General features: G+C 38.9%; 2 protein-coding genes and 1 long non-coding RNA gene across 7 annotated transcripts in view; 1 reads left to right on the plus strand and 2 right to left on the minus strand.

The window, feature by feature from the left end:
• Positions 1-7,528: 7,528 nt before the first annotated feature.
• Positions 7,529-8,091, minus strand: LOC132131568 (uncharacterized). The gene is made up of 3 exons (XR_009428897.1): positions 7,890-8,091; positions 7,645-7,715; positions 7,529-7,574 (listed from the first exon to the last, which is right to left on the minus strand). It is a non-coding gene; the product is annotated as an uncharacterized LOC132131568 (long non-coding RNA).
• A 14,806-nt stretch (positions 8,092-22,897) lies between these two features.
• LOC132131566 (NACHT, LRR and PYD domains-containing protein 3-like) lies at positions 22,898-37,953 on the minus strand. The gene is made up of 8 exons (XM_059543620.1): positions 37,839-37,953; positions 36,718-36,847; positions 36,469-36,576; positions 34,001-35,881; positions 24,861-25,034; positions 24,594-24,767; positions 23,816-23,862; positions 22,898-23,636 (listed from the first exon to the last, which is right to left on the minus strand). Exons 2-8 carry the CDS (start codon positions 36,762-36,764, stop codon positions 23,089-23,091), a joined length of 2,979 nt encoding a protein of 992 aa, XP_059399603.1. The 5' UTR covers positions 36,765-36,847; positions 37,839-37,953; the 3' UTR covers positions 22,898-23,088.
• A 33,612-nt stretch (positions 37,954-71,565) lies between these two features.
• LOC132131456 (phosphofurin acidic cluster sorting protein 2-like) overlaps positions 71,566-72,089 on the plus strand; it is a 68,893-nt gene continuing 68,369 nt past the window's right edge. Inside the window, exon 1 of one of the 5 annotated variants that reach the window (XM_059543481.1) lies at positions 71,566-71,967. In XM_059543481.1, coding sequence (XP_059399464.1) covers positions 71,747-71,967 — 221 coding nt within the window. In that variant the 5' untranslated portion in view covers positions 71,566-71,746. The remainder of the gene's footprint in view (positions 71,968-72,089) is intronic. The other 4 variants (XM_059543482.1, XM_059543484.1, XM_059543485.1 and 1 more) reach the window with 4 other exon arrangements.

Consider the following 72,089-nt stretch of genomic DNA (forward strand, 5'->3'; position numbering starts at 1 on the left):
GACGCAGTATGAGAGAACTCTCGTAAGAGAACGTACTAAGTTACTAACATAACCTCGGTTCTCTCTAGAAGAGGGAACGAGTACTGCGTTCTCTGCCGTGCATACGATTCACTCTGGTTCGCTTCGGCGATGAAATAAATCAGGTGAGTCAGCCTTTTCGAGCTCCATTTATAGGGTTTGGCCACACCCGTTTCGGCGGGAAGTGGTGGATGGGCGCGAAGCGTCCTTATTGGTCTGATATTGCATCAGCCTGCGCTCGATAGGCTGTGCACTTGCTGCAGAGCAGCCAATGAGCGAGCGAGCCGTCTCGCCTATGGTTGTGTACTGCTGCAAATGCGCTTTACAAAAATTCAAAATTAAAGGGACTGTAAGTAGGAATTACTCCCATCTAGTGGTGAAATTGTATTTTGCATTCAAACTAATTTTGCTCTCCAGCGCCTCGCTTTTTCAAATGCGCGTTGCATATACGGTAGGCGATATGTACCAAAAAGCTTTGACAGGTTGTCTTCTAATAGGACTTCGTTTTGGCGACGATGTTTTCTTCTCCTGTGGCACGGCATATGTATGGTCCATAATAAGAATGCAATCCAGACTTTTAAACTTGCCGGTGCAGTTTCAAGCGCCTCTCACTGCTCTGCACCTGCGTTTCTGGCTCTGACCGAAAACGCGTTGTGGAAACGCGTTGGCTTAGTACTTTTTGTCCCTCTCTGCTATTATAGTTTTGCAAGATGGCGGAACTACATGGAAGCCTCCGTCGACCTACCCGTCCCATGTATATAAAGATAATAAATTCTTCATTTACGAGGATTAGTTTAAACATTGGCATAGGTATTTGTACACCATTGAGGGCATATTTATGAATAAAAATATTGATTTTAGATAATAAAATACCTAAAAAGTTACTTATTGTCCCTTTAAGGATAATTTTTTGCTTCAGTATTTCGTGAAAAGAGACATTTCCCGTAGCGTCTTAGCTAAGACGCAGTACTCGTTCCCTCTTCTAGAGAGAACCGAGGATACGTTAGTAACTGAGTACGTTTTTTGTAGTAAACCTATGGTTATAAAAATGGCAATAAATACAACAAAAAACACGATTACTACTCTTTTACTATAGTAAAACCATGGTTAATTTTCATAAAGGCTGCCCTCTGCCCAGATAAACCCAGTCACTTTCTAGATTTAGAATAATAATATTGGCCCTCCTGCCTATTATGAGTGAAGAATGGATTTACACACTTTTTATAGCCGCATTCATTTCAAACCAATAGGCTACGTTTATTACACAGTTGTGTTATACAATCATTATATACCACCAGAAAATACACATTTTATATATATATATATATATATATATATATATATATATATATACAGTACAGCCAAAAGTTTGGAAACATTACTATTTTTAATGTTTTTGAAAGAAGTTTCTTCTGCTCATCAAGCCTGCATTTATTTGATCAAAAATACAGAAAAAAAATTCATATTGTGATATATTATTACAATTTAAAATAATTGTTTTTAAATGTATTATACTTTAAATTATAATTTATTTCTGTGATGCAAAGCTGAATTTTTAGGATCATTATCACATGATCCTTTAGAAATCATTCTAATATGATGATTCATTATCAAAGTTGGAAACAGTTCTGCTGCTTAATATTTTTTCAGAACATGTGAAACTTTTTTAGGATACTTTGATGAATAAAAAGTAAAAAAAAAAAGAAGCTATGTTTTTAAAATATTAATATTTTGTAATAACAATATACACTACTGGTCAGTAATTTGGGGTCAGTAATTTTTTTTTCTTTCTTTTTTTTAAATAAAATCAATACTTTTATTCAGCAAGGATGTGTTAAATTGATAAAAAGTGATAGTAAAGAAAATATATTATTAGAATTATTATTTTTTTTATTTTGAATAAATGCAGTTCTTTTTAACCGTTTATTCATCAAATATATGAGACAGCAGAACTGTTTCCAACACTCATAATAAATCAGAATATTAGAATGATTTCTAAATGATCATGTGATAGACCGGATGTTACATGTGACACTGAAGCTGGAGGAATGATGCTGAAAATTCAGCTTTGCATCACAGGAATAAATTATTTTTTTTAAAGTATATTCAAATAGAAAACTATTATTTTAAGTTGTAATAATATTTGCATTACTGTTTTTTCTGTATTTTTGATCAAATAAATGCAGGCTTGATGAACAGAAGAAACTTCTTTAAAAAACATTAAAAATAGTAATGTTTCCAAACCTTTGGTCTGTACTGTATATATATATATATATATATATATATATATATATATATATATATATATATATATATTTATATATATTAGTCTGTGTGGAAATAGATTTTTTTATTCACTGTTTTTTCTAAGCCTTAACTGGGGCAAAATACTGCGTATCACAGATCACATCAGTTCATCTGTAATGTATCCGCTTGTTTTACACTCTTTTTATTATATATATATATTTTTTTTTTATTCAATAAAACTAATTCAAACAGACAAAATAGGTAAAGGAGAGTAACAGACACATCAATATTTTTACAATCTGAAAGAAGAAGATGAGTAAAAAAAACTTTCCATGGTCATTCCTTTATATAGTCCAAATTTTTGGAAGAAAAACATTGCCATGCATCGATGGTACTAGGTTTAGCCTTGTCTATTTGTGCTGTTGTACATTCACAAGTTACTTTTTTAAGGAGGCTATGAATCCAAAATGTTTTTGCACACAAGTGCAGAGTAAACCAATTTTGTATTATTGTCTTCTTTGCAGCTGTAAAACCAGCAAACAACTGATTGTGAGCTCTGGGTTCTGTAACAGCTTTCTGAACATCATATAACATCTAGTTCAGGAACACCTGAGATGAGGAATAAAAATATAAGCAACATTTTTAAACAATTTAACAAACATTTCACATCACAACAAATATATTGTTGAAGTACATTTTGAGCAAGGTGAATGCCAAATGATATGTGCTCTAGATCTATTATGACTAAAGCAAATCTTCTGAAATCTGTTGTTTTGTTGTTCTGTTGTTTTTTTTGTTGATTATTTTTATTGTGGGAGACATTTAAGAAAGTGGCCTTTTACCTTTGTTAAAAATACTAATAATAATAATGATAAATATAAAAAAAATATGAATAATACAATGTGCATGTTTATTTCAAACGTGGTGTCAGTTATTATTGTTGCACCTTTTTTTATAAATACCTGGTTTAATCAGATTGTCACTTTTTTTCAAAATGAAAATCTGTGAAATCTTGCATCTGGTTATTAAATATAATGCCAGTTGATCGTGACCACCTTAGAGCCAAAACTGTGAGAACACATGAAAAATAAACATAAGAAGAATAAGATTATCATAACAACAGACACCTAAACAGTACATTAACATTCTGTTAGTAAAACTTATTAATGTGGTATTTTTAGAGAACTTGTTTTGGTTAAAATACAGTAAAAGACAAATGTCTGACTCAATGAATGACTACCTCTGACTTGTCTCCCAGATTCCTGGTTCGTTAAATGCTCACTGAAGAACAGGAGCAGTGCAAAACATAGACAAGTGTAAAGGCCCAAAACTAAATCGAGGAGCACCACTCAATAACCTAAAGTTAGTTATGCTCATCATAACTGTCTTGTTCGGTGTCATCTTTAAACTCACTCCTTATGTAGTCTGCAAAGCTGTCTGTGGTAATTTTATGGATAAACTGTGAAACAAGATTCACAAGATGCATTCATATGGAAACAGTGAAAGGATCGAGAAAATAATGTAAAATGTTACTTCAGTTATATCAGGTGAGGCCAAAGTCACTTCAGATGTTCTGCACTTGAGATGTTTTTATATAAATAAACATATTTGTTTATAATAATCCATATTAATAATTAAATTATATTGTTTATTTCTATGATTCCTACTCCCTATGTGTCCAGTTTGGCTCCTTGTGTACCTTGGTGCTTTGTAATATTTTGACTCCAGTTTTCAATAAATATTACTCTGCATTTGGATCCAGCTTGCCCATTGTTTCTGAGTTCATCCCTCATAACATTTATAATAGGCTTTATTTATAATCTCTATAATATATCTCTATTAGTCATTTCTTATGATCCGCTAGAAGTGTGGTGCTATTTGTTTCTACAGAGACATCACCCTGTGTCTGTATTTTATTACTTTTTTCATGTTTTGGGAGGATTTTGATTCCAGTGCTGAGTTAACAAGAACAGAAAAACAGAAAGCCTCTATTATATGATGATATGACAAAATCGTATTCTCTGCTGTAGAAGCATTACTGCTTGAGAGATTGTAACCTGAAATTAAATTTTATTATTTGAACTGAACCTTAGAATATTTTACAAGATTCAAAGAGATTTCATGTTTGATAGGATAGCTCTGGATCTTCAATGGGTTAAAGCTGCACACTTGTACTTTTATTGTTTATTTTATTATTTTTTTTTGCAATTTTTGCTTTCCAGACTATAAAATGATCCCAATGAGATCCTCCTGGGTAAAACGCATTTACATCACACACACCTTTGAGTATGTTGCGTATCAGAGCAAGTATGGGTCCACTGAATGGAGAATCGGGAGCATGAAATATGTAATTCCCCACAGTGAAGTTTAATGCACACTCATTCAATACTGGCTGATAATTTATTAGATCTTCTAATGTTATATTCCCTCCTGTTTTATCAGAAACAAAGACAGAGTCAGACTTGATTTAATAATATTAAGTCAGAACCCTGTCACATAGAGCCGAGCATGAAATAACCTCTAGCGTTGATATCATCCACTATATTCACTGACCCGTCGTAAAAGGCATCTGGTCCTTTTTCGGCTATCCTCCTATAGGTTACAGCAAGTTGTGGAAATCTTATAATGTCATTTCCCTTCAAGATGGTGTTGTTTGAGTGGCAACACTTTACTGCAAGACAAGAAAGCAGATCAGAAGTGACAATTCAGATGCAATTTGCATATACACACCTGTAGTATTATAATAGTGTCAGATTATTAGCCTTGTGGGCACATCTTACATCACAATACACAGGAGTGGTCATTCAAGGGGTAAAATGACATAAAGCTGTTTGTTGGTACTTTACCAGGTTTAGCATTCTACAGGTCTTTGTCTGATGCAATGCATTCTTTGCAGCAGTTTCTCTGGCATCAATTTTCTCCACCTTTTCCTAAACGCAGGTCAATGCAGTCATAGATTATAGAACAGGGATAGGCAACTCCGGTCCTGGAGGGCCACTGCCCTGCAGAGTTTAGCTCCAACCCTAATTAAACACACCTGAACAAGGCAATCAGTGTTTTCGGGATTACTTGATAGATACAGGCAGGTGAGTTTTTGTGAGGGCTGGAGCTAAACTCTGCAGGATAGTGGCCCTCCAGGACCGGAGTTGCCTATCCCTGCTATAGAAAGATTGAAGACACGTCTCTACTTCCACTGTAAAAGGTGAATCTAAACATCTCAGTATGGTAGAAAATGACGTCATTTGGAGCAGTATTGATCAAGAGTTCACTAGTCCGGTTCAAACTTCTGCAGACCCAATTCACAAGATCACCATCAAGACACTACACCTTCAAATAACTCTCTAAAGACAAAATTATTATCAAGATGAACACTTGAACATCAACATGATAAGAACTACCTAAAATGCTGGAAACTATCTGAATTTGATTATTTAGATTATTTAAAACTATTTGTTTACATGGGGTGAGAGGGTGAGGTTTGTGACCTATACTGCAGCCAGCCACCAGGTGGGGACTGTAATGTTTTGGCTTCACTTTTATGGACATGTTTGGCACATTTGGCCAACACTGTGGTTTGTGGATACAAGTTTCCAAAAACTACAGCACATTTACTTAAAAGTGGCTGAACCTAGTTCTTCTTTCATGTTCCTCTCACAGAGAGTTTGCTATGCATTTTTGCAGGGAATGAAAAAAAAAGTAGATTCACTCTACAAGTAAGTCATGTCAGTCAGATCACGGAGGTATTCCAGAAAGCAGGTTATGTGACATACCTGGGTATGTTTAAGGGTATGTTCGTGGATAACCTCAACGTTCGGTTCCAAAAACAGAGGTAACTTTCTGGGTATGTATGTAACCATAGCAGCTGACTCTCTGAAGATAACCTGCTCGAGAGCAGGTTATGTTTCAGTGTAACTTCGTTTCAGAAGGTTGGTGAGCATGGCATGCCCTTTTGACGAGGATCCTGTGGACGTAGAAGCACAAATTATACGAGGTTTTTTTCGTCGGGAGAGGGTTCTAAGACCGCGTATTGATGTGTTTGCATACCCTAATGAATATTTAAACGAGCGTTATCGTTTTTCAAAAGATTCATTAGTTTATTTAACACGTCTTTTAAAACCGCATATCACAAATGTGACAAACCGCGGCTCTGCGCTTAGCACAGAAAACATTCTGTGCATAGCACTTAGGTTTTTTGCATCTGCCCATTTTTTTGTACAGTGTGGGCGATTCAGAGCATGTGGGAAAGGCAACTGTGTGTAGAGCCGTTCGTACAGTGTGTCTGGCACTTAAACAGTTGTTACCCACGTTTGTACAGTTCCCTGGCCATAAACCTCTGCTTGTTATTAAAGACGAATTCCACAGAGTGGCAGGTTTGTCCTTTGTAGTAAAATATATGACGCATATTTAATATTTAGTCATATTATTAATATCTATACATGTATTCATTATGCACACACTTCATACTTCCATAACTTTCTGTTTCAGGGTTTCCAAATGTAATTGGGTGCATTGATGGCACTCACATTCCTATTAAAGCTCCATCAATAAATGAGGGAGACTATGTTAATAAGAAATCTATTCATAGGATCAATGTGCAGGTAACAACTTAATTTTTTCCCCTTCTTAAAATCATCAAAGTCATTACTTTTTCCACTAACTATAGGTAATATGTGAGGCAACCCAAATCATCACCAATGTCGAGGCAAAATGGCCAGGATCTGTGCATGATGCCAGAATTTTCCGCGAGTCATCATTATGCCAGACATTTCAGCAGGGTATGATTTGCTTTATACAATTTTTGTTTTTTCTATATTTGTGTTGTACACCTTGTCTGCCCTATTTAATGACACCCTACCCTGAACCTGAGCCTGGACCACAGACACGGTTTAACCTGGCTCACAGCCGAACACGGGCCAAGGAGGAGATGACTATAGGGATCCTCAAATCTCGGTTTCAGTGTCTGCGTGGGCTCCGGGTTAGTCCAGAGAGGGCATGCGACATTATTGTGGCTTGTGTTGTGCTTCACAATATTGCCACTATAAGAGGAGAGAGCCACCCTCCTTGTATTGAGGAAGATGGCCCAGAGGAACACCGACAGATTTTAGAGGCCAACAGAGACGGAAGACTTTTGAGAGACAGGATTTGTCAAAATTACTTTTATTAGTTTTTTGTGCACTGGTCTGCCAGGCAGTTTATTTCTTCATTTCCTGAAAAATAATAATTTTTTTATATTGCTTTACACATACATACATACATACAGATAGGTGGCCCCGCGCCAGTTAGACGGGCTTCAGTCTTCTTTCTGTTAGCTGCATGACAGAATGAATATACTAAATCCTGTTATAATAATAGTTCAGCAATTGTGTAATCAAATATTACCTTTTTGCAGAATGTTTTTGTGTTTCATTTTGACTTGGCTTAAAGTTCTTGTGGCTCCAGAAGGATTACACCTTATTAAATAAGAAATATACATTATTATTTCAAGCTAAAGAAATAAATGGCAGGAAAAGTAAATGCTTTCATAGTGATTTAACTTATTCAATAGGATGTATAAGTCATACTTCATTATTTTGCATTTCAATAAAACGGGAGCCAATACCAAATTTGTAATTTAATACACTCACGCATTTACTCTGTCCGTTATTTTTTGCCAAGCCAGCTCTCTTGCTTTAGCCGATGCAGCTGTATTGCTTCTTTTTAATATTATTGGCTTAAACTCCTCATAAGCATGCATTAAAACTTCCAATTCCGCCTCTGTGAAATACGCCGCTCTCTTTTTTTCGCTTTGAGTTTCCATGGTGACTCGTGAAATCGGCGATCCATTGAAAATGTCTTTATACATGCAGTATGTCTTTATATCACAGCAGTAATGACTCTATGAACTACTTTACTTCTAAAATCGATACTATTAGAGATAAAATTGCAACCATTCAGCCGTCAGCTACAGTATCACATCAGACAGTGCACTATAGACCCCCTGAGGAACAGTTCCACTCATTCTCTACTATAGGAGAGGAAGAATTGTATAAACTTGTTAAATCATCTAAACCAACAACATGTATGTTAGACCCTATACCATCTAAGCTCCTAAAAGAGGTGCTTCCAGAAGTCATAGATCCTCTTATGACTATTATTAATTCCTCATTGTCATTAGGATATGTCCCCAAAACCTTCAAACTGGCTGTTATTAAGCCTCTCATCAAAAAACCACAGCTTGACCCCAAAGAACTGGTTAATTATAGACCAATCTCGAATCTCCCTTTTCTGTCCAAGATACTAGAAAAGGTGGTATCCTCACAATTATATTCCTTCTTAGAGAAAAATGGTATATGTGAGGATCTCCAGTCAGGATTTAGACCGTATCATAGTACTGAGACTGCTCTCCTTAGAGTTACAAATGATCTGCTCTTATCATCTGATCGTGGGTGTATCTCTCTATTAGTTTTATTGGATCTTAGTGCTGCGTTTGACACAATTGACCACAACATTCTTTTGCATAGACTTGAACACTTTGTTGGCATTAATGAAAGTGCATTAGCATGGTTTAAATCGTACTTATATGACCGCCATCAGTTCGTAGCAGTGAATGAAGATGTATCCTATCGATCACAAGTGCAGTATGGAGTACCTCAAGGCTCAGTACTAGGGCCGCTGATCTTCACGCTTTATATGTTACCCTTGGGAGATATCATCAGGAAACATGGTGTTAGCTTTCACTGTTATGCTGATGATAGTCAACTCTATATTTCTTCGCAGCCCAGTGAAACACACCAATTTGAAAAACTAATGGATTGCATAGTCGATATAAAAAACTGGATGACAAGTTATTTCTTACTGCTAAATTCTGATTCTGTGTTAATTATAGGACCTAAAAACTCTGCTTGTAATAACCTAGAACAATGTCTAAGACTTGATGGTTGCTCTGTCAATTCTTCGTCATCAGTTAGGAACCTAGGTGTGCTATTTGATCGCAATCTTTCCTTAGAAAGCCACGTTTCTAGCATTTGTAAAACTGCATTTTTCCATCTCAAAAATATATCTAAATTATGGCCTATGCTCTCAATGTCAAATGCAGAAATTTTAATCCATGCTTTTATGACCTCAAGGTTAGATTATTGTAATGCTTTATTGGGTGGTTGTTCTGCACGCTTAGTAAACAAACTACAGCTAGTCCAAAATGCAGCAGCAAGAGTTCTTACTAGAACCAGGAAGTATGACCATATTAGCCCGGTCCTGTCAACACTGCACTGGCTCCCTATCAAGCATCGTATAGATTTTAAAATATTGCTTATTACCTATAAGGCCCTGAATGGTTTAGCACCTCAGTATTTGAATGAGCTCCTTTTACATTATAATCCTCTACGTCCGCTACGTTCTCAAAACTCAGGCAATTTGATAATACCTAGAATATCAAAATCAACTGCGGGCGGCAGATCCTTTTTCCTATTTGGCGCCTAAACTCTGGAATAACCTACCTAACATTGTTCGGGAGGCAGACACACTCTTGCAGTTTAAATCTAGATTAAAGACCCATCTCTTTAACCTGGCATACACATAACATACTAATATGCTTTTATTATCCAAATCCGTTAAAGGATTTTTAGGCTGCATTAATTAGGTAAACCGGAACCGGAAACACTTCCCATAACACCCTATGTACTTGCTACATCATTAGAAGAATGGCATCTACGCTAATATTTGTCTGTTTCTCTCTTGTTCCGAGGTCACCGTGGCCACCAGATCCAGTCTGTGTCCAGATCAGAGGGTCACTGCAGTCACCCGGACCCAGTACGTATCCAGACCAGATGCTGGATCAGCACCTAGAAAGGACCTCTACAGCCCTGAAAGACAGCGGAGACCAGGACAACTAGAGCCCCAGATACAGATCCCCTGTAAAGACCTTGTCTCAAAAGAGCACCAGGACAAGACCACAGGAAACAGATGATTCTTCTGCACAATCTGACTTTGCTGCAGCCTGGAATTGAACTACTGGTTTCGTCTGGTCAGAGGAGAACTGGCCCCCCAACTGAGCCTGGTTTCTCCCAAGGTTTTTTTCTCCATTCTGTCACCGATGGAGTTTCGGTTCCTTGCCGCTGTCGCCTCTGGCTTGCTTAGTTGGGGACACTTCATCTACAGCGATATCGTTGACTTGATTGCAAATAAATGCACAGACACTATTTAATCGAACAGAGATGACATAACTGAATTCAATGATGAACTGCCTTTAACTATAATTTTTTCATTATTGACACTGTTTTCCTAATGAATGTTGTTCAGTTGCTTTGACGCAATGTATTTTGTTTAAAGCGCTATATAAATAAAGGTGACTTTGACTTTGACTTTGACATGCACCGTGCACGCGCATTAACTCTGGGTAACCAGTCAGAGGTTGATTAAACTAACTCTTCTCAGGTGTTTTGGAACCGACATACTCATGGTATGCCTGTTTGGGGTAAATCAACCCAGAGGTTATAGTTTATCAAATGGTAAGTTAACCAAGCTTTCTGGAATACCCCCCAGGTGAATTAGATAAGTGACAACTTGGAAACTTAACTGGGTTTTTAAAATGCAGTATGAGATGGGTAGACAGAAATCTGAAATGGCAAATAAAATTGATATTGATAACCCGGGGGACAATTCTTGTGTCACAGTTGATGTGCACATCAAGTCATTTAAAGGAATAGAAATAATAATAGAAGTTGGTAAATAAACAAGTAGCCTATATACATGTAAAAAGTATAAATATGTACTATAAAATATGAAGAAGAATTATAAAGGACTATGGATATGCAGCCTACAAGATTTACATTACTGTATTAACAGAATTGAATTGATTGTGATGAACAGTACTAGTAAATAAATAGAAGCAGAACTGCAGCAAACTATATTACACTGAATATTAAAACAGATAATATTGCACAGAATGTGAAGTATTACATTGCACTACAGTACAGGGGTCCAGTTTAATAACAAAGGGTCCATGTGTCAGATACTTCACTATCTCAAGGCCACGAGTTAGTATCTTGAGGCCACGAGTAAGTATCTTGAGGCCACGGGTTAACTTATCTTGAGGCCACGAGTTAGTATCTTGAGGCCACGAGTTAGTATCTTGAGGCCACGAATTAGTATCTTGAGGCCACGAGTTAACTTATCTTGAGGCCACGAGTTAACTCATCTTGAGGCCACGAGTTAACTTATCTTGAGGCCATGAATTAGTATCTTGAGGCCACAAGTTAAGTGATCTTGAGGCCACGAGTTAACTTATCTTGAGGCCACGAATTAGTATCTTGAGGCCACGAGTTAGTTATATATTTTTTTTTTGACAAAGTGGGACAAGAGGGGCTCCGTAGTGAACGCTCTGATCCGTTAACATGGGCTCAGAAAAAAGGCGCATCACAGACAGAGTGTGAACCTGGAGTTAGGCACATGCCCAGTCTGTTCTGTTCTTGCTTTAGGAGCGCTGCATTCTGATTGGATCAGATAGCATACTGCGGGAGGTCAGGGCCACGGGAAATCGTGCTATAAAGCGATTTAGAAATCGCGCACACAGTCAAATCGTTATTTTATGATGATTTCTATTAATCGCACAGCCCTAGAATGAACTGACAATGAACAGAAAATAGCTTGGGCTGGCACCGCGCAGCAAAACGGGAAAACCAGATCCAGGCAGAGCTCAGCAGCGGGTAGACAGTCAGCGGAGCAAGCAGTCAGAAGGGAACATGTTGACAGTCATTTATGCATGTTTGAATTTGTTGTTCTGTAGCATATGCAGGATAAATTGGCGGTTTATTCTTAAACTAATCAGCAAGCTCGAATAGTGGAAGCATAGTTACAGTTTAATATTTATTTTTTGTTATTTAATTATATATATGAAATGTATTATTATTACTTTTATTAGTAATTGGCTGCCCACATGCAATACCATTGGCCCACAGGTCGAAAACCACCGGCCTAGTGGTTTTTGGATATTTTACTGCAAATATCTTACAAATTGTACCTTTAACTGCAGACCTGCTTCAAATTGTTTTTGTTTTTTTTGCTTTTTTTTATTACGAAGTGAAGCCATATGAACACTGATGTTTTGTCCATTCAACATTGATGATTATCCTGTGTAGCCATAGAGAATTGTTGTGGGAATCTGGTTAGGTCTCTGAAACCGTATACATACTTGTTGATGCATTGTACTGTATATGGTGAAAACACCCCCCTCCTCCAATGCCCATACTTTGAGCATTAAATAGACTCACACACAGCAGAGTGGCGATAGCAGCATCAACTGCTGAATCGTTATGCTTCTATATGTCCCTGCAAAGACAAAGATCAAGAATAATGACTAAAATGTCTCTACATAGTAGCAAAAAAAGTCTCATTGCTCATGCAAGGAATCTCTACCAGAATCTTTCATATGTTTTTTTAGATTCATACCTAAATTGTAGAGCAAACCCCAGCATTTGCTTCCACCGCTGCTTAAGCATAGCAATATTCAGAAGGCTCTACACTGGGTGTTTCAGTGGATCCCACGTTGGGTGTATCAATTGCTGTTTTAATGGTTCTTCGAGTGAGTGTCACTGTCAGAGCTGTTGCAATCAGAAAGGCAATGAACAAATATATGAAAGCAGAACAGAGTAAAATGCTATGTTATTTTTATCATTATTATTATTATTATTATTATATATAATTTTAAATATATATTATCAACTGGCATACTTGACAAAATCATGTGATGTCAGATATTCTTTTTGTTGATCCTTTTATCATGAATTATGGAATTTGCTACATCCAGAACCTCTTCAGCTCTGAGAAACATTATTTAACATTACAAAGTGTGTGTGTGTTCTTCATTCCACTTTTTTGCTTGCTGCAGTGTTAAATAGCAGCTGTCCACCAGTATGAAGAACCTGTATATGTTTATATATATATATATATATATATATATATATATATATATATATATATATATATATATACACATATATATACATATATATATATATACATATATATATATATATATATATATATATATATATATATATATATATATATATATATATATATAACCTCTCTGCGTTAAGATCGAGACTCGAGAGGGCTACTACGGCTGGTGGCCAGGGTGATCTGAGAGTTACCGTGTGGGCTTCCCCGACGAGCCAGCCTCCTCGGTCAACATCCCCCTCACTAACGCCGCAACCGGTTGAGTTCTGGATGAGTTCGGCCAACTGTGTCCTCAGAGCACCTGCGCATTGTATGGTGGTCCTAAGCTTCCCTCCAAGGCCTGTAAGTTCTCCTCCAATCTGTGGCCAAGGCTTACAGAGCTGTGGGTCAGGCTGCTTCTGCCCTGCACGCCATGGCCACCCTTCAAGTCTACCAGGCCAAGCTGCTCAAAGAACTGCACGAGAGCAGTGCTGAACCAGGGGTTTTGCAGGAGGGGCGCACTGCTACTGACCTCGCTCTCCGGCCAACGAATGTTACGGCGCTCTCCTTGGGTCAGGTGATGTCCACTTTGGTGGTCCAGGAGCATCACCTATGGCTGACCCCGGCAGACATGAGGGAGTTTGATGAACTCTACTCCCAGGTCTCCCACCTCAGCCTTCTCATCACCGAGGGCGCCCCCCTGTGGTCTCCGCACTCCTGCTCGGCCACAGCAGCAGCCTTCACTCTGGCAGCAGCGAGGAGACGGCCGCAGAAGGGTGGAGGAGCCCATCTCTGCCCCTAAACCTGCCAAGCGTCAGGCCAGCGGCATTCCTGAGAGTTGGGGACGTCAGCTCATCAGGAGATGGTAGCAGGACCACTCCTTCCCCCGGAGGAGGGCCGGGGGAGAACCCCTTGTTCACGAAGAGCTGTTTCCTCTACCTCCGGGTCCCAAGAGGCCACGAACAACAGTTGGCTACGTGCTTCCTTGCTGCTCTCGTTTTCCTCTCCCCTTGCCAGTTTCCACGATAAGACGGCTCGAGAACACATTGCCTTCTCATGCTCTCTTTGCTACTTGGAGTCAGACGAGTGCTCGCACTCTGCCCCCGCTAAGGGACGCTACGTCTCCCATGCCGGGGCTGTCTGCTCCACCTCGCTGCCCCACTGTGGGTCTGCCTGTAGTTCCCTTGACCCTGCTGGATTGGTTTCCGCGAGCCTGGCTAGAGCTTTCCAGGCCATCCCGCTGGCTCATCCAAGCGATCAGGCTCGACTACACGATTCAGTTTGCCCGGCATCCCCCCAGGTTTTGGGGTTTTCACGCGACGATGGTGGACAAAGATGCTCCTGTCATGGAGGTCGCGACCCTGCTGGCAAAAGGCGTGATAGAGCCGGTCCCTCCAGCCGACATGAAATCCGGCTTTTACACCCCCTACTTCATTGTACCCAAGAAAACAGGTGGGTAACGGCCAATCCTGGACTTGCGTGCCTTGAACCGGGCTCTTCACAGACTTCGGTTCAAGATGCTAATGCCCAAGTGCATTCCACTGAAACTGTTTCAGAGGCTCCTGGGGCATATGGCATCCGCGGCGGCAGTTATAACGCTCGGGTTACTCCATATGAGACCGATTCAGCACTGGCTTCACGACCGAGTCCAGAGATGGGCATGGCAACTGGGCATGCTCTGAGTGACCGTCACTCCAGCTTGCCTCCAAACCTGACACAGTGATACATATGGATGGGTTGATGGATACCTCATGAAATATGACAAAGGACCCAATATTTCTTGATCCATGGTGTGTCAAAACAAAAATGTTATTCTTTTTTTCATATAAAAGTAAATACAAATTAACTTATTCGATTTAAAAACATTAAACAAAAATATAAATTAAATGATTATGATCTTTTAATATGAAAAAATGTCACCTTACATAAATTTGTTCCAACTAAACTTTATAAGTTCTAATTACTGAAACTGTCAAGGTGCAAATACATGATATTCTAAGTAAATAAAACTTACCTGAATCAGTGCAAAAGATATGTAATAGACATTGCTAAGTGTGCAAAGAAATTAGGTATAACTGGATCAAACTGCAGTGTGTTTACGAAACAAAAATAAAAGCAAATATAAAGAAGGAATAAACAAAGGAAGACCCTAAGAAATCTAGATACACAAGAGACTAAACTGAGTACAACAAAACAACCATCACTAGACAAAACCTGACAATGAACACAGGAAAGACAATGGCATAAATACACTGTGGTTAACAAGATTAATAAGTCAGCTGTAAACAATCAAACTAAAAGACAGTGGGAGACAGGAACCAAACTGAACTACAAACTACATGTCCATGTAAAAAAGACTCAGACTCAGTAAAAAAGACAGACACAGTGGGCCATATCAAACACCTGGCGCAATGCGACGCAAGGCACAGCGCAAGTGTGTTTGCTAGTTTCAGTCCGGCGCCTTTCGCATTTTCCCGTCCAGTGCCACGTCGTTTAATAAGCAAATGCATTTGCACTAATTTTTGCGACCATGGCCGTGTCGGTCTAAAAAAGAGGTGTGTACAGTATACTCAAACTGTAATTGCTCGCGGAAATAATAAATAATTAATTTCAATATAATTCTATTTATTTAGATGTTTACTAGCAAATTTAATGGTTATATAGTACATGTTAATACAATTTAGGGTGTTTTACAAGTGAGTCTTGATAAAAGTTACATGCGGTGGCCGTGCTGGAGTATTTCCTGAGTATCAACCACATCATCCCACTGAGTGAACAGTAACATAAAAATGGCTTCACAACACTAACGGGGCAAATTTAAAGTCAAGTCAAGTCACCTTTACTTATATAGCACTTTAAACAAAATAGATTGTGTCAAAGCAACTGAACAACATTCATTAAGAAAACAGTGTGTCAATAATGCGAAATGACAATTAAAGGTAGTTCATCATTGAATTCAGTGATGTCATCTCTGTTCAGTTTAAATAGTTTCTGTGCATTTATTTGCAATCAAGTCAATGATATCGCTGTAAATGAAGTGACCCCAACTAAGCAAGCCAGAGGCGACAGCGGCAAGGAACCAAAACTCCATCGGTGATAGAATGGAGAAAAAAACATAGGAAGAACCAGGCTCAGTTGGGGGGCAAGTTTTCCTCTGACCAGACGAAACCAGCAGTTCAATTCCAGGCTGCAGCAAAGTCAGATTATGCAGAAGAATCATCTGTTTCCTGTGGTCTTGTCCTGGTGCTCCTCTGAGATAAGGTCTTTACAGGGGATCTGTATCTGGGGCTCTAGTTGTCCTGGTCTCCGTTGTCTTTTTAGGTCTGTAGAGGTCCTTTCTAGGTGCTGATCCACCATCTTTTCTGGATACGTACTGGATCTGGTGGCTACGGTGACCTCGGAATAAGAGAGAAACAGACTAATATTAGCGTAGATGCACAAATCCGTGAATAAATATTCTGAACTGAAGTAAACTTCAACAAATTCCCCTTGCTCAGGGAGTAAGGAGCAAGTCATTAGGAACACAGTTCATGCAGGGTGCTCACTTCTAACGAGCTGGTTATCTGAATCAGGTGTGTTAACCAAGACGTGCAAAATATGCAGAGCTGGGGGGCCACGAGGACTGGAATTGAGAACTACCGATTTAACTCATGCAAAGTTACATCTTTATTGGGATAGGATCTTGACGGATTATCTGCGTGACTCTGACTTCACGAGACTAACAATGAACATAGACAACACAGAGAGTATTAAATTCAGCACTTTTATTTCCAACATGCGCTCATTCATGGCTCCATATTAATTCAAGAAAAGTTACGTCTTTATTGGGACAGGACTTGATGGATTATATAACATGACTCCGTGAGTTAGTCTCTGTTTCTTAGATCCAAGCTGCATAAACTACATATCAAGCATTTATGTTATTCATCTAATTTGTGCATAACTGGCTGTTATGTTAAATTAAGTTTACTAACTTCAGCAAATCAAGTACCTGCACACCGTTGTTTTTGTCTCATCTCCCCTCAGACACGCTACAATAGCATTTTTGTGCACAATTCTCAAAACACCCACAAGATGCCCCTTTTATTGGTGAAACCGATATTACAAAACTGATATCCGATTATAGTAAAATGCTTAAATATCAGGGAAAATATTGGTAAATACTCTGTATGTAGTTGCAAAAATGACAGACGCCAAACCAAACGAGGCATTTGTCCTACTTTGCCAAAACCTGTTCAAGTTTGAAAGCCTCATAAGACAGTTCATATAAATAGCAAGATATTAACACCTTTATTTCAACCCCCACAAATTATACAGAACTACGCCCAAAAACCCCATCCCCCTTTAGTTGTGAGGAACAGTGTGTTGTCATGCTACAGGGTTGAAATATGCTGTCTGCACTCACGGCAACTGTACTCTTTTTATTCATTATTTCCTCACACCCCATATTATTATTTTCACCAGACCATAATAATAACAATTTATCAATTGATAATTAATCATTCTTTTTGCAAAAATCATTGTTATTTGTGAACATAGGCATTTAAGGAAGGCTTTAAGACCAAGCAGAGATCTCTTTAAATTTTCTTATGGTTTTTAAGGATGTTACAATGCTATTTTATAATGTTATTGTTTTACTTCATACTTTAATCTCCGTTTACAAACCAGTTTGACTGACTTTCTAGTTAACGCAACGGCCCTGCAGCATTCTTTCATATCTTTCTATCTTCAACTTTTGTGAATGTGTGAGTGCATGTACTTATGTGTTAGATTAGTTTATTTCTTAGATTTATCTAATAAAGCATTATTCACATTGAAAATGTGATGCGGGAGAGAGGACTCAAAAGCTAGAGTGGCGATTACAGTTCTTTATTTAAGACAGAGTCTTGACCACAGGTAATCCAATTTAAATGAGAGAGAATAACGAACTGAAGAAACCCGTAGATTAGGAAATAACTTGAACTCAAAAACTCCTCTGTGGCAGGGAAGACCAGAGCACTGGCGAGAAACACAAACTCACGAAGAGGCTGATGAAGGGTGAGCTCCAATCAGGTAAGCCGTATCAGCTCTTGGCAGGTAGGGTTCTGTGGATATATGACGAGCACAGAGTAATTCCAGCAGCGGTGGTAAAATAGTGACACACCCTGACAGGACAGGACAAAACGTAGAAGAGACACTGGTCAAAACGCACCTGTGACTAGGGTTGTAACGGTATGAGATTTTCACGGTATGATAATCTTTTCAGAAAATACCGCGGTTATACGGTTTCACGGTATATGGTATTAAACAATCAAGACAGTTTTTTTTGGTGGGAAGGGGGTTGAACAAATGTTTGAAAGTAGGGATGCAAAATATTGATCAATTCCATAATCGATTGTCGTTTAAATTAACAATCAATTTATTTATTAATCGTTAACCATAATGCTGCAAAATGGATCTATTGCAGGCAGCAGTCACTGGCATGACAGGATGTGCAAAAGCCACACACACACACTTCATTCTACAGTTTACATCTTTTGAAAATATACATTTTAATAATAAAATATACATTTTATTCTTATATTTTTATTGTTTCATTTTATTTCATTCGTTCATAGCTATATATATGTATATTTTCTTCTGTGTTGTATTCTTTAATAATTGCACTGTCCATGGAGTGGACCTGACTCACATTTCTCTGCTGGTTATACTGTATATGCTCTAAATGAATTTGTATGTGACAAATAAAAATCTTAAATCTTGAAATCAGAATGAATCACAATGCATAGTGGTAGAACAACCATCTTAACTCAAGCTCTCTCCTACTTTGTATGTGTATGATCATGGAACAGCGTTCCAACATCAGAGTCAAAGTCAGAGAGGCTTTATTATCATTTCAGCTCAATACAGCTTGTACACAGTGAAAAAAAACAGCGTTTCTCCAGGACCATGGTGCTACACAAGACTACATTAACTACAAAACTCACCTTGTACTGAGCAAAAGACTACACATAATTAAATTATATTAAATAATCTAAGATAATACTAAAACTGGAATGAAGAAATTTAAAAAGTAAAAAGGTTGAACTTAAAACAAATTCCGTATGTGCATGCAACAGTGCAACAGCCTGGGACATTACAATACACACACACACAAACACACACACACACATACTGATATATATATATATATATATATATATATATATATATATATATATATATATATATATATATATATATACAGACCAAAAGTTTGGACACACCTTCTCATTCAAAGAGTTTTCTTTATTTTCATGACTATGAAAATTGTAGATTCACAATGAAGGCATCAAAACTATGAATTAACACATGTGTAATTGTATATGGAATTATATACGTAACAAAAAAGTGTGAAACAACTGAAAATATGTCATATTGTAGGTTCTTCAAAGTAGCCACCTTTTGCTTTGATTACTGCTTTGCACACTCTTGGCATTCTCTTGATGAGCTTCAAGAGGTAGTCACCTGAAATGGTCTTCCAACAGTCTTGAAGGAGTTCCCAGAGAGATGCTTAGCACTTGTTGGTCCTTTTGCCTTCTGTCTGTGGTCCAGCTCACCCCTAAACCATCTCGACTGGGTTCAGGTCCGGTGACTGTGGAGGCCAGGTCATCTGGCGCAGCACCCCATCACTCTCCTTCTTGGTCAAATAGCCCTTGATGCCTTCAGTGTGACTCTACAATTTCCATAGTCATGAAAATAAAGAAAACTCTTTGAATGAGAAGGTGTCCAAACTTTTGGTCTGTACTGTATGTATATATATATATATATAGCACATGCGGGCACCATGGGACCAGCTACATCATTATTTTTTATCATGCTGTAGATGAAGCTACGTAAAGTTTATATTATTTTCAGTGTGTGAGATGGTCTCCTTTAATTTTTGCCAGCTTTTGATACTCGGCCCTCTTCTGAAAAAGGGGCTGGGAGCACCTGCTCAATTAAATAAAAAAAGAAAAGATGAAAAACACACACACACACACACACACACACACACATTTTGGTTACCCTAAAAGTGGCCATCTGTAACAAGCTATAAAATATTATATGTTGGGGTTTTTTAGCTAAAAATTCACATACACACTCCAGGGACATGAGATACTTATTTTACATCTTATTAAATAGGGCATAATATTAAATAAAATTGATAATAATAAAAAATAATTGTCAATGTAAAATAAAATTGAAACAATACAGAAACTTGCAATCAGAGAAAAAAAATTATATATATATAGTAGTATGTGGCTTTGGAAAGTAAATAATGTGTCACTCAACACTCAATTACATCTGATGAGAAAAGTTAGACTGATTTATGGTATTATGAATGTCTGTTGTTTTTCCTCAAACACACAAAGGGCCCTATTTTAACGATCTGAAACGCAAGTGTCAAAGCGCAAGTAACTTTGTGGGCGGGTCTCGGCGCTGTTGCTATTTTCCCGGCGGGATAAACGGCTCTTGCGCCAGGCGCAAATCTAAAATGGGTTGGTCTGAAGTAGCTTCATTATTCATAGGTGTGGTTTGGGCGTTATGTGAAATAAACCAATCAGAGCATCATCTCACATTCCCTTTAAGAGCAGGCGCGCTTGTTCTAAAGCGGATTCCTATTATAACGGCGGATTTGCCAGACGCGCGCCAGGAGCGGTTCACAGCCAAGGAGAGCAACGCTCTCGTCAGGGACGTTGGGGATGGAGAAACCCACCCAAAATAACTTCGGTTAAAAAGGCGTATTATCATTTGGGTAAATGTGTAAGCTAGATGTATGCTTTTATAATAAATTGTCTATCTATCTATCTGTCTATCTATCTGTCTATCTATCTATCTATCTATCTATCTATCTATCTATCTATCTATCTATCTATCTATCTATCGTAATAATGTATGATTTGCAAAAATGATAACTGCTGCTTCTGTGTAGATGAGAGAATCATTGATTACATTGATTGGGCTATGGCCAAGCATGCGCCCTTAAAATAGCATATGAATAACATGCGCAACGCGCCACTGACTTTAAACTATTTTTTCCTGGTTAGTGGCGCAATTGTTTTCTAAACCTGCAAAATAGCATGAAGGAACGTTTGCGCCGGAACACGCCTCCTTTTTTGCGCTGAACTGCCCAGGGAGCGCAAGTTCATTCCCTAGTTTAGCGACGTGCTTCTGTGGAGGGAAAAGCGCGCTTTGCCCGGGTGCAAAATAGGAATGACACATGCGTCGGTGTACAAAGTCAATTGCGCTGGGTGCAAGATAGGGCCCAAAGAGTGACTTCAGACTCCGCACTTTGAATTTGAGGTTGGTCACAATTGTTACAGCTGGAAACAAAGGAAGGAAAACAAACATACAAATTCAAACAAGCAGGTAAATTTATTAAGGCAACTGAGGAGAAGCTTCCAACATAGGAGAATCAAAAATGAGGTGATCAAAGGAAGCTGAGAAAACAGTCTTTTCAATCAGGACCACTTCCGTCAAGTATATTTATGACAATTGTAATCGCATACAGTTAGTGTTGGTGGTAAGGCTATGTTCTGGACAACACTCCATACGCTTGTCCATGCAGCAAGACAAACCCCCCTGGGTTACAGAACAGAACCAGTATACGCATACATAATTACAATTCACAATTACATGAGTTGTAAACAAAATGTGATAGAGACTGCTTCCAATGAAGAGACTGTAAAGAAAGAACAAAGTTAGATCGGATTACAGGTTCAGTTGGTGGAGTTGGGGTTGGTGGAGGGAGTTAATTGCAAGCAGCGATGCGATGGAAGAGACACTGAAGAATGGGAATTTAAATAGACCGCAGGTGATAGGTGTCAAGACTGGATTGGTCCACGTCAGGAACAGCTGACTGTCAGCTGATGCAAGCGTGACTAACGTGGCCTGACTGAACTAACGCGATGCTCGATATCTGAGCTAAAGCTTCTAATCCTTTGATTGATAGCAGAGGATTCCAGGACTGACAGGTAGGCAAAGGACTTGCTAAGAAGCTTGTAACCTTGAGACCAGCCAACAAGCAACTGTGGTGAGGCAGGTGATTCCGTGACATTAATCAGCAACATTAATTAAAGGCCCAAACATTTTCTTATATATCTGTTTACACTGTGATATTTTGCAATTTCCAGCAACATTCAACTATCAGAAGTTAAAGTTTTGCATCATGTTCAGTGTTGGGCAATTTACTCTGAAAATGTAATCAAATTACTGATAACTGATTACTCCTTTTAAAAGTAATCATGTTACTGTTCTAATTTAATTGATTTCAAAAGTAATGAGTTACATTACTTTTGTCTCTATGAAATTTATGGAATCCCAGCATACAGGCTCCTAAAAAAAAATTGTGTTCTGTGAATGTTGATGCTTTAATAACAAATGTTATTTTTAACTAAAGCAAGCGGCTGCTGTGTGCACGGTTTGGCAGAATGCCAGCAAAGAGCGCTGCATTTATAATCTCTAAAAGACATCTCAGTTTATCTCAATCTCACAAAACTCTGTTATAACACAATCAACATATGCATAATTAGGTCTCTAATCCACTGCCACTTGACTTGACAGTGCATGTGCTACATCCTTTTTACAGTCCCTAGATAATAGAACACTGCATTCTGTCAGCAATGTAAAACGACAATAACGTATAGAGACCTCGGCTTGTAACTATACTCTAATTACATTTTGAAAATTATAACGCGTGAGATTACTCCGATACAAAAAAGTAATCAAATTACAATAACATGCTACTAAGTAATACGTTACTGCCCAACACTGATCATGTTAAAATGCAATAAATATGCAACAATGTGCTGAAAGCACTCTGGACTGGTGTTTGTAATTTTTGTAATTATTTGTGATTTTGTTTGTATGCAATCTATATTTCTTACATTTGCAAGATGGAAATGGGTTTTAAAATGAGGCTCTGTTGTTCATCTGACTCAGAGACACTAATGAATCAGGATAAACTGTAAATCCAGCATAGAGAGGTTCAGTGAATGTGGTGTTGAATGTGTGTAAGTGTGTGAGTGTGTGTGTGTCAGAGACACTGTAGAAGGACAAAATCCCGGATGACCAGTCCAGATACACTCCTAATTTATTAGAGAAGGGCAAAGGGGCAGGAATATCGGTGGTCTTATTATTGTTCCAAAAAGTATACATTTTATCATAAAAGAAAAGACTCCAGGACATTTCATTGTGTCCAAACCGACAGTCACTCCCTTCTTTCCTGTTGATTCCCTTATATGTCACTGCTATATGACCTGAGCCTTCCCATTCAGCCTCCCAGTAACAGCGTCCTGCCAGACTCTCAACACACAGCACCTGGTCATAAAGCTTAAATCTGTCTTGGTGATCAGGATATGGCTGATGATCTTTTCCACACTTTATTTCTTTTTTATCTTCAGACAGGATGAGTTGAGTATGTGCTGTGTTTGGATTCAGTGTGAGATCACAGGCATCTGGACAGAAACACAACAGATTATAGTAACAGTGTCATTTTTTAGCTTAGTGAGTGCATGTGTGTACGTGGGATGTGTGTGTCATAACTCCTATATGTCTGCATGTGAGATGAGGGTCATTAGAATATGAATGACATCACCACCAACAAGTATGTGTTTGTCTGTGGGTGAGGGTTTACATTTTCTCAGTCCTGGTCTGACCCTGAAATGTCCTCCATGTTCCAAACTAAACGGAGACAAACACAAAAAATAACAAATGTTCAATAGAATGATAACTGAAATGATGTTAAGTAGTGGCACAATTAAAAAAATGAGTGATCAAAAAAAAATATTTAAAACATTTTTTAAAAATTCTTTAAAAAAATCTGTTGTGTTGGTTTCTGAGTATACAATATACATTTTTAATTTCAATTTTGGCACAATCCATGTTATATAGTGTGTTGTGGTAATTCATAAATATTCTGAGATGTTGATGGGAAATGCAAAAAAATTATCACTTTATCATATACAATATGTCAGTGGATGGCAATCATTGCTGTGTCTGTGATGCTTTTTTATCCTCCATAATCAATCACATCTGTGACAAAAATATTAGGAAGTCTAAACCCAGCACTAGATTACCCTTGTCTCACATGCAGACATATGACTTATAACACACATACAACTCAAACACAGACATGCACACACACCGAGCTAAATAATGGCACTTGTTATTCTCCATAGAGCTGGACTACAAGTATCATTTAGCATCTTTGCAACATTAACATGTTATTTTCATGTTTATTAATGCGAAGTCAATTAAAACATGAAACTCTATCGAAATTAACACGAAGTGACATGCACTATGTATTTGGTAATACTTTAATTAGGTATTTCATCTAAGTTATCATGATTCACATTTGGTCAAACTTTTTTTAATCAACCAAGATTAATATTATCTTTTACTGATAAACATACTTAAGTATCTGCAGTTTGTAGTCTGGATCCTGCAGTTTGTGTTTGAGCAGCTGGACTCCTGATTGTCCTGGGTGATTGTAGCTCAGATCCAGCTCTCTCAGCTGTGAGGGGTTACAACTCAGAGCTGAAGACAAATAACCACAGCCTTCCTCTGTCACCATACAGCCTGACAACCTACAGACACACACATTCAGGTAATCTACAGACAGATCATCTACAAACACACATCAACATTAGGACCGTCTAACTATACATTACCCTTAATACCTCAGTATTTGCAACTGACAGTTTGGACTCTTCAGTCCATCAGAGAGCAGCTTCACTCCTGAATCTTGTAAGTCATTGTTACTCAGATACAGCTCTCTCAGGGCAGAGTTTGAGGATTGAAGGGATAATGACACAATTTGACAATCCTGAGCAGTGAGATTACAGCAAGCAAAACTGAAAAAGAGAAAAATGCATGATAATTAAATACTTATCTTTCTACAACTAATATTTGACTAATATCAGATTCACTATATCCTGAAAATAGACACAAGATGTATTACTCGGCACAAAAACTGTAATTCCTTTCATAAGGAATTTTGATTAAAGGTGTCATATGATGTGATTATTTTTTGGAGTATCACAAGCTCTTGGTGCATAAAGAAGATCTGTAAAGTTGCAAAGACTTAAGTCTCAAATCCAAAGAGATTTTATTTATAAAAAGTTAAGAATCAACCACTTCTACCTAAAACATGTCACATGTTTACGTCGCGATGTGGGGAAATTTACATAATGTGGCTTAAATGTTCATCCAAAGAAAGGCGGCGTAACTTTTATTCTTACTGTTAGTTCCGACTCACAGTCTGTAAGTACATTTTCATATGTAATGTACAGTAGGTAGCCATTCAAAAGGCCCTTTTTACCACCGCGGGTACCGCCGCCGCCGCGTTTGTAAAGTGCATTTACAGCTTTTGATCGCTGAGTGGCGCTTTAACCAAAAGGTATCAAACAAGCGCATCAAAGCACATTTTCGCAAATAGATGTCAGTTTTGCCTCGCTGATGTGTTACATTTGACTGCTTCAGTCACGGAAAATGAAAGAAAAACACTATAGTTTAAATATTTAATATATTTAATATTTAATATTCATAGATGAAAGTTTGTTATTTATGAAGTTATGTGCATTTCTTAGAACAAATTCAAGCAGGATAAATGTCAAGCCTGTGCCTGAGTCTGTGCTTACATTTTCTAAGCTACATGGTATTAAACCATATTTTAGATTTGACACATTTAAAAGGTGTGCAGTATTATTTATATTATATTAATTATGTGTTATATTATTCAAAAGAAATTGTGGTTTACTTTGTGGTTTACTTTGCATTGGAGCATTAAAAGTGGTAGCCTATTTTAGGGGGTAGGCTACATGGATTAATATGCAAAATGTCAATATTTTCATATATTATGACTATATTTTAATTTATATTTTAAATATAAATATATTTTTTTTCCTTTAATAAAACAACATGCATTTTTTTATTCATTAACTGTCCTTTATTTTGACAATTTATTAGGAAAAAGACATTTGTCTGTAAACTAAATAAAGAAATTGTTGCATGTTTAAACTAATAATTCATTTAGCAGTCAAATTTATAACTGCAACAAGATGATAAAAAAAAGACCTGGAAAGACCTTTATTTTTATTTATTAATTAATTAATTTATTTATTTATTTAATACTAGCCCATCATGCATCTAACCATCCACTCGGCGTTAAGAGCTGTTAAGATTAAAACTGGCAGCTCAGCAGTGAGTCAGTGTCATGGACGGAGGACCTGTTAATATATTTTCTAGTTTATATTTCCATCTCGTTATGCCACTAGTTTAGTTGTTTTTTTTTCTTATAGAACTTATTTGTAAATAGAGCAGACACTTTCTGTGTGTTTACACCAGACACGAGAGTTGCCATCCGTGCCCCACAGCGAAAAGTGTGTCTAAACTTGATGACATCACACTATAGTGTCAAATCATCTGAATGTAGTGTCAGAACATTTCGTCATAAACAGAACTAGCATCAGTTCACTGATGGGGATCGTGTCCAGTGTATCCATCACTGTGTTCTGTTGTCTTTTGTTGGATCGTTCCACTTGTGTCCGGTGTAGACCTGGCGTGCGTTTTTTATTGTTTTATTTTACAGCCCTGCTTGTTTTAATGTTTTTATTAAATATCTGTATTGTCTGCATGGTCATATTATCGTATTATTTACTGCCATCCGACCTACAAAAGTAAAGCCTGGCGATTCGATCAACGAGCATTTCTGCAGGTTGATTTTTGGCGAATGTGCTGTGCTTGTGCAGCCGCGGTCGTCTTCATTTCGTTGGGTGAAACATCTCTCTCACTCGCAGCAGAGTCTGTGAGCAGCAACAACTTGCAGAATACCAGAAACACGCTCCGCCTTCACTCCGTGAATAAAGTATTTCAGTATGTTTGATGTTATGTTCATAACGTAGCACAGGGGTACTCAAGTTCAGATGCCAAGGGGGCCACATTTAAACCATATTAAATATGAAGGGCCACAAAATACAACTTGCATAGTAAACCTTTATGACAATATTTACAGTTTTTACTTATATAGAAATTCAGTGCATTACCTATCTTGCTAGGTAAGTCTTGCTAGTCTTTGTTCTATTTAAAGTAATACTGAACATAAAATAATAATTTTAATGTGGATAATAATTTTCTTGCGATATTAATGCAAAAAAAGAGAGTTCATACTCACAGTATTAAAAAACCTTGCTAGGTAAGTCTTGATAGTCTTTGTCCTATTTAAAGTAGGCTAATACTGAACATGAAATGAAACATGTGGATTAACAGTTTTCTAGCAATATTAATTATTAATATTAAGCAAAAAAAATAGTTCATACTCAGAGTATTAAGAGTATCTTGCTAGTCTTTTTCCAATTTAAAATAATACTGAACATGAAAATAAAAGTTTACAATTCTGGAACAAAAAGGTAGATTAACATCAATTAGATTAAAAAAGTATACTCAGAGTATTAAACAATGTATGAAGAAAATCATTGAGCAAATACAGGCTATTTCTCAAGCCTTGATGAAAAGTAGTCCTTATTCTTTGTGGGAAATCTGAGTCTGCATTCTTTTAACCAGTGCTTTCAGGTCTGGCTGTTGCTCACTGGTAGCTGCTCTAAGACAGTCTGTCAAATGTCTGTCAGTTAGACGATAATTTCCCCCCCAAAACGCTATAAATCCACCCCCCCCCCAAAAAAAAGCTATAAATATTTTTTTGTTTGTATTTTTTAAAAAGTATTTTGTCTTTTATTTTTCGTGTTTGTATTTATGAAGAAAAAACGATGTTACGTGACAGTTCTCCATTATACAGACGTGAGCGCTCTGTAAGTGGCACTAAAAGATTTTCAAACTTTCACAGAGACCTCAAACAGAAAGCACAAACCTTTCTCGACAATTACCCCATTGACAATTTGAAAATAAGTTTTGTTTTTCATGCTGTTAAGACGATCATCGGCCCATTTACACACTGCAATATAGATGTGCGCATCAGCTCTAACGTCACCCAAATCAGCTGTGAAAGTGCGCAGCTCTGAATGCACGAGCTATGCTTAGCGCCCCGCACACGAAAGTTGCCTGACAGTTTTACCGCTTGTTTTGCTATGGTTGCACTTTTCGGAGATATCAAGTAGCTATATAAAGTCTCACTAAACATTCCACACACATCACAATGACGATGATGAATGTTATTTTTTATTAATCGACCAACGGATTATCGACCGTCCGCAATATACATAGATATAAATCATTAAGCATTAAATCTTTAATTGCTGCTTTCTGCTGTGAAAATTTTGTTTGTGATGAAAATAACAGTTTTGTCATGTTATTTTATCACAGATCGATTAACTTCTTCAAGAATTCAAATTCAGATAGCATGCTGATAATGCAGTAGCACTGTAAGATTACATTTGTTTGAATGCATTATTGCGAAAGCGATTGAGTGTGAATCTGTTTAAACCATGCTTTAACCGGAAAATAATCAGTAAAAGAAACAGACAAACTCTTAACATCCCGCTCGACTCTTGCAGTCATTGTAACCTTCTGATCAAGCTAAATATGTTTAACATGAATTCTTGCTGAATATGCAGTTATATTATGGGCTGTTGGCATGAATTTTACTCGTGATGGAGCGCTCTTGGAGCGAGTGAAAACCACGACGCTCATATTCAAGTGTTTGTGCAAAAATTATTAATGTGCATTAATGACAGGGAGGCGCCGTCTCATCACTTTAATTTTTTCCTGATAATGAATTTATAACTTTTTAATTAACATAATATCGTGGTGTCTCTCACATTAAAAAGATGTGCTTCAGCGCGGAATATATTAAGATTTGATTATGTAAATTTAATATAAACCTCTGATTAGTTGAATATAACAAACGAACGACTAGAACTAGAAAAATCTTACGTGGGGGCAGACCATTTTTTAGTCTATAACCAAAACAACAGTCCTATATAAACCAGTTCAGCCTCATAAGACACTGTCCATATGAAAGAGCAATTCACACCTTTATCTCGACCCCCACAAGCCATAAATACCTACCCCCAAAAACCCAACCCCCTCCAGCTGAACTGAATTCGGTCTGTTTTTTGGCTGTGAAGAACGGTGTGTCACTGGGCTGAAACATGCCTGCACTCAGCAGCACTACTCTTTGTATTCATTATATTCTCGCAGCCCATATTATTATTTTCACAAGACCATAATGATAATAACAAATCACAATAATTAATCATTATTTTACGAAAATCATTGTTATTTGTGATCGTGGGTGTTTGCGGAAGGCTTTAAGACCAAGTGGAATCCTCTGTTCCCGCCTCACAGCGCGCGGGACTCGCACTCAGTGATGCAGCTTCACTGTCTGCGGTTTGACTTTACTGAATTAGATTGAGGCAAATAAAACTTATTGATCACAAGCCCAACATTTAGCAAGCAGGAAAACATTCAATCTAATGGAAGGAAGACGTATTTCATTGAGCTAATGCTGTTAATGCTGAGAGAGAGAGAAACTAGTCTAGGGCTATTCTTAAACTTGGAGCTCATTATATTGAAGTACAAATCCAAACACCAGAAACGTTATGCATTTTATGAATAATGAAATGTTATGAAAAGTATGCATTTTATTTATTCACATGCTGTATGATTGAAATAATATTTTAGTTCACAACTTTATGTTCCGTTGTTTAAAAAAATACTTTATTGGCTAATGTTTCATAAACCTTCAGTGGTTATATGCTCTAAAATCCATGCCATTAGTAATTTCACAGTATTTTCACCTCCTAAATCACTAACCTTTAAAGTCACAATTCTATAATGGTCAAAATTACTCAGGCCAATGGTATTTTTTAATGACATTATTTTATTATTTTTAATTTTATTTTTTTTAATAATTGTAGCCTACATAAATAGGTAAAGCAAAACAAATATTCGGATCGTCCCTTATATTTTTTATTTATTTTATTTTTTTATTTCTTTATTATCATTTTTTTTAAACATATTTTCTACAAGAATAAACATGATAACATATTATTAATTAATAAAAATAATTTAAGCAATTAAAAACTTTTTTTTAAACTTGAATTTAAATAATATTAAACTAACTTTAAATTCTCAAGGAGTTTATAAGTAAAAAATGGTAAAATGTCACAGTGCATTTTAAATAGCCTAAATGAACTTGTGTTAACAATATAATTAGAACTAACAATATAATTAGATTTTTTAAATGAACAATTCCTGTATAATTTGGACAGCAACCTTTATAACAAACATTTTTAAATCGTCCACAGCTGAGCATCGCGGGAGGCTGATCTGCATCAGAGCGCGAGAAGTGAATGTGATGAAGTCATTTTCAGATGCAATGAAAAAAAAAAAAACTGGATAGCCTAGATTAGGCCCAGTTATTAAGTTAATTAAGTTTGTCAGAGGAAAAAAATATATGAGTCGTGTATAGGTTTCATTTTAACGGATTAATCACCTATTTTCGTTTGCTAACACACTTAAACACGCTAAAAAATAAATCAGAGTTTGTGAGAGGAAAAAATAAAGTCAGGTATAAGTTGCATTATATTACATTTAGAAATAATAATGGCTGGCCTAATAATGTTATAATGTACCAACAGGATATTTTTAGTTCCCTTCACTTTACAACAAATCCTTTAAATTTAACAAATTTATCAGAACAAAACAAGAATTAAAAATATATAATTCTAATGGATAAATATAATTGCAGTATATAATAATATAGGCTTAGTAATAAAAAATAATAATAATAATAATAATTTAAAGCTAAGCATAAGGTAAGGTTGGGCTTTCTCATTTGGGAGAAATCCAAACGTTTCCATATTCGTGATGTTGCCCATTTGAAGCTTAACTATTATTCATGAGGTAAATAGGCTGTGTAGTTCACGTGTTTCAGTATCGATGGAAAAAAATCTTAATTAACAATATGTCAAAGTGCTCACGCCGAAAGTCTGGTGAACGACTGCTGTTTCCAGTGAATATGTGCGCGAGGCACCAGCGCGATCAAACAGCTGAAACAAATAATACTTAATTTTTGGTCACACATAAGGAATAATTCAAAAATGCAAAGTGTTGGTAGTTTGAAAAATCAAGAATAATAACAGACTTAATACTAATTATTGCTAAATGCTGGACCATTCCCATTTCGCTCTGCATATGGAACCTGAAGATTTTTTTTTACTCCAAGAATAGACCGAAATGAAAATGAAATGAAAACATTTAGTGTATATATATATATACATAGGCCTTATATTTATTTATTGTTTAATAAAAATAGCAAGCATATGATCCTTTGTTTAAAGGTCTTCTTTTAATTTTTGTTTAGTAGACTGTAGCCTAAGAATATCCTACATTTTGAAATTAACAAATTGTACATTTTTGAATGTTTTTTTTAAATGTTACAATGTTATATCATAAAGTTATTGTTTTACTTCCTTCTTTTATCTCATTTTACAATTACATTCATTTTGCAATCTGTCCCTTTGCGCCACCTGGCAGTAGTTTCGCGAATGAATTACAGTTACGGTACACACGGCGGTAAGGCCCAAGATAGGCTGTCCACCTACTGTATTTGTCACTTGTTGCTTGCCATTTCTCCGATCACAAATGCAGACATGTTTTTATTTTTATGCAGCGCGATATGCAACACAACTTAAATTTTTTTTTAATTATAATCAGTAATTATGTCCCCACAGGATACAACAAATGCCTAATTTGTAATGGGTTTTATTGGTTTTGTCTCATCACGCCGGCATCCTGACATTTTATCCTACCTGTCAGGAACACACGGCATTACAGTTTTAAGGGGCGTAACATTTCCTTCACATGCTTGAGGCATTCGGCCAATCACAACACACTGGATAGCTGGCCAATTGGAGCACACCTCACTTATCAGAACAGCGAGCTTTGTTAAAATTGATGAGTTTCAGAAAGGCAGGGCATAGAGGGAAAACAATAATGTATAGTATGTGAAATTTTTTTTTTATACCAAATACACAAAGTAATGTTCTTTTTAGCATCATATGACCCATTCAATACATGATTAACCCTTTCGAGTCGATAAATTTGTATATGCGTTATGAGTCATTTTCTCCTGATAAACCCGAAAAGAACTTAAATTACACTTTCAGTTTTGATTGTACAGATAAGAGCAATGCATCAATCGAATCTGTAAAGGGTCTACATTTTTTTTATACAGACATAATAACAACAAAACTTTGTGCATTTATAAAATAAAGATAACAAAAGGTGTGCTGTCTGCAGCCTTTGTCTGCGGTGATCATTATTTAGACACGCATCAATAAAATGAACTGTAACTCAGTGAATACTCAATGAAGAGACATGAGAAAACTTGACATGTCTACTTTTAGACTAAACAATTGCTGCCGAAAACAAATATTCTGTGATAAAGTAATCCATAATGAAACAATGCGATGTCCGTTTTTCACGTCTCTCTTCATTATCTTCTAATGTGACCACACACCCCCGCGCTGAACGCGCTATTCAGATTATAATGTTACACTGAAGCGCGCGGCTTGAATACGCCAACACAACAGAAGACAACACAGCGAGACTGTTCAAGTGTTTTTTATTTTACTGTTTGCTTTGCGATGAGAGGAATAAGTTAGACCTTTTCCAAACTATAATTCCTGACCAAATGTATAATCAAGTAAAACATGATGAAGTTTCAATAACAATATACAATACTATACTTTACAAAAGCTTGATGTAAATAATATAAATGTAACAAATAAATGTAAATGTAACAAATGTACCAAACAATGCTGTTCTTTCAATTTATCCCAAAACAACCTGAAAAAAATATTCTCAGCTCTTTTCAATATTAATAATAATAATAATGATGATAATTTTTTGTAGAAAATCAGATTGTTAAAAGGATTTCTGAAGGATTGTGTGACTGGAGCAATGATGCAAAAAAATTCAGCTTTGAAAGTCAGCTTTGATTGTTCTTAATAAACTGTTTAACTGCACTCACAAGTGAATATTAAATTATGTTGTGGGATACTTAAATATATTCTAAATAAACTACAAACATAAAAGTATATACATTTATTTTGTTCTCACATTCTTTCGTGTAGCTCTTCCCTGTCAGTCACAAACCTGACTGAAAGGCTCATTATGCATCTCATTATTTTCACATAATTTAGAAAGAAAAATTCTAGGCTACAAGCTCCAGTTCTCAAAAGTCCCGGGAACCAATGTTCTCTATAATGTTCAATGTACAATGTTCTCAGGGGAGTGCATGGTGATCACCAACACCTGAACCTCATCAGCAGAACAGCTTTTAAGCAAAGGGAAAGGAGAGTAAGTTGAGCTTCGACTCCAGAACGAGACTAACGCTGTGTTCTGGCTCTCTTTCATATTCAGGTGTCTGAGGAACAGCACGTCATGCGGCACCCACGGGTACTTTTTGCTGCACAACCAGGACTCCTGCACTAGAGGACGCCAGCACTGCACAGTCTACTTGCACCCACTGCTCAATAAACCACCCCACTGGGGACTTTATTGCATTACTGTCGTCTGTGTGAGCACTCTCTCCACCACAATGGGATTTATGGCCTATTCAAGTGATTTAACATTTTTAGTTTTTCACTAACCAAGCATAATTTTTTTCTCTAAATCACAATCATGTACATACGTGCTGCTCACATATTATTATAGCCAAGTTTGTGCTGATTACAGTGATATTAGACTTTAGCCATTAGATGTTTATAAGTAACTGAAAAAAGCACAAATGTCAGGGCATGACAAAACTTCTCCAGGCCCCAAAATACCCTTAGACCTCAGAGGGTTAAACACTTACAGAGCTTTTCTGCAGTTGATCACAGCTGGTATCAGTCTTCTTCTCCCCTCATTTGATGTGTTGTATTTCTTAAGGTCCATTTCATCCAGCAACTCCTCTGATATCTGAAGCATGTAGGTGATTGTTGAGCAGTGAGCAGAAGATAGTTTCTTCTGTGTGTGTTTGTCTGATTTCATAAACTCCTGAATCTCTCTGGACAGAGTCTGATCTTTCACTTCCAGCAGACAGAGAAACAAACTGATGGATCTTTCAGTGGAGAGTTCACGTCCATCTTTAATCTTCTCTTTAATGCACTGTGCGATTTCTCTGATGCTCTCTGATCTGTTCTCTGTTTGTGTCAGTAGATCCTGTAAGAGTCTCTGATTAGATTCCAGGGAGATGCCCAGCAGGAACCGCAGGAACAAATCCAGCTGTCCATTCTCAGTCTCAATGGCTTTGTCCACTACTCTTTCATAGAATTTGTGCAGTGAATCAAAACACTCTTGTGTAGTGCTACTTATGTGGTAGTAAAACACATGGAAAGCAGCAAGAAACTCCTGAACACTCAGATGAATAAAGCTGTAGACTTTCCTCTGATGAATCACAGATTCCTCTTTAAAGATCATAGTGCAAATCCCAGAATAAACCGAGGCGTCAGTGACGTCTATGCTGCTCTCAATCAGGTCCTCCTCATAGAACATCACATTAACCTTCATCAGCTGTTTGAAAGCCGCTTCAGCAAGTTTCAGAATCACTTCTCTGTTGGACGGCAGGAGTTTTTCTGAATCTCTCTCTTCATACTTCTGCTTCCTCATGTTGATCTGAATCAGCAGGAAGTGGATGTACATTTCAGTCAGAGTTTGAGGGATTTCTGCACTCTCATCTTGTTTCAGGAGGTTCTGTAGCACAGTGGATGAGATCCAGCAGAAGACAGGGATGTGGCACATGATGTGGAGGCTTCTTGATCTTCTAATGTGTGAGATGATTTTGCTGGCTTGATGCTCATCACTGATTCTCTTCCTGAAATATTCCTCCTTCTGAGGCTCAGTGAATCCCTGAATTTCTGTCAGAAGGTGGATGTATTTGGAGGGGATCTGATTGGCTGCTGCTGGTCTGGAGGTGATCCAGATGAGAGCAGAGGGAAGCAGCTCTCCTTTGATGAGGTTTGACATCAACACAGCCACTGATGAAGTCTCAGTCACATCACAAACTTTCTGAGCATCTGAAAACATCAGTGTGATTCTGCTTTCATCCAGACCATCAAAGATGAACACAACTTTACACTGCTCATAAATCTGTGAGTCCAGATCTTGAAGTTCAGGATGAAAGTCCAGCAGAAGTCTGTGAAGACTGTACTGCTGATCTCGGATCAAGTTCAGCTCTCGAAATGGAAGCACAAACATGAAATCTACATCCTGATCGGCTTTTCCCTCGGCCCAGTCCAGAATGAACTTCTGCACAGAGACAGTTTTTCCGATTCCAGCGATGCCTTTAGTAAGAACGGTCTTGATCTGCTCTTTCTCCTTGCATCCTGCTTCAGGTGAAGCTTTAAAGATGTAATTGCAGTCAATTTGAGTGTCTTGTGAGTGTTGTGTTCTGGCTGTTTTCTCCATCTGTAAAACCTCATGTTCTTCATTCACTCCTTCTCTCTCTCCCTCTATGATGTAGAGCTGTGTGTAGATCCTGTTCAGGAGGGTTTCATTCTCTTGGAGTTTGGTTCCTTCAAATAATTTTTCATACCTTTTTTTCATGATGATTTTGTGCTGGTCTTTGACTGTCTTCTGGTCTCCAGTCTCTAGTATTTGTGTCTGCAGGATTTCTTTACTTCTTTTCTCTCTGAAATGAGTCTGATCATGGTATGTAGAGGATGGAAAATATTGGATTGGCTCATATATCTCTTTCCTGTTTAAATAATAAAAAATTAATAGAAATGACAATGAGTGATTACAATGACAATTACAGTTAAAGACAAGAAAAAAAATATTCGTTATCAGATATGATTTTAAAGCAAATGCAAGTATGAATGTATATTTAATGTTACTTCATTGAGTCTATTTAGTGACTAATCATATGAAACCTTAGACATTTTCTGGATCCTATTGGGCAGAGTGTGTCTGTTTCTTATTGGTCTTCCCCATGTTAATTGTTTATTTAAAGTATATAGTTTATTTTTAGTATTTTGTGTTAAATAGGATAGGTACTCTGTGAGATGGTTTCTCAGGAGTGCCTCTGGATCTTGTTGACATTTATTTTCCCTTGGCATTTCTTATAACATATAGTTAAAGTTTTGTTGATGTTATATTTCCTTTTTTCTTCATTATCCCTACACTTATGTTTATTATCATTACTGACTGTTGTTGTATTAGTTAAATTAAAACATTTTGCATTGATTATTTTTTGTTGTTAATGTTTGATTCCTCTTTTTTGTTGCAGATTTATATGAGTGGGTCATAACAATTGTGAATTTGCAACTTCATGTTCATACTAACAGAAGGTCAGAGGTCACTGGTCCATCACTAAATTGAAATGGGTGATCCATGGATGTGTTACTCTTCACAGAAACACAGCTGGGTTCTGGAGACTCTGATCTCGGTCTCCTGATACCAACAAAAGACAAAAATGGCATTTTACAGCATTAACTAAACTCAGTATGCACCACGGATATACATTTACTCATTGTTGATACTTTACTTCAAGTTTATTGGGATAAAAGTGTGTATGCAAAAACAGTGTCTCACTTGGTACCAGAGGCCATTGTATCATTCAGTTCAAGGATATGATTCATCAAAGACTGGTCATTCTGTAATGGAACTTGATTCAGGATATGGAGAACTCATTTTAGAGGCAGTATCCTCTTTTTCTAATTTCCTAAAATAGAGGTTGGTTTATGCATTAAAGGATGCTGTAGTGCCTTTAAAATGCTTTAACACATGATTTACTAAAATACACAATAAACCCTTGAAGTAAAAGAGAGATATCTCCTCACTTTCCTCATAAAATAAAAAGTAAACCTACAGTTCAATGTAGTATAATCTTTATACTGAAAGAAAGTGTTTGACATTTGTATTCAAATTTATGTTCTATTTCTTGTTTTTAGTCTTTACAGATATAATTTGTTCATAAATGGAAAACAAATATGACTGAACTAAATTTTGTATTCAGTTTCACATGACTTAATCCGAGGACAAACAATACAAAGAGGAAGTGATTATTACAGAAAAAAAAAAAAAAAAAAAAAAAATATATATATATATATATATATATATATATATATATATATATATATAAAATGACAGGTGGTAAAGACATTATAGAAGACCATAAAATATATTTATCAAATTTCAACCTTCATTTTCTGATATGTGCTTTAAATAACACTAATATAAACAAAAAAAGTAGTTTAATATAATACCAGGTAGAGATAAGGATCATTAAAAAATAATAATTCCTTTATCAAAACTAAACCATTACAGATAAGGTTCAGTACAATAGAAATTAAAACAAAGTATTATAGCAATTAATTTATAGGTGCATCTAGACAATCAGCTTGTAGGTGTCTTATCTTCTCCCATTTGTGCAAAGAAAATCAATAATTACTAACTCAATGATGTTAATATGATCACAGTACTTAAACATTTTTTACTGTAAACTTCTCATTCTGTACAGATCTAGAAATATTTTTAAACAATTACACATCTTAAGTTTCAGATTTCTGAAATTATTTGAAAATATCATAAGGAATTTCACATGAAATGATCCTAGTTTGAAATCTCATGAAGACCAAAAATCTAAACGGCAGCTCATTTTATATGACTACATGTTTATAAAGACAACTTATCATGAAATATGAAATACTTACCGTGAAATGTGTGGCTGTTTAAATGGAGTATCAAAGGTTTACAACCTCAGAACAGTGCCTCTTTTATTCTTCACTTCCTGTTCTGGAAAATCCTCTCAGCATTTTTCTGTTCTCAAAAGACATTGGGGGAAATCCATAATTTACATTTTTTTACGAGTACATTTACACTGTGGAAGTGTCAGGGAATCACTAAAGTCACAATCACCAGCCCTGACACACACCCAGGGCCTTCGCAAGTGGGGTGAAAGGTAGTGACTATTATAGGGGCCGACGGCCGAGGGGGGGCCGACGGCCGAGGGGTGGCCCCCGGCGATCTCAAACATCTGGCTGAGGCTAGCCTTAAAAGACGATCAGGACAGTTGACAGGCCACTACTGCATGTCGTCACGAAAGCTTATCATTTTCATGTGTTTTTAAGCCTGACCACTTTCCAATTTAAACATTCAAAAGAGTTTAAACCATTCAAACACAAGACGCGGAAAATCTCAACTCGCGCGCTATGTTCGGTGCGCAAGCATCTCACAGTCTCAAAACCGCATCTGACAGACAGCGACACTAAACCGAGCTCTCCTTTGCGAAGTTCTCCTCGAACTTCCTCCTGCACCTGAACGAACAAATACAAATCGCAGTTTAAACAAACAGAAAAGGATGTGAAAGAGCCCACTTCAGCACCACAGTGTTCTGGTGTTCAGGGCTCACGCAGAGAGAGGCGTCTCAAAACACTTTTTAACAGAATTTGCCTCTTTTTGCTCTTGTACCGACAAAAACATACAAAATATGTCAAAATATCCGTCTTGGAAAGCATGTTCGAAAAAACTGTCGGTTATGTCTTAAGTGAAAGTAAACAGTTAAGAAAAATATCGGATGTATATTATATTGGATGCTTCATCGTCTCTTAAAGTGACCGCGCCTAATTTAGCTACTAGCTGCTGTAATTTTAATCCAAGAAAATTAAAGAAATACATTTATATTTTTTTTTAAGTTTTAATAGTAGGTGCAGGACACTATAATTAATTTAGGTAAGCGAGTATAGCAAAATAAATCGAGCTGTGACATATTATACCCAAAAAATCTTCATACATTGGTTTCATCGGCCCCGAGCACAGTCCTCTCTTGCCTGCGGGTGTCGCTGTTGGACAGTGTTTTCTCTACTTCCTGTTGGCCTTCTGTAGCAAATTGTAGCTCCGTGTAGCTGTTTTTATTTTATTTTTTTCTCTAGAATCTTTATCTTACTATCACTCTCTGTTTTTTAAAGTGGTAAAATATAACTTAATTCACACCATATTTCTGATATTATCGATCAATCTTATCAGATTAACTTTGATCGTTCACTTTTATTTTATTTCCGTGAGTGCAGTACACCTGCAAAGCGTTAGCACTCGTTAGCTTGTCATTAGCGTCTTCATTCGAACCTATCGCTGTTTTCTTTTCTCCTCTCCCTCGCTCCAGTTTTTCACAAGTTCATCAAACAACCGCAGTAAGAATTTTCATCAAGCACGGTGAGTAATGGCTTCTCCTATCATTGTTTCTTGCACCTCTTGCCACATGTACAGTTTATCTATCTCTGTCGCTGATGAGGGATTCACATGTGATAAATGCAGGGAAATAGTTAGGCTGACAGAGAAGATTTCAGAATTAGAGACACGCATCCAAACTTTAATTGAGGATAGTAAAAATGTTAGGGCTCTAGATACGGCTTTGGATGCGTCTAGCTCAGGGATTCCTGTACATTGTTCGGTTCCGGAAACAGAGCCCCTGCAGCAGGGCAACTGGGTGACGGTGAGGCAGCGTAGTCGTGGGTCAAAACACCGCTCTTCTGTTCCGATCAAAACATTAAACAGGTTCTCCCCACTAAGTGATGCACCCACTGAGAAACCTGATGAAAGTGCTCTAGTTATTGGTGATTCTATTGTACGGAACGTGAATATAGAGACACCAGCCACCATAGTCAAATGTTTACCGGGAGCCAGAGTGCCTGACATCTTGGCAAATTTAAAAGTGCTGGCTAATGCTAAACGTAAATACAGTAAGATTGTTATTCATGCCGGCGCTAATGATGTTCGACTTCGCCAGTCGGAGATCACTAAAAATAACATTAAAGAGGTGTGTGAACTTGCAAGCACGATGTCAGACACTGTAATATGCTCTGGTCCCCTCCCTGCTTACCGTGGTGATGAGATGCATAGCAGATTGTCATCACTCAATGGCTGGATGTCTAAGTGGTGCCCACAGAATAACATAGGTTTCATAGACAAATGGACGAGCTTTTGGGGCAGACCTGACCTGTTTAAAAGAGATGGTCTTCATCCCTCCTGGGGTGGCGCCACTCTTCTCTCTAGAAATATGGCAAATAGTCTTAGTGTTTATACTTGACTAACTGGGGCCCAGGTCAGGAAGCAGACAGACTGGCTAAACCGACCGTCTGCTAGCTGCCTCCCGTCACAGAGGTCAGTTAATTCTCAGCACATAGAGACTTTTTCACCTAGATATCACACTATAGAGACTGTGTCTGTTCCCCGAACTAGAAAAAACAAAAAACGTCCAAACCAGGTTAAGATTAACAATTTAATTGAGGTTCAACAAATAAAAAACAGAAGCAATATGGATAAACAAATGATAAAGCTTGGCTTATTGAATATCAGATCCCTTTCTACGAAAACACTTTTTGTAAATAATATGATCACTGATCATAATATAGATGTACTCTGTTTGACAGAAACCTGGCTAAAACCTGATGATTACATTATTTTAAATGAGTCCGCCCCCCAAGATTACTGTTATAAACATGAGCCACGTCTAAAAGGCAAAGGTGGAGGTGTTGCTTCAATTTATAACAACGTTTTCAGGATTTCTCAGAGGGCAGGCTACAAGTATAACTCGTTTGAAGTAATGGTACTTCATATAACATTATCCAAAGAAACAAATGTTAATGATAAATCCCCTGTTATGTTTGTACTGGCTACTGTATACAGGCCACCAGGGCACCATACAGACTTTATTAAAGAGTTTGGTGATTTTACATCTGAGTTAGTTCTGGCTGCAGATAAAGTTTTAATAGTTGGTGATTTTAATATCCATGTTGATAATGAAAACGATGCATTGGGATCAGCATTTATAGAAATTCTGAACTCTATTGGTGTTAGACAACACGTTTCAGGACCTAATCATTGTCGAAATCATACTCTAGATTTAATACTGTCACATGGAATTGATGTTGATGGTGTTGAAATTATTCAGCCAAGTGATGATATCTCAGATCATTATTTAGTTCTTTGCAAAATTCATATAGCCAAAATTGTAAATCCTACTTCTTGTTACAAGTATGAAAGAACCATCACTTCTAACACAAAAGACTGCTTTTTAAGTTATCTTCCTGATGTATCCAAATTCCTTAGCATATCCAAAACCTCAGAACAACTTGATGATGTAACAGAAACTATGGACTCTCTCTTTTCTAGCACTTTAAATAAAGTTGCTCCTTTACGCTTAAGGAAGGTTAAGGAAAACAGTTTGACACCATGGTATAATGAGCATACTCGCACCCTAAAGAGAGCAGCCCGAAAAATGGAGCGCAGCTGGAGGAAAACAAAACTAGAGGTATTTCGTATTGCTTGGCGGGAAAGTAACATATCCTACAGAAAAGCATTAAAAACTGCTAGATCCGATTACTTTTCTTCTCTTTTAGAAGAAAACAAACATAACCCCAGGTATTTATTCAATACAGTGGCTAAATTAACGAAAAATAAAGCCTCAACAAGTGTTGACATTTCCCAACACCACAGCAGTAATGAGTTTATGAACTACTTTACTTCTAAAATCGATACTATTAGAGATAAAATTGCAACCATTCAGCCGTCAGCTACAGTATCACATCAGACAGTGCACTATAGACCCCCTGAGGAACAGTTCCACTCATTCTCTACCATAGGAGAGGAAGAATTGTATAAACTTGTTAAATCATCTAAACCAACAACATGTATGTTAGACCCTATACCATCTAAGCTCCTGAAAGAGGTGCTTCCAGAAGTCATAGATCCTCTTCTGACTATTATTAATTCCTCATTGTCATTAGGACATGTCCCCAAAACCTTCAAACTGGCTGTTATTAAGCCTCTCATCAAAAAACCACAACTTGACCCCAAAGAACTAGTTAATTATAGACCAATCTCGAATCTCCCTTTTCTGTCCAAGATACTAGAAAAGGTGGTATCCACACAATTATATTCCTTCTTAGAGAAAAATGGTATATGTGAGGATTTCCAGTCAGGATTTAGACCATATCATAGTACTGAGACTGCTCTTCTTAGAGTTACAAATGATCTGCTCTTATCATCTGATCGTGGGTGTATCTCTCTATTAGTTTTATTGGATCTTAGTGCTGCGTTTGACACAATTGACCACAACATTCTTTTGCATAGACTTGAATACTTTGTTGGCATCAGTGGAAGTGCATTAGCATGGTTTAAATCGTACTTATATGACCGCCATCAGTTCGTAGCAGTGAATGAAGATGTATCCTATCGATCACAAGTGCAGTATGGAGTACCTCAAGGCTCAGTACTAGGGCCGCTACTCTTCACGCTTTATATGTTACCCTTGGGAGATATCATCAGGAAACATGGTGTTAGCTTTCACTGTTATGCTGATGATACTCAGCTCTATATTTCTTCGCAGCCCGGTGAAACACATCAATTTGAAAAACTAATGGATTGCATAGTCGATATAAAAAACTGGATGACGAGTAATTTCTTACTGCTAAATTCTGAAAAAACAGAGGTGTTAATTATAGGACCTAAAAACTCTGCTTGTAATAACCTAGAACACTGTCTAAGACTTGATGGTTGCTCTGTCAATTCTTCGTCATCAGTTAGGAACCTAGGTGTGCTACTTGATCGCAATCTTTCCTTAGAAAGCCACGTTTCTAGCATTTGTAAAACTGCATTTTTCCATCTCAAAAATATATCTAAATTACGGCCTATGCTCTCAATGTCAAATGCAGAAATGTTAATCCATGCATTTATGACCTCAAGGTTAGATTATTGTAATGCTTTATTGGGTGGTTGTTCTGCACGCTTAGTAAACAAACTACAGCTAGTCCAAAATGCAGCAGCAAGAGTTCTTACTAGAACCAGGAAGTATGACCATATTAGCCCGGTCCTGTCAACACTGCACTGGCTCCCTATCAAGCATCGCATAGATTTTAAAATATTGCTTATTACTTATAAAGCCCTGAATGGTTTAGCACCTCAGTATTTGAATGAGCTCCTTTTACATTATAATCCTCTACGTCCGCTACGTTCTCAAAACTCAGGCAATTTGATAATACCTAGAATATCAAAATCAACTGCGGGCGGCAGATCCTTTTCCTATTTGGCGCCCAAACTCTGGAATAACCTACCTAACATTGTTCGGGAGGCAGACACACTCTTGCAGTTTAAATCTAGATTAAAGACCCATCTCTTTAACCTGGCATACACATAACATACTAACATGCTTTTATTATCCAAATCCATTAAAGGATTTTTAGGCTGCATTAATTAGGTAAACCGGAACCGGAAACACTTCCCATAACAACCTATGTACTTGCTACATCATTAGAAGAATGGCATCTACGCTAATATTTGTCTGTTTCTCTCTTGTTCCGAGGTCACCGTGGCCACCAGATCCAGTCTGTGTCCAGATCAGAGGGTCACTGCAGTCACCCGGATCCAGTACGTATCCAGACCAGATGCTGGATCAGCACCTAGAAAGGACCTCTACATCCCTGAAAGACAGCGGAGACCAGGACAACTAGAGCCCCAGATACAGATCCCCTGTAAAGACCTTGTCTCAGAGGAGCACCAGGACAAGACCACAGGAAACAGATGATTCTTCTGCACAATCTGACTTTGCTGCAGCCTGGAATTGAACTACTGGTTTCGTCTGGTCAGAGGAGAACTGGCCCCCCAACTGAGCCTGGTTTCTCCCAAGGTTTTTTTCTCCATTCTGTCACCGATGGAGTTTCGGTTCCTTGCCGCTGTCGCCTCTGGCTTGCTTAGATGGGGACACTTCATCTACAGCGATATCGTTGACTTGATTGCAAATAAATGCACAGACACTATTTAACTGAACAGAGATGACATAACTGAATCCAATGATGAACTGCCTTTAACTATCATTTTTGCATTATTGACACTCTTTTCCTAATGAATGTTGTTCAGTTGCTTTGACGCAATGTATTTTGTTTAAAGCGCTATATAAATAAAGGTGACATTGACATTGACATTGACTTCTAGTGAAATAGAAAAAAAATTGGACCAAAATATTTTCAGACACTTTGACCTCACCATGTTTTGCTTACGTGTTTTTTTTCCTGAATTGCTAATGCAACCTTTTCACACCACAGACTGAACAAAATTAAGCATTGTTTGGTAATTGTTCAACAAAGTATTGATAGTTGTGCAAATATTGTCATACTAACAGTTGTCTGAAGTTTTGGTTGATTGTAATCCATTACATATCTTTCTATTAAAGTTATCTGACATTATCAAGATGAATTTGTTCTGACAGTTCAACTCTGAGTTCGTGTCATATTTTATTACCATTTTATAAACTAGAGAAAATAAACTGTGATAATGTAAGAAATGTTGAAGGTGTCTGACTACATTTTGGTTTGACTGTTAATTCAATTTTTACAGTGAAGACTATGCAGTGCTTTTTTTTTTAGATTTAATAATTTGTTTTCTGTACCTGGACACCTACAAACATGAAACAACTTAAACATTGTGCAATTAGCACAAATAAATAAATAGATTAACATATAAATTAAACAATTTCAAACACCGCTTACCCCAGCTCCGGCCCTGCACACACCAGATCCCAATCACCTGAATTCTAAACATTGTTAGAACATCATCCTCTAACATTCTAATAAAGCTTCCCATCACACTAGATGTGGACTTACATTGCTCAAACTCTAGCGTAAATAACTCCAAAAACAGTATTACCAACTGCACTTATTATAAACAAGATTTATTTATGTCATAAAAGTAAGAAAGTTCTTATTGAGATTAACAGAGGTGTTGATGGTTTATTGATAATAATAGTTTAGTTTGACATCACCATTATGGGTATCAGTACTTAGGCAGTATGATTCTTTTCAGTGTTACTGTTCATTTAACTGCTGTAACTATATATGTAATGGCAAACACAGTGAGAGAAAAATGTCATCAGATGACGTTGTTTACTTGCTGATATTAAAAATTTCCTCATGTAACAATCTAATCAACTGGTTTTATCGGGAGTCTAATCTATTCAATTAATTTATTATAAGCGACTATAGCAGATGTGTAGCAATGCACAAGATCCTGCAGATTTATATCATATAAATATATTTTGTCTGTTCTTTTTTGAAAGTACATTGCTCATGAGCCAAAGAAGGCTTACACACACAGAGACCTCAAGAATTAGTGCATGAATCTCAACAATGGTGACATGCTTCATGCCACAATGCATTCTGGGTGCCATGGATGAGTTTTGTATGATGTACCCAGAATACATTGCAGCATGAAGCATGTCACCATTGTTGAGATTCATACACTGAATCTTGTTGTTTGTGTGACAAAGAAAAGTATTTTTTCAAATCCTTGAAATTATCTGCTTTAAATTCAGCTGGGTCTCAGACTGTTGACCCATTGAGTCACTTTAATAAATAATACTTTACTAGCCATATACATTATACTGGGTGAAACCAGATAAACAGAGCACATATGTGATGATGTATTAATCATCAGCATGCAACCAGCATCATCTAACCACATGTTCACTTGCTGTTGTTTCACAACTAATGCCAACACTTACCACCATTATGGTGACATCAAACCAAACTATTACTTTTAAACTGAAATCAACATCAACAGCTTTACCTCTGTTTAAATCTTAATTAGAATGTTATGGGAAAATGTTCTAATAATGTTATTAATACACATTTTAGAATGTTTTAGAGAATGTTATCCTATCTTTTGAGAGAATGTTCTGGGAACAAAAATAAAAAAAATGCTAAAAAGATTGTTAGAACAATCCATGGTAATGTTCTTAGAACATTTTTAGAACAAAAAAATTCTAGCTGGGAAGTCAATTCTAGTTAACATACCCTAGGCCCTAGGATATTTACTAATCTCAATTAAGATTTAATCGTAAATCTAATCAGTGCTAGAAGTAGTAAAAAAAGAAGTGGTGGTACTCACCAATTTCACTTATTCATTTATTCCATTATTTATTTATATTAAATAAATAAGTACTTTTTAATCATTCACAATGTATGTAGTCAAGTCAAGTCGCCTTTATTTATATAGCACTTTTAACAATATAGATTGTGACAAAGCAACTGAACAACATTAAATAGGAAAATAGTGTCAATAATGCAAAAAAGCTGTTAATTATTGAATTCAATGATGTCATCATCCAGCTCAGTTCAGTTTAAATAGCATCTCTGGAATCAAGTCAACATATCGCTGGAAATAAAGTGTCCCCAACTAAGCAAGCCAGAGGCAACAGCGGCAAGGAACCAAACCTCCATCGGTGTTGGATGGAGAAAAAACCTTGGGATGAACCAGGCTCAGTCTGGGGGCCAGTTCTCCTCTGGCAATGAAAGAGAATGAATGAAAGAAGGAAAGAGCTCACAGGGAAAAGCAGAGGTAGGGGCGTTTGTTTCTTTATCAACAACTTATGGTGTGATTAAAGGAACCTACACTCTATTAAAGCCCATCTTTCAAGTTGAAGATCCCTGTGAATGGACGTGTAAATAAATAGTGTAGGAACTCGATTTGCCTGAAGAAATGAATCATAAATGTAAACATTGTTTCAAAAGAAATTGTGAGTAAAATTACTTCCTCTGTCAAAAACGCTCTGAATGGAAGTGATGCAATGGCCGGTAAATCTCATCTCTTCGTAATAGAGTCAGAAAGTGAAGAGGTTGCAGTAGGGGTTAATGTCAACTCTTACGACGGGCCATTGCCGTATAATTATGAGCCGCCTAGGCGAGAGAGGGGTCAGGCAGAGTTAAGGGGAAGGGTAAATGGACAGAGGAGAGAGATAGAGTTGTGGTGTTAGGAGAATCGGTAGAGTGACCACGGGCTATAGCTAATTGTGGCTAACATTGTCTCCATTTTTATCACATTGCAGTATCTTTAATAAATCATATTTAGCAATATTGCTGTCGACTTTGTTGTTTTTCAAGCATCCATGTAGATTGTCACCATCTATGCCAGCAACATGTGTCTTAAAATTTTTAATTTAGCTCTCAGATTTTAAATGAATGCTGTAGGCTGGCGGTCAGCTAGTCTGGACAGGGATGGAAATGCTGTGCTGTGAAATTTTGTAGAAATTGCTGGCTGATTTTTCAATCAATAACTGCTTTCAGACCTAGCTGTCCGCATGTTCTGCTTCTGTGGATGTCAAGCGTTTGGGCCGTATATCTGAACAACATAACCGGCCAGCTGGAATTCCGAACTTAGCCGGCTGTTATACTACTCCGCTCTTAGTATTTCCAACTGACATTATGTAAATGAGCTCGCGTGTACTACGGAGTACGTGTATGAAAGTAGTTAGTGTTCCGGTTAGGACGGGAATATGCTGTTCATGTAAATACAGTCATTTTTACAAAAACCTACTATTACTATAATAACGACAAACTCTCTTTTCTGTTACCACTCTCAGACTGCGTAAACCCAGGGTGCACAATACTACTCCTGGTGATCAGCTGTCCTGCAAAGTTCTGCAAAATCACATGCTTAAATGACTGGAAGCCCGTTGCTCTTACACCCATCTTCAGCAAGTGTTTTGAGAGACTTGTCAGAGACTACATCTGCTCTGTGCTGCCTGCCTCACTGGATTCGTTCCACAGACGATGCTATTGCTTTCACCCTACACACTGCTCTCTCCCACCTGGAAAATAAGAACACTTATGTGAGAATGTTGTTTGTGGACTACAGCTCAGCATTTAAAACCATAGTGCCTCCTACACTTGATGCAAGGCTCCATAGTCTGGGACTAAACAGATCTCTATTCAGCTGGATCCTGGACTTCCTGACAGGCAGAAGTCAGGAGGTCAAAATGACACTTCATCCCAGCTGACCCCCAACACTGGTGCTCCTCAGGGATGTGTCCTCAACCTACTCCTGTACTCCCTGTACACACATGACTGTACAGCCACACACAGCTCCAATGTCATCGTCAAATTCGCTGACGAGTGATAGGCCTGATCACCAACAATGATGAGACAGCCTTCAGAGAGGAGGTGAGCACCCTGACTAAATGGTGTCAGGAGAACCATCTCTCTCTCAATCGACAAGACCAAGTAGCTGGTCGTGGATTTCAGGAGACAGAGCAGATAACACACAACCATAACCATCGACAAGACACCTGTGGAATGGGTAAACAGCTTTAATTTCAGTGAGGATTTCAACTGTAGAATGTAGAACCTCATAATGTAGAATGTGTGCATACTGTGTATAGTGTATAATGTGTAGTGCTAACTGTATGTATGTACATATTGCGTATAATGTGTAGTGTTAACTGCAAGTATGTCTAATAGTACGCTGTGTGTACTGACTATGTATGTGCATACTGCACATTGTCATCTGTTGAAGTCTGTATGGTTATATGTAATTTTTTCTGCAGTTTCAAGAGCATGTTCCCAAGAATTCCACTCACCAAGGCACATGTGCTGTGGGAATGTGACAATAAAAGTGACTTGACTTGACTTCCATGTGATAAGGCAATTTGTGGCTGTCTATATGAATGTGTCTATGTATTTATTTATTTATTTATGAGGAAGGTCCCATTGAGATTAAAAGAAATCTCTTCTTCCAGGGAGTCCTGGCCAAGATGGCCGTATTAAAGTTTCACATAATTACAAAACACATAAAACAAATTCTAAACAGACAAGGTTAATACAAAAACATTAATCAAATGTCACCAAATTAATTAAAACAGCCACACACTTCATTCATTTTACATTGCAATATATTTTAAATCACATTCAAAGAAGGAATTCTTTCTAGTTGAGCAATAACTTGAAATTCATTCCACAGCCAAAGAGCAGAGTAGGAGAAAGCTGATTTTTCATGTTCTGAGTGTATCCTAGGTACTTCTAATTTAATGGCAATCGGTGATCTAGTGCTATAGTTCTTTTTATACAGGCAAAAAAGCCTAGAATTGTAATTTGGCAGCATACCCAACAATGCCTTTACTGTAAATACTAATATATGTGATTTCCTTCTTTGATGTAAGGAGGTCCAGCCTACATGGTTATATAACAATCAATGATGTGTACGTGAACAAGCATTTGTTATAAAATGCAACGCAGCATGATAAATGAGTTGCTTCCAACTTATTTACCAAACTTCTCACATTAAGATGGAAAAATCGTATACCATTACTTGATTTTAGTTCCTCTAGTGTTTGAAGCTGAGCCAACTCTGGGCCTGGGTTGGGATGAATGTTACCTGAAAGCAGTAGCATAAGCACAAACCACTTTCTCTTCGCTGCTACGCTGCAGCTCGGACTGTTGCCGCCGCAAATAGGTGTAGCATAATGGGTCACTTTTCCATTTCCTCTGACCAAAAGGCAAAACAACCTTTGTGGTGGATCACCAATCCAAACGGGCCATAAAGAGGAAAATTCAAAGCCGCTCAGCGACACAGCCAAATCTCTGGTTCGTTCTCCAGCGGTCTCAGCACTTGATACCCACAGACACAGCCCAGGTGTGTGACCGTTGTGACCAACAGATGACATTTCATCCACACCAACCATGAACGGCTCCCCGATCCGCTTCGTAGTGGCTTCATTACGCAAAACCCATGGACATGACACAGGTGCAGAAGCTGGTGCAGGTGCGCGTCCCTCCTGTTCAACAACGAAAGGCCCGTCGCCAACCAATTGCATTCTCCATATCATAGAGCAAAGTAGCCATTTCGGTATAAAAGTCCACATTTTTCAAACATGGGATGTTTCCAGTCTCCAATTAGTTTATAGAAATAAAATTAAGTGGCATAAACACAACACTAATAATTTTAGCAATCTTCAAAACGACTTCAAAAATGATTTAAAAGACTAACAAACTAACACAAAACCCACACATGCAGCCATCTTGCTTGGGTTTTAGAATTTTTTCTATGGATGCATTATTAGGTTATGTCATTCGGAAACATGGCTTTTCATACCACTGCTATGCTGATGACACTCAACTCTACCTCTCATTCCATCCTGATGATCCGATGGTTGCTATTCGCATCTCAGCTTGTCTAACAGAAATTTCCTGCTGGATGATGGACCATCACCTTCAACTCAACCTTGCCAAGACAGAACTGCTTGTGATTCCAGCAAACCCATTGTTTCATCACAATTTCACCATCAAGTTAGGCACATCAACCATAACTCCTTCAACAGCTAGAAGCCTTGGAGTTATGATCGATGATCAGCTGACTTTCTCAGACTACATTGCTTAAACTGTCCGATCTTGCAAATTTGCTTTATTCAACATCAAGAAGATCAAGCACTTTCTTTGGAACATGCTGCACAAGTCCTTGTTCAAGCTCTTGTTCTGTCCAGGCTGGACTATTGCAATGCCCTCTTGGCAGGTCTTCCAGCTAGTTTTATCAAACCTTTACAATTAATTCAGAACGCGACAGCAAGATACATTTTTAATGAGCCAAAAAGAATATACGTCACACCTCTGTTTATCAATTTGCACTGGCTACCAATAGCTGCTCGCATAAAATTCAAGGCATTGATGTTTGCCTACAAAACTACCACTAGCTCTGCACCCATTTACCTAAATTTGTTACTTCAGACTTATGCGCCCTCTAGAAGCTTGCATTCTGCAAGTGAACGTCGCTTGATTGTGCCATCCCAAAGAAGGACAAAGTCACTTTTATGGACTTTTAAATTAAATGTTCCCTCCTGTTGGAATGACCTCCCCAACTGTGTGTGTGTTTGTGTGTGTGTGTGTGTGTGTGTGTGTGTGTGTGTGTGTGTGTGTGTGTGTGTGTGTGTGTGTGTGAAGACCTCTAAAACTAGCTTGCTCTATTCTTTTTCTATTCTATTGGTTTTCTTTCTATTTATTATATTATTTAAAAGCCCATGCTATGTGTACTGTGTTAACCTAACTGAGACTTGTTATAGCACTTATATATATCATTGCTCTTTTTGTTGTTTTTGATTGCTTCCACTGCAATTTGTAAGTTGCTTTGGATAAAAGCGTCTTCTAAATGAGTAAATGTAATGTAATGTAATGTAATAAGACTTGTTTAGGTAATGAGTCAGATCTTCATCAAGCTCTGTATTTTCAGCCTGCTAATTATTACAGAGTTTTTAATTATGACTGTGGCGGGGGAGGCGTGGTTTAGCGAAGTCTGCAACGGGAGAGCGAGTGAAGAGACGAGCGGCGGTAAGTGGTTCAGGTGAGAAACAAGTAACAGCTGGATCTCGTTGCAGTGACTGGCGTGGGGAACCATCATTTAGGGAGCGCGACAGCTGGCGAAGGACGAGAGAGACAGGAACTCGTGAGAGAGCAAGAAGCTGGAAAGTGGCTCACCAAGGACAACAGTAGTGACTCCAGAGCGAGATTGTGAAGTGCGCGCACCTGCCGCGTTTGTTTTATGTTTTTGAAATTCTGTTAAATAAAACATCTCACGAGCCCCGTATGCCGACCCTGGTCTCCTTCCTCTACCTCAATCGAACTTTCATTACACTGGTGCCGAAACCCGGGAGGAAGGAGAGCATTCGCCATGCAGACTCCGTTAGTTACATCATCCTCGCCATTTGCGGACATCATTTCATCGCTCGCGGGCCTGCACCAAGAACACCACCAGGCCCTGCTGGACCTGCGGACTGACCAGGACCACCGGTTCCAGACTATGATAAGGGTCCAGCAGGAGGACCGCGAGCTGTTCCGGAGCTTGCTGGACCGGGAGGGATGGATGGGGATGGCCTCCCCCAGCGCCCCGCCCGCGCACATGCCGCTCATCAAGATGGGTCCCGCCGACGATCCGGAGGCTTTTCTGGACCTGTTTGAGCGGACGGCGGAGGCATGTGGGTGGCCAATGGACAGCTGGCCCGTCCGGGTGATCCCCCTGCTGTCGGGGGAGGCCCAGATGGCGGCCCAACAACTACCCGTCCCGAACCTCCTGGTCTACGCCGACCTCAGACGAGCCATCCTCCAGAGGGGGACCCACCAAATCTCTTCCTCTCCCTAGGTCCCATTGGGTGGGGCCACCGAGGGCTGCACCCCACTGGAGGATGGCGATGGAGCCTGCGGCCGTGGGCACGAGGTCCCGCACGAGGGATGGCAGCACCCCCGCGACGGGAGAGTGAAGACCCTCCGGCTGCTTCCCCACGTCAATTCCCTGAGCCACTTCCCGCCACTGTGGAGGTGGCCGTTAGTCCGCTCCTCCGGCATCCGCTAATTTTGGGGACGAATTGGCCTGCGTTTCAACATTTGCTGGGGTGTTTGACAGCGGGTGCCGTCAGGGGAAAGAACCGGCTGGGGGGCGGGGGGGGCGCTCAGGTGGGAGAATCTATCCCAGGACCTAGCAGGGCGGTCCCAGGGGAACCGAGCGGCGTGGCCAGGCTAAACTTTGCCAGTCGCGATGACTTTCCCCTGGAACAATCCCGGGACGAGACGCTTAAACATGCCTTCAAGCAGGTTCGCTCAATTGATGGGCGGGTCCTCCACCCTGAGCGTCCGCTATCCCACATGTATTTTGCCGTTATTAAAGACAGGTTGTATCGAGTGACCCACGACGCTCAGACAAAGGAAGATACAACCCAGCTGTTAGTACCACGGAGCCGTCGGGAAATGCTTTTCCAGACGGCGCATTGTAATCCTATGGCAGGGCACTTAGGAGTAGCAGCAACAATAAATCGTCTAACGACCCGATTCTTTTGGCCGGGCATTCACGAGAACGTGCGCAGGTGCTGTGCGTCTTGTCGAGAATGTCAGTTGGTAAACCCACCGGCCGTTCCAAAAGCGCCTTTGTGCCCTATTCCTCTAGTGCAGGTCCCCTTCGAGCGAATTCATATGGACCTGATCGGGCCATTAGAGCGATCCGCACGGGGACACCGTTTCGCGTTGGTCTTAGTGGATTATGCGACACGGTATCCTGAAGCAGTGGCGCTCCGCAACATCTCGGCAAAGAGTGTGGCGGACGGATCTCCCAAAGGAGATTCTCACGGACCAGGGCACCGCGTTTATGTCACGTACGTTAAGCGAATTGTACGGATTGTTGGGCATTAAAGCGGTGCGTACCAGCGTCTATCACCCACAAACGGACGGTCTGGTCGAACGGTTAAAAATCGCACATTAAAAACCAATGACATTATCAAGTTCAACCACTTCCATGTTGACACTATTTGCATTACTACTAAATTTAAGTTATTCTCCTGGTCTCATTTGTCTTCGCGAATTTTGGAGTCGCAAAAATATTTTTTTAATTGAATTAAATTATGAAATGAAATAACAACAAAATGAATTCTTTTTAGGAGGTTAAGTTGAACTGACAGCAGTTTGTAAGTGTTTGCCTTGTTTTTCTCATTAGATTTCAGCGTGGTTGTCATTGCTAGGAAATTTTGTTTCACGTATTGTGTTTTACCGTGGTAAATATGTGCTCAAGTCACGTTTGTTCTCACGTTTGCCTATCACGGGACTCTCCAGATTTGGTTTGCTTAATAGTAAGGCATGGCCAAAGCCAGTGAAAGTACTTATTTACCTGTTTGGAGGCTCTCTACTAAAGTCAAAGTCAAAGTCACCTTTATTTATATAGCGCTTTAAACAAAATACATTGCGTCAAAGCAACTGAACAACATTCATTAGGAAAACAGTGTCAATAATGCAAAAATGATAGTTAAAGGCAGTTCATCATTGGATTCAGTTATGTCATCTCTGTTCAGTTAAATAGTGTCTGTGCATTTATTTGCAATCAAGTCAACGATATCGCTGTAGATGAAGTGTCCCCAACTAAGCAAGCCAGAGGCGACAGCGGCAAGGAACCGAAACTCCATTGGTGACAGAATGGAGAAAAAAACCTTGGGAGAAACCAGGCTCAGTTGGGGGGCCAGTTCTACTCTGACCAGACGAAATCAGTAGTTCAATTCCAGGCTGCAGCAAAGTCAGATTGTGCAGAAGAATCATCTGTTTCCTGTGGTCTTGTCCTGGTGCTCCTCTGAGACAAGGTCTTTACAAGGGATCTGTATCTGGGGCTCTAGTTGTCCTGGTCTCCGCTGTCTTTCAGGGATGTAGAGGTCCTTTCTAGGTGCTGATCCAGCATCTGGTGTGGATACGTACTGGATCCGGGTGACTGCAGTGACCCTCTGGATAATAAAAGAATATTAGTATGTTATTTGTACGCCCGGTTAAAGAGATGGGTCTTTAATCTAGATTTAAACTGCAAGACTGTGTCTGCCTCCCGAACAATGTTAGGTAGGTTATTCCAGAGTTTAGGCGCCAAATAGGAAAAGGATCTGCCGCCCGCAGTTGATTTTGATATTCTAGGTATTATCAAATTGCCTGAGTTTTGAGAAAGTAGCGGACATAGATGATTATAATGTAAAAGGAGCTTATTCAAATACTGAGGTGCAAAACCATTCAGGGCTTTATAAGTAATAAGCAATATTTTAAAATCTATACGATGCTTGATAGGGAGCCAGTGCAGTGTTGACAGGACCGGGCTAATATGGTCATACTTCCTGGTTCTAGTAAGAACTCTTGCTGCTAACCTTGAGGTCATAAATGCATGGATTAACATTTCTGCATTTGACATTGAGAGCATAGGCCGTAATTTAGATATATTTTTGAGATGGAAAAATGCAGTTTTACAAATGCTAGAAACGTGGCTTTCTAAGGAAAGATTGCGATCAAATAGCACACCTAGGTTCCTAACTGATGACAAAGAATTGACAGAGCAACCATCAAGTCTTAGACAGTGTTCTAGGTTATTACAAGCGGAGTTTTTAGGTCCTATAATTAACACCTCTGTTTTTTCAGAATTTAGCAGTAAGAAATTACTCGTCATCCAGTTTTTTTATATCGACTATGCATTCCATTAGTTTTTCAGATTAGTGTGTTTCACCAGGCCACGAAGAAATACAGTATAGAGCTTAGTATCATCAGCATAAATTAAATTAAATTTATGCATTTAGCAGACGCTTTTATCCAAAGCGACTTACAGTGCATTCAGCCTATCAATTTTTTTTTTTTTTTTTTACCTATCATGTGTTCCTGGGGAATCGAACCCCCAACCTTGTGCTTGATATGGCAACGCTCTACCAATTGAGCTACAGGAACACAGCATAACAGTGAAAGCTAACACAATGTTTCCTGATGATATCTCCCAAGGGTAAGATATAAAGCGAGTAGCGGCCCAAGTAATGAGCCTTGAGGTACTCCATACTGCATTTGTGATCGATATGATACCTCTCATTCACTGCTACGAATTGATGGCTGTCATATAAGTACGATTTAAACCATGCTAATGCATTTCCATTAATGCCAACAAAGTGTTCAAGTCTATGCAAAAGAATGTTGTGGTCAAAAGTGTCAAACGCAGCACTAAGATTCAATAGATCTAATAGAGAGATACAACCATGATCAGATGATAAGAGCAGGTCATTTGTAACTCTAAGGAGAGCAGTCTCAGTACTATGATACGGTCTAAATCCTGACTGGAAATCCTCACAGATACCATTTTTCTCTAAGAAAGTATATAATTGTGAGGATACTACCTTTTCTAGTATCTTGGACAGAAAAGGGAGATTCGAGATCAGTCTATAATTAACTAGTTCTTTGGGGTCAAGTTGTGGCTTTTTGATGAGAGGCTTAATAACAGCCAGTTTGAAGGTTTTGGGGACATATCCTAATGACAATGAGGAATTAATAATAGTCAGAAGAGGATCTATGGCTTCTGGAAGCACCTCTTTTAGGAGCTTAGATGGTATAGGGTCTAACATACATGTTGTTGGTTTAGATGATGTAACAAGTTTATACAATTCTTCCTCTCCTATAGTAGAGAATGAGTGGAACTGTTCCTCAGGCGGTCTATAGTGCACTGTCTGATGCGATACTGTAGCTGACGGCTGAATGGTTACAACTTGATATCTAATAGTATCGATTTTAGTAAAGTAGTTCATAAAGTCATTACTGCTGTGATGTTGGGAAAAGTCAACACTTGTTGAGGCTTTGTTTTTCGTTAATTAAGCCACTGTATTGAATAAATACCTGGGGTTATGTTTGTTTTCTTCTAAAAGAGAAGAAAAGTAATCAGATATAGCAGTTTTTAATGCTTTTCTCTAGGATAGGTTACTTTTCCGCCTAGCAATATGAAATAGCTCTAGTTTTGTTTTCCTCCAGCTGCGCTCCATTTTTCGGGCTGCTCTCTTTAGGGTGCGAGTATGCTCATTATACCATGGTGCCAGACTGGTTTCCTTAACCTTCCTTAAGCGTAAAGGAGCAACTGTATTTAAAATGCTAGAAAAGAGAGAGTACATAGTTTTTGTTACATCATCAAGTTGTTCTGAGGTTTTTGATATGCTAAGGAATTCGGATACATCAGGAAGATAACTTCAAAAGCAGTCTTTTGTGGTAGACATGATGGTTCTACCATACTTGTAACAAGAAGTAGGATTTACAATTTTGGCTATATGAAGTTTGCACAAAACTAAATAATGATCTGAGATATCATCACTTGGCTGCATAATTTCAACACCATCAACATCAATTCCATGTGACAGTATTAAATCTAGAGTATGATTTCGACAATGAGTAGGTCCTGAAACGTATTGTCTAACCCCAATAGAGTTCAGAATGTCTATAAATGCTGATCCTAATGCATCTTTTTCATTATCAACATGGATATTAAAATCACCAGCTATTAAAACTTTATCTGCAGCCAGAACTAACTCGGATGTAAAATCACCAAACTCTTTAATAAAGTCTGTATGGTGCCCTTGTGGCCTGTATACAGTAGCCAGAACAAACATCACAGGGGATTTTTATCATTAACATTTGTTTCTCTGGATAATGTTATATGAAGCACCAGTACTTCAAACGAGTTATACTTGAAGCCTGCCCTCTGAGAAATCCTGAAAACATTGTTATAAATTGAAGCAACGCCTCCCCCTTTGCCTTTGCCATCAGGTTTTAGTCAGGTTTCTGTCAAACAGAGCACATCTAGATTATGATCAGTGATAATATTATTTGCAAAAAGTGTTTTCGTAGAAAGGGATCTGATATTCAATAAGTCAAGCTTTATCATTTGTTTATCCGTGTTGCGTCTGTTTTTTGTTTGTTGAACCTCAATTAAATTGTTACTCTTAAATTGGTTTGGATGTTTTTTGTATTTTCTAGTTCAGGGAACAGACACAGTCTCTATAGTGTGATATCTAGGTGAAAGAGGCTCTATGTGCTGAGAAGTAACTGACCTCTGTGACGTGAGGCAGCTAGCAGACGGTCGGTTTAGCCAGTTTGTCTGCTTCCTGACCTGGGCCCCAGTTAGTCAAGTATAAACTCTAAGAGTGGTGCCACCCCAGGAAGGATGAAGACCATCTCTTTTAAACAGGTCAGGTCTGCCCCAAAAGCTTGTCCAATTGTCTATGAAACCTATGTTATTCTGCGGGAACCACTTAGACATCCAGCCATTGAGTGATGACAATCTGCTATGCATCTTGTCACCACGGTAAGCACGGTAATTAATCTGATAAGATTGATCGATAATATCAGAAATATGGTGGGAATTAAGTTATATTTTATCACTTTAAACAACAGAGAGTGATAGTAAGATAAATATTCTAGAAAAAAAACAGCTACACAGAGCTACGATCAGCTGCAGCAAGGCCAGCAGGAAGCAGAGAAAACACTGTCCAACAGCAACACCCTCAGTTTAGCGACACCCGCAGTTCAGCAGTTCATCCCTGGTGAAACTGATCGTGTTTGTTGAACAAAAAAACAGGAAAAACAAACAAAAACAGTACAAACACTGGAGAGCCAAGCACTGAAGCAGCTGTGTGCAGCGCCATCGAGGGCTAATATGTTCGCCTCTATCTAGCGTTTTGCAGGTACGTGATCTTTCTGTGTCACCATTCAGTGCTAAAAACTGTCCTTGAGGCCTGTGAGCCGCTGTCTGTTCCTGAAATTGGTTGTGACATTGAGAGTGCTTCAGTCGCTACAGTTCAGGGCCGTTTAAAGAATTCTGAGAGGCTTGCTAATCTGGATTCTTGTTTTTTTGCATCTACCCAGTTCACAGCGTACAGATATAGAAAAGTTAAGCAATTGTCATGTTTCACTGTTTTCAGATGTTCCATCCCAATGACACATATTGCAGCATGACTCTGATATTGATGACAACACACCGATTAAACTGCACCCGTACCATGTCAACCCTGAAAAACGCCAGCGCCTCCAAAACCAGGTTAACTATATGCTGTGACATTGGATTGCGGAACCCATTATTAGTTCATGGACTCTAATTGTCTTAGTGTTATCACGTCTGATGGGTCTGACCATTTTTGTACAGACTTTAGGAAATTAACAATGTCACTAAGCCTGATTGTTATCCTCTTCCTCGCATGGAGGACTGTATAGACCGTGGTATCAGCAGCTTATGTGACAAAGTTAGACCTCTTAAAGGCTACTGCCAGCTGCCTTTATCTCCGCATGCCAGAGAAATTGGTGCATTTGTTACCCCTGATGCATTTTAACATTACAATGTAATGCCTTTTTGGGGTATGCAATGGAGCCGCTACTTTTCAGCAGTTAGTTACCCCATTTTATGGGGGGTGCCGGGGTGTAAGGCATATTTGGATGACATAGTTCTTCACTCTGCAACACAGTACAAGCATATCAATCAGTCCTCTTCCAGAGGCTGGCTAAGTCAAATCTAACTGTTGATTTGGCAAAATTTGGTTTAAGTAGTTTACCTGGGTAAAATTGTGGGTGTTGGCATGATAAAGCCAGTAAATGTAAAAATTTAGGCCATCACGTCATTCCCAGTTTCTTCCACTCATCGCAAATTACAGCAGTTCATGGGAATGGCAGGGTATTACAGTAGCTTTTATAAAAACTTTTCTTCAGTGGTTGCCCCCTCACTGCCCTGCTGTGAGAAAAAAGTAAATTTAAGTGGTCACCAAATGTCTCTAAATGTCAGGATTGGACCTGTTGTCATGTGTGTCAGTTCCTGTTTTTCCTTATTTGGTCTGTTTCCTGTCCTTGTTTACTTTGATTATTGATTGAATCCCAGCACCTCTCAGTTCCCTCATTATCCTGCCTTTAAAACCCTAGTCCTTTCAGTTCAGTTCTGTCAGGTCTACCAGTAACAAGTTATGTACATGTCTCTTCCTCCTGTTCTCCATGTTGGATTTACCTCTGTGTTGGATTAATAAAGACTCTTTTGATTATTCTTGGTTCTGTGTTCCTTCCGGCAGCATATAGCGTGACACTTGTGTACGACCGTGCTTTTAAACTAGCTATTGATGCAAGTGACGTGGGAGCTGGTGCTGTTTTGTTGCAGTATGGGCCTGAATGACATTGAGCACCCTGTGTGCTATTTTTCTAAAACATTTCTAAACAAACAAACAAACGGTACTTAATAATTAAAAAATGGGCTCTCGCTCTAATTTTGGCCCTTAATAATTTTGAGGTTTATATTGGCTCCTCCTCACGTCCAATTACTGTTTACACAGATCACCGTCCTCTCATTATTATCTATCAAATGTATAATTCCAGTCAGCACCTAATGAGATGGGCTTTGTTTGCCCAAGCTTTTAATCTAGAAATAAAACATGTAGCTGGCAAAAATAATGTCCTGGCAGATGCATTGTTGCATTTTGTTTCATGGTGATTGGTGGCTCTCTTTTTCAGCTAACCATTCAGCATCTGGGGGAAGGGGCAGGGAAGTTACGTGCACCTTGCTTATGTCCTGGCCCAGAGTCCTCAAATAAATATTAGTGCTCATATTTCTGATTGGTTGATCTAGGGAAACAAGGCTATAAAGTGGAAGGAGGCACACCCTCTCACCCTCTCTCTGCCAGCTACAGTTTTCTCTTCAGCCACACCGCCACATACTTTTTCTTTGTTTGTAATTTTAGTTTGGAGTGGGGAGTCCCAGATTGTTTCTGTTAGTTTAGTTATTTCTGCCTTTGTTGCTGGGCTCCTCATTTCTTATTTTTGGTTACTTTGTAAGTAATTTGTGTTAAAATAAAGCATTTTTTTGGAATATGTCAGCCATTGTCCATCTATTATGTGTCCCTTTCAACTCTTAAAACCTTATACAGGGACCATAACAGTCAGTGTCTGGGTTATTAGAAATGACACTATATAAATCACACTACTCAGGAAGGGTCACCTCTAATCTTGACAAATAACGTGAATGACTGCAAGCGGAGCAGGTACGCACAAAGAAGTGCTGGTGCCCTAAAGACTAAAATATAGAAGGTCTGTACCAGCCCACTTCAAACACTGAATGTATTTAAGTGTCACGGTGTGACAAAAATCGGAACGGGACTAAGTTCCTTGTGAATGCAGTGTTATTTAGAGATCTCCAGTGAACACCCGTCTCTATGCACTGCGAATATGTTGCCATGGCAGCAAGGCCAATTGCTCGATTGACAGCAGGTGTGGAGTAATTACAGGGAGCGCTGTGAGAGGGACACGTATCTTGATGGGGCTTTAAAACAGAGAGGAAGCAGACTGTGAGGGTGGTTCTCCTTCTGTGAGATACCGTGTTTGTCGACGGGTTGTTCTTTTTATTGAGGCTGGGCTGTGGAGCGGGACGAGTGGCACGAGTGAATTAGTACACCGAGTGAATTGTTGATCTGTCTCCAACGTCTGTCCTCCCCTTTGCCGAATGCGACAATAGCTCCACCCGTCTTCTGCTTTCTCTGGAGAGAAGTTGAGCCCTGGCAAAAGACGAGACTTGATCTGGTGGGAGAAAGACCGGTGGGTGAGTGCTGGCCCGAATGCACGGTGTGCGAGTGGAGATGCAGTGCCTGAAGTGACGATTCACACGGTTTGTGTTATGGAGTGAAGTTTTTTGTTTGGAGAAGTAATAGTAGTCTGCTGTGCACTCTCCCCCTACAGTCTTTCACCCGCTGTCTCCAAGGAAGGGCTTCTGATACAACAAGCGCCCAACTTACTACTTCGAGACAACCCGGCTCTGTCAATGCTGAATGTTCCATGTACTGTTGAACAGATAAACCCTGGTGCTTCGTTACAGTGCACAGCCAAAGTGGAGCGTTTCGCTCAAAGTGTCTTCCCCGCCTGGTGGTCTCCACTCGCCCTATTTTAAGCCTCTGCCCTGTTCAGAAAGAGAGAAGGTATTTCAGCTGAATGTTTCATATACTGTTGAACAGTTAAACCCTGCTACATTGTTACAGCCCACAGCTGAGGTGGAGCGTCTCGCTCAAGGTGTCCTCCCCGCCTGGTGGTCTCCACACGCCCTAATTGGAAGCCTCTGCCCTGTTCAGAAAGAGAGAAGGTATTTCCGCTGAATGTTTCATATACTGTTGAACAGTTAGACCCTGCTACATTGTTACAGTGTGCAGCCGAAGTGGAGCATCTCGCCCAAAGTGTCCTCCCCGCCTGGTGGTCCCCACACGCCCTAATCGGAAGCCTCTGCCCTGTTCTGAAAGAGAGAAGGTATTACAGCTGAGCGCTTCGTATACTGGTGAACAGTTAAACCCTGCTACATTGTTACAGTGAACAGCCGAAGTAGAGCGTCTCGCTCGAAGTGTTCTTCCTGCCTGGTGGTCTCCACACGCCCTCGCTGCAAGCCTCTGCCCCTGTTCGGAGAGGAAGGTATTATATCTGAGCGCCTCATGTACTGTTAACAGTTAGAGTCTGCTGAATCGTTGCAGTGCATAGCCGAAGGGGAGCTCCCGTCCAAAAGGGTTACTCCCATCTGGTGGTTCCTACGGGCCTCACTCAAGTTCCGCCTCCCCCTTGAGGAAAGGGTAACTCCACCTGAGTATCCTCACCTGTTGGTGTCAGCTAACTGTGTCGTTCTAGGGAATAGCCGAAGCACGTGTCTCGATCGAAGTGTCCTCCTGCTGTCTAAAGGTCTCCTCACGCCTGGGCTAAAAACCCCGTTCTACTCCTGCCCCGCAAGAAAGAAGACACCTACCGGGGTATACTTACCTGTTTCCTCTCCTGACCCGGGCCGCTCGTCGCCTGTTCACCTGCGTCCCGTCTGAGTCTGAGGCAACCGTCCCCTGAATACCTACCTGGTTCCAGCCCGAATGGGGTCCGTATAACCACGACCTCTTCTTGAGTCCTGTGAAGAGGACTTACCCAGTGACCTACCTAGGCGGTGCGAGTACCCCCCGGATCCCCCCTGCAACGAGCCACAGGCCCGCCACGACTGTTCCCCCTCTAAGGTCCAGAAGACTACCGAACGCCTTCTGGCGGCAAGAAAGATTTTAATTAGGGCTTTTCCAATTTACTGTTTTTAACTTAATAAATAAAACCGTTATTCCCTTACTTCCTTGTCTGTCTGGTCCCTGACACGTTCCTCGAGGTGGTTCCCGGGTTTCAGGGGTGGGTGCAGTCTGGCTTGGCCCACCCCGACCTGTGACAGAACTATTAAAACTACTGAAAAAAATTACATAAGTGTAAGTCAAAATTAAATACACCGATAAATAATTTTCTTTTTCCAATTCATGAATAACAGTGGCATCAAGTCTTGTACGTTTTAATCTGTAGAGTATATGAATAGTATTTATATCAGAGGGAACAGCATCCATAAATGCTACTTTCCCTAATTCAGTGTGAGTAAATAAAAAATATAAAAAATATAGTGATATCTAAACTCATCAATCACACTAATATGTCAAAATTATAGTATAATGATACTTAATTTAACCTACCTATATGAACATTATCACTTTTATAAATACGTCAAACATTTTGAAGAGTGAAAATGATTAACTAGTTCAGTTTCACAATTTGGAATCTTGTGAGTAGAGTGAATTTCAAATAATGTCTCAGCTTGTGCTGGCAAGATAAAATCTCATTATTACTGTTCCTGCTATGAGAGAGAAAAGCAGAGCTGATACAAACACAAACAATGAGGTATTCTGTCACTGAAACAAACTCTCACCCTAAAGCTTAAACAAAATCTCAGAGACCATTCATATTCTTCACTCTCTGGCAGGCTGTGTGGCTGCATTATTGGGGAGGAAGGCTGTGCTGCTCTGATTTCAGCTCTGAGATCAAACCCCTCACACTTGAGAGAACTAAATCTGAGCTGGAATAAGCCAGGAGACTCAGGAGTGAAGCTGCTCTCTGCTCTACTGGAGGATCCACACTGCAAACTGCAGAAACTACAGTGAGTTATTGAGTCAATGCTTTTAATGTGCAATTGCAAATCATGTATTTAAGCAGATATTTTACTGTATTTTATCTTTGTAAATATTTTACAGTATTTGATTGATAACAGTCACACTTACTATGGAAATTCCACAAGCTTCAAACAAGTGAATCTACACAACACGTCCTGAACAAGACAGATACAGATACTGATCCAGTAGTTTTATATTTGAAGGTATATTGTTATTAATCTGCTTAAATATGTATCTACTCTATATGCAGCCTAGCAATTTTTTGAGTCTCATTGGTACATTGTACTTGAAATTAGTGTATTCTACATACTACCTGGATGATAATGATAATAATAATAATAATAATAATAATATGATAAAAATGGTAAAAACAAACCAAATAATTTCCCAACAGTAGAATCATTTGTTTTTATTATTTTCCATATATTCTCATGACAAGTGAAGATCAGAATAAAATGAATACTGTATATCTTAACTTTATCCTAAATGCTTAGTATTTGGAGTTTATAGAATGAGTATTGAACAGTTTTTTAAAGAAATGTTGTTTAACACTGTGGTTGTCAGACTCTGGGCCAGGTTTTGTGTGTGTCTTTGCTCCCCATGGGCTCTGTTACCGAGTTTCTGTTTCTTGTGATTTAGTTCATTGGTCCCAGGTGTTTCTTTTGTTATTATCTCATTAGTTACAGGTGTCCCTTGATGTCCCTTCTCCTGATGTGTCATGTCCTGTGATCCCCAGCCTTTGTTAATAAACCCTGTGATGAGTGGGGCGGGGCCGAGAGCCGTGGGAACAGGAGCGAGGCCGGTGGAGCGATTGGAAATGAGCGACACCTGCTCGACCCACCGGTCTCAAATCCCACGGAGGAGATGGAAGGATTTTGTCTTTATTTTGTCATTAAAATGTCATTTGATTGTCCGCCGGTTCCCGCTTCCTTCTTTTCGATGATTATGAAGTTTGTACATTGTTACAGTGGTGCCGAAGCCCGGGAGAAGGAGGAATGCGCTGCAGAAGATCCCTCGCCACTGTGGTGAATTTGCGGTGCCATCGAGCAGGCGAGTGTGGAGTGTGCTGCCATGGACGCTGGAGGCGGTGGGCTGGAGTGAGTTACCGGGGACAGGCGAGCTCACTGCCGGCCGCCTGTGATGTGACATGATGTGGGTGGCTGCCGTCCGCGAGGGAGTTGAGGAGTCAGAGCCATTCGCCAGGGGGCCGGAGCCTGCTGCCATCCGTGAACAAATCTGGAGGAGCAGGGAACGGCGGACTCCTGCCGCCTGCCCAAAACCGGAGGAGCCGAGGGCCGTCCAGTGCCACCGCCAGGCACCGTGGAGGAGCTCACCCAGCTGGTGGAGGGCCAAGCGGCAGTGCGTCTGGGAACCCGATTTTTTTTCTCCTCTCTCCCCTCTCTCGTCTCTGTTGCTCCTCATCCTTCCATCTCCTTTTCTCTCGCCTCGTCTGTCCTACCCCCAGTTTCCCGCAGGTCCCCGTGAGCGGTCCCCCCCCCCCCCCCCCCGGGGGGTAGAGCACTGTCTAGAGGGTACCCCCCGGCCTGCGAGGGGCGATGGGGGTATGTGACGAATGGGGCGGGGGCGAGAGCCGTGGGAACAGGAGCAAGGCCGGTGGAGTGATTGGAAATGAGCGACACCTGCTCGACCCACGGGTCTCGAGTCCCACGGAGAAGAGGGAAGGAAATAAAAGAGGAGCGATGACAGTGAAGGACGAGAGAGGAGCAGGCCTGGGTTTTAGTTGTGTTTGGTTTTTATTTGTGCGCGTCAGTCGTCCGTGAGGGGCTGATGCGCTGTTTTGTCTTTATTTTGTCATTAAAATGTCATTTGATTGTTGGCCGGTTCCCGCCTCCTTCTTCCCGATGATTATGAAGTTTGTACATTGTTACAAACTCTTTTACTCCTCACTCCTTCATTACTGTGTTTCTCGTGTGTGCAACGTGACAGTAGTCTGAGCCAGCCCATAATATAGTCCCTTGAAATATAATGGTAGTCATTTTTCAATAGGTAGCTATTCATTCATTACTCATTCATTATAACATAAGTCAAATAAACAGTACAATAATCCATAACTCAGTGAGAGGATTCAAGAAACACCAGACAAGAATGGAAAGTAAGAGTAAATTAGTAACTTTTTAAAACTTAAAGAAAATTAGATAAATACACACTAGTTTCTAAACTAGAAACAAGACACATTAGACAACAATCAGAAATTCAAGTATGTTGTATTTCACACAAAACTTCAGGAAAACAGGAATAACATTTGCAGGAGAATTAACATTTTTATTCTCCCTTATCTGCCTTTTGATTATTTTAATTATTAAACGTATTAATACTGTTTATTTTATTATTATTATTATTGTTGTTTAATGTTTAGAACATTTTCACAGTCTGAAGCTGTAAATGCTTTGGGAATTAATTTCTATGTTGTTTTTCATGCTAATAAAATTTAACTGAACCCCAGCTGTGTTTGAATGAGGATAAGCACTTGCAGTGATAGTGTTCATGTGGAGCAGTATTTACAGCAAACCAAACACTCCAAAAACACTGGATCTTGAGCTGCTCTTCACACACAACTCTTTTGATGATTCAAAATTTGTGAACCAAGTTTCTATCCCTACATACAGTACAATTAGAGGCCGATCATACAGAATTACATTTTACATTGCACAGTGCTGAATTTCTTTTTTTTCTATATAACCATGCTCTGGACAGTTTTTAAAACATTGTGTCAGGTTAAAAGTAGTTAAACTTTTAATAAAATTGCTGATGAATGAAGCAATGCAGATGAAACTAAACATGCAAATCAGATACGATATACTTGTGGACACTTGACATTTGACAGTATTATTTACTTCACTGTACAGACACTGTTGTGTGAGAACCGAAATGAGATGATAATGACATCATTGTTTTCTCCAGAGCTGCTTTATGGATGTATGGCCACACACACACACACACAAACAGCTCAAACCCAAACAATGGACTACAGAAGAAACTCCTAGAAACAGGTACTTCCATAAACATCTGAAACAAAGTATTAACAGACTAAAACCTGAGACAGTTTAGTGCAGGGGTGCCTGTTCTACACAATCCTGTTCTCAAAACTCAGGCAATTTGATAATACCTAGAATATCAAAATCAACTGCGGGCGGCAGATCCTTTTCCTATTTGGCGCCTAAACTCTGGAATAACCTACCTAACATTGTTCGGGAGGCAGACACACTCTTGCAGTTTAAATCTAGATTAAAGACCCATCTCTTTAACCTGGCATACACATAACATACTAATATGCTTTTATTATCCAAATCTGTTAAAGGATTTTTAGGCTGCATTAATTAGGTAAACCGGAACCGGGAACACTTCCCATAACACCCTATGTACTTGCTACATCATTAGAAGAATGGCATCTACGCTAATATTTCTCTGTTTCTCTCTTGTTCCGAGGTCACCGTGGCCACCAGATCCAGTCTGTGTCCAGATCAGAGGGTCACTGCAGTCACCCGGATCCAGTACGTATCCAGACCAGATGGTGGATCAGCACCTAGAAAGGACCTCTACATCCCTGAAAGACAGCGGAGACCAGGACAACTAGAGCCCCAGATACAGATCCCCTGTAAAGACCTTGTCTCAGAGGAGCACCAGGACAAGACCACAGGAAACAGATGATTCTTCTGCACAATCTGACTTTGCTGCAGCCTGGAATTGAACTACTGGTTTCGTCTGGTCAGAGGAGAACTGGCCCCCCAACTGAGCCTGGTTTCTCCCAAGGTTTTTTTCTCCATTCTGTCACCGATGGAGTTTCGGTTCCTTGCCGCTGTCGCCTCTGGCTTGCTTAGTTGGGGACACTTCATCTACAGCGATATCGTTGACTTGATTGCAAATAAATGCACAGACACTATTTAACTGAACAGAGATGACATCACTGAATTCAATGATGAACTGCCTTTAACTGTCATTTTGCATTATTGACACACTGTTTTCCTAATGAATGTTGTTCAGTTGCTTTGACGCAATGTATTTTTTTGTTTAAAGCGCTATATAAATAAAGGTGACTTTGACTTTGACTTTGACTCTAACAAAGAAAACTGGACATTTTTCATTTTCCCAGAACCAAGACTCAATATTTGAAGAACATACTTGTAACAAAATTCTGTTTTATAATATTATAACATTGAATCTAAACTTTTTCATCATATAAAAAGTGGCAACCTGTAATTGTTACCTTAAATATTGATATAATTGTTACCTTAGCTATTTCTTATGGAAGCATGTTTCCACCATAAATAATAGTAATAATAAAAAAAAAATAAAAAAAAATAAAACAAGGTAATTGCAATGTGTGATATAAACTTGTAATTGTGAGAAAAGAAGTCAGAACTGTGGGATATGAAGTTATAATTATGTGTTATTAAGTATTGTTATAAAATATTACCAGTTATTTATTTCATTATATGTCCAGATTTATTGAGCATGATGCCAACTGTCCATTTGTGCCACCTGGTGGAGAATTTGTGGTTTGGTAATAGGCACTTTGGTTCATCACCTACTGTACATAGATGTAGTATCTCTCACTTAAAATAGTCAGACAGACATGTAGATAGACTTAGTATGTTTTAGGATTGTGTATATCGTGATTATGTAGTTGTAATGAAATTCATGTCCATACTGATGAACCACATTTTGAATTTAAGTTTTTTTTTTGTATCTTCATGAACCTTTTGTATATTGTTATATAGTATCCTGAAGATGAAAAGAAAATAAATTAGAAATTTCTAATTCATTAAATTTGATTGTTAAAATAGCATATGACAATGTGTTCATATAGTTTAGGTCCTAATGCAGACTCAAGAGGGCGCCATGAGATAAGATGCCACAGAGTTTACCAACAGCGTGCTAGTGTCTGCTGATAAACTCTGTAAAGTATGATTTGCATGTTAGATATGAATACTTTTGAAATATATCTCCAATTTAAAATAGATAAAATAGATCTAACTATGGCCCCTCTGGGATTTAAAAAATCTGCTTTAAATATTTTTTGCCAAGCTTTCATCCAATGTATATTATTCATAATGAAATAATATAATGATATATGCCAAAAGCAACTCTAGGAATTTGGTGTTAAGTTTTTTAATTCAATTTTTAGAAAATAAAATTTCAAATTTAACCAAATGGGACAAAATAAAAGAGAGGTCGAAATAAACCTGTTAATTACAACCAGAGCTGCCAGTTTACTGTTAGTTTCATATGTTTTTTAAACAGCAAGCACAAATTACCCAAAAGCATCTGCCCTTCCATCACACTCCTCTTTTTCCCATACATGTCCTCTTTCTGGGCCTTAAAAAATGTGTCCGGCCAAGATTTCTAAATCGACCAAAATGACCTGTACTTGGCTTTTACTTTCTACAGTCGCCATTCATAGTGTGCATTTTTGTTTTAGAGCCCATCAAAGACTCCTTACTCCTGCAAACATTCTAATATTGCATATAATTTTCGCATATCAGGAGACTGCTATTAATGCGTGAAGAATAATCTCTTTTGAATGAGCGCTTGCGGTTCACTTTCACTTTTGATTTTGCAAAAATGCGCCCTCTGGAAGATCAGATATTTGTCAGTGAGCTCAGGATCTGTGGAACAGCAAATCCTACAGCCTGTGTTGGATGCAGGGTTGTCAAAACTTGGTTAAAGGTTTTAAATGTTGCATAAATTACATTTGACTGAAATGGTTGTATTGAAACATTTGGCATCCTCACTATGATAAAACTGTGCTAGATGTTAAGTTTTGTGAAGAAGGGCCACTGGTAGGAAGCTTTTTAGCTGTGTTTATGACCAATATGCATAATAGTGCCTGTAAAATATGTATATTAGGAATGGAAATTACACATTTTGAGTTTTGATATTTGAGATTGCGCTACTTGGGCGCTTTCAGCACTACTTTAGCCACCAACTAACCAACCCCTCATCAATTGCTCATCACTTGGCCTCATGATGGTCATAAATATAGTGTGAGTCAAAAAGTCACATGTCTGAAAAAAATGAATACATAAAATTAGTGATATTAGAAATGTCCCTATTATGTCATTTTTTATGGTTGCTAATATTGTTTTATGAGTCTCCTAAAACAGGTTTACATGCATGTGAGGTCAAATGAGGTCAAAAAACATGTTTCAGAAAATAGATTTAAAGTGCCCCATTATGACTTTTGGACCATTCATGCATTCATTCTGTCATGTAGCTGTATTTGAACATAAACTATCTGCAAAGTTGTGAAGCCAACAGTGCACGACAGATAAAGTCATTGTCTGTCAAAAAAAAAAGAAGAAAAGAATCAGCTTGCAATCGCCTAAACGAGTCATCAGGAATTTGAATCTTATTCTGTTACGGCTCTACATCACAAAGTAATACATTTGCATAATGTCCGCCCATGTTTTAGGTCGCCAGCTTACCTTCCCCTCAAACACTGTAAAATATCTGTGTGGTTAACATCATGTTGAGAAGATGATGTATCCTACACTATGAGAGTTGTTTTAGCACATCTAATGAGGCCTAATATAATTTAAACAGATGAGTTATAAAAGAAAAATTAATCACAACTCACAGTTCTGATGAATGACAAAACTAGCTATATAGACCAAAATTATTTTTGAACCAGGCTGTAAACATTTTTTTTTTTCTGCTGTGAAGTTTTAACATGGGGAGTATGGGATTGACTCCCTTTTGCAGCCAGCCTCTAGTAGCTAGTCGATGAATTAGAATTTAAGTCACTTCCGTATGGGCTTCACGAGAGAGCGGGAGGTTGCCACTTGTTTCCGACCTGGCGGCAAGGAAGTCGACCGGAAGTTGAAGTCGGCCGTGTGCCGCCATCTTGTAGCAGAACTTCACTTGCGTTAGCATTCCCATTGACTCCCATTCATTTTGGCATCACTTTGACAGCGAACAACTTTACATCTGAGGCATTTTAAGACTCCATTTGTCCATTATTTATTTCTAAAGATACACGACAATGTATAAAGGGCTCCATTACCTTCTATGTTACATTATGGCCCCGTAGAAACAGTTTTTGTAAAAATAGGCTAAAGATTGCGTCATAACCACTCGACTCTCTGTCGCATTACCGTACAGACAGGAGGAGAAGCTCGCAGGCAATTAACTTAATATGGCGTACTGGCGTTACATTTTAAAATACTATACAAAATAATTAATCAGAATACTTACTCCTTCTCACTCACACCAAAGAACTCCCCGCTCAAGCTCGCCGTCTCTGCAAGATTAACCATGGCAGTTTGCACGCACAGCCACTAGAAGATTTACATCTGTCAGACAGGTTGCTGACGTCATCAAGCTTAGTTTGAGTCTGCGCGTCAGAAACGGAAGTGCTAAAAAACGCTAAAAATGGGCTTCTCTTGTCTCAATTGAGTTCCAATGGGGTCGCTGTGTCCATTTCTTTTACTGTCTATGTTTCCGACATACGCTGTACGCAGTAGACCAATCACAAAGGACTGCTCCTTCTGACCAATCAAAAGGAGGAGTTTAGAGAGACTGATGCTTTAAAACTGCTCCGCACGAGTTGTTTATGAATCATTTAGAAATTAGGTAAAATTAAATCTATTTTCTGTGAAAACTAACATGTTTTTTTGACCTTGCATGCGTGTAAACCTGTTTTAGGAGAACATTATTAAACATTATTAGCAACCTTAAAAATGGCAAAATAGGGGCACTTTCATTTTACCTAAATGGAAGAAAAATGCCAGGTCTGTTCATGATGCACAATATGAGTCATTGTGCCACAAGTATAAATTATTCCAATTTAAACATGACTGTTTAAATTCTAATTTAAGGCACAGTTGCTTGCTTATTAGAGGACAAAGGCTAACCTCTGATTATATTTTTTTTCCAGACACTGCACACAAGCACGATTAAACCTAGCCCACGGGTTCATGAGGCAGAAAAACCGCTGGTTTTTAAGAAAAAGACAAGCCGCCACTGGAATAGAACAAATTAATATTAATGAGCTGAGAATTCGATGTAGTATTTACATGCATTTTGTGACATATAGCTTTTAGAAATTATGTTTATTATTATTGATTAAATGAATCTTATTGAGTGTTTTTCCCTATAAATGTTACCGCGTCCATATTTTTTTTAAATTATATCGTCAAAGGTTATTTAGGTTACTTAGGTTGTTTATGGTAATAAGTTCAAACATTTAAGTGACCTTACAGGTTTATTGACAAACAGATAGTCTCTCTTATAAACAGTGCAGTTCATTTCGAACAGTTCGCGAATCGGTTCGACTGAATCACTCAATAGAACGACTCGTTAGCGAGTGGCCTACTGAACTAGAACTGGACTGGACCCCGTTATTCAGCGCCGCCTATCGACCGATCGCAGATCGCATCTGCTCCACATTTTCTTTTGAAGCTCCGCCTCTGACCACCGCAAATCTGTGTATGTGAGAGATGAGCAGGAGCAGAAAGCTGTCCGGACCTGGTGCATGAGAAGCGAGGTCCTCAACCATCCCAGTCCAGCTTGAGCGTCCGTTCGATGATGGCCGCGGCTGTGGAGAGAGGAGGGGCCCGGGCCGCCTTCATGAACCCGGGCGTCGGTGCACCCGCTCCCGCTGCCGCTGCGCCCGGAGGACCAGCCATGGCCGGAGCTGGGGGCTCGGGCTCGGGAGCGGCGGGTTTGGGTCCCATCATGCCTGTGCCAATGAATTTGTTTGCAACGTGGGAGATTGACCGCTCCTCTCCGAGTTGTGTTCCGAGGTACATCAAACCTAATACTATTGTTCATGTGTAAATAATGCTTCGGAATGTATCAAACACTGTGCATTAGTTGGATTGCATGCTTTTCTGTGCATGCAACATGGGCTTTAATTTGCGCATGT

Source organism: Carassius carassius, chromosome 48 (genome assembly GCF_963082965.1).
Source record: "Carassius carassius chromosome 48, fCarCar2.1, whole genome shotgun sequence".
In the NCBI taxonomy this organism is placed as follows: domain Eukaryota; kingdom Metazoa; phylum Chordata; class Actinopteri; order Cypriniformes; family Cyprinidae; genus Carassius; species Carassius carassius.

Excerpts from the sequence above, each read along its gene's own strand:
- LOC132131566 (XM_059543620.1), bottom strand. The coding sequence starts at position 36,764 with ATGAATCATATCCTTGAACTGAATGATACAATGGCCTCTGGTACCAA. Across the intron at positions 25,035-34,000 it reads ATCAACTGCAGAAAAGCTCT|TTTTGCTTGCTGTAATCTCA; the intron begins GTAAGTGTTTAA and ends TCTCTTTTTCAG. Across the intron at positions 23,637-23,815 it reads CAGACCAGGACTGAGAAAAT|ATGCCTGTGATCTCACACTG; the intron begins GTAAACCCTCAC and ends GTTTCTGTCCAG.